The following is a 71,075-nucleotide window of genomic DNA, read 5'->3' on the forward strand; positions in this document are numbered from 1 at the left end:
CCATATTTTTGTATTTATAAGCTCTGAGATCACAGTAGCTGTTCCCATTTCTCTTCTGTATTAACTATCATTGGGAACCAAGAACGTCACTTGCCAGATAAGAAAGCTCCAGCAGCTTTCCTCATCACAACAGGCATAGATCCACATGGTAGAAATAATCTAGGTGTGGTTCTGTATTAATTTTGGGAATACCACACCCCAGAAAGTAGCACACAAAAAAGCATATTTTGTAGCATACTAGGTGAGATTAGATCCATATGTTCATCTCTCAGAGCTCCCTACAAATAGCTCTCCCAGTGGGGAAGGAGGGAGCTAGCTATTAAGCTATATCTACACTACAGCCAGGATCAGCGCTCTGAGATCGATCCACTGGCGGTGGATTTAGCGGGTCTAGTGAAGACCGGCCAAATCGACAGCATATCGCTCTCCAGTCAACCCCTGTACTCCACCCCTGATGAGAAGAGTAAGGTAAGTCGAGGGGAGAGTTTCTCCTGTCGACCCCCTGCAGTGTAAACCCCGTGGTAACTCGACCTTAAGTTTCCTCGACTCCAGCTATGTTATTCACATAGCTGGAGTTTCGTATCAGAGGTCGACTTACCACGGTAATGTAGACATAGCCTAAGAGGAGCCAAGAGGTGAAACTTGCCAAATCCTTAGAATCCATGGGAATGTCCTGCAGAGGGGCTGTTCCTTCATGATGATGCTCTGGTCCCCTCTACTCTTTCCCTGTGGGAACATACCTGCCTGCCTACACAAAACTAAATTTGGACCAGTATCATTCACAGACCCTTCTTCCTTCAACATTGCAACACATTCATATTTAAGTAAGGCCCAATTTTTAATTAAAAAAGCCTAAAGTTATGTATAGATGTAGCTATACTGCAGCCTACCTTCAGACACCTATTCTTGACAACATTGGCACAAACATATAAGCTCTTTTTTTCAGTTTCACACTCTCCAGAAAAATGCTAGGTGGATAATATGCGTTTAAAAATTTTCTATTACATTTCTCTGCTAAGAGAAATCGCTCTATTTCTAGAGGTTCACAAATGCCAAGGTATGAAATGAGGCTCTTGTTGTTATGGCTATGGGATAAATGTTGATTGATAAAAGATACACATATGCTGCTTATTGCTAAGCAATAATCTCTTGTGCTATCACATCAGACATATTGCCCTGAAGTAAACTGCGTACTTTGCTTTAAGAATTCCAAGGCATATGCATTAGTGTGAGACTTTAAGATGCTGATGGTCATTCCTTGTATAAATAATGCACAGAGTTATGAGCTTAATCTCAATACAGAAAGGATTTTCAAAGTGTTCAGGAATTTGAGGTATTTATTGGCAATTCTGTCTCAGTGCACTGATTCCAGTGAAAGAGATTTTAAAATGTGGTGATACAAGAGTAAATGTGGTCTGGCTGCTGGTTAGGATTAATTCTGACAGATGTGAAGGCATGAGGGCAGCACACAAAATTGCTTTTTTCAGTCAGATTTCTTTGGGTAGTAAAATTAAGGAGCACATGTATTCTAGACTGAGCAAGTTGTTAAACAGGTTAAGGTCAGGCACAAAAATGCATTGAAATAGAATTGAATTCACTATTACAAGAGGATAGATTTTACACTGGAGAAAATGAATTCAGCATATCATCTGGTTATCAGGATCTGTATCCTCACACTGCAGCTAGATTTCCTCTTGTAGAGGCAATGTAGCAGCCATGCACATTAGGAAAACAAGAGAACATGGGGCTCTAGGGAAAAAAAGCAATCATGAGGAAAACAGTGATTGATGTCTTGGAGTTTGGATTCTCTATTAACACAACTCACTTCTTTTTCCCCTTTTAAAAAAATGGATTTAGTGCTTGGGAAAGATGCCAGACTGACAGGTGTCGATACCAAAATGCTCTAGTCAGCCACAGAAAAGTGGGCAGCACAGGCATTGCCACCAACACGCCTGAGCCCTGACCTGGAAGGTGAGAGAATGACTTTTCTCAGTGCCCATTCAATCTTTGGCTTTTGAATGAAGACAGCAGACAGAAAGACAGAAACCAGTCAATGCTAACTGACTGAAACAACCAATTTTCCCCCCACAAACGTTTCTGAACAACCAGCACATGGTAAAAAGTGTTCAGTGTAGGGGACTGAGCTGGAAGCTAGGGACTCGAGTTTAGTTTTCAACTACGCCTTGCTCCATAGTCCCCAGGAAGTTCCTTAATATCTCTAGGGAAGATTTTCAAAGGCATAAAAGGGCAACTAGGTATCTAACTCCCTTTGAAAATCCCAACTTCTATACCACCATTTTCCTGATCTACAAAACTGTTAAATACTGGTGTTGCTCTTTAAAAATATTAAGACTATGAGGAAACCACAGAAACACAGTTGGGCTCCAAATAACCATTTTTACTAACTTTATATACACATCCAAAGCCTAGCTACATATATACACTGCTGCTGTCCTGGGATTCTAGTGGCTTCTGAAATAGAAGACCCAGAGACCCATTAGAAGGCTGGCAAACTATTTAAAGGGCTACTATCCTATTCCTATACTCTAGAATTAATATTACAACAGCAGCTAAAGCACCAAACTGAGATCACGCGCCCTGTTAGGGTTGCCAGGCATCCAGTTTTCTACCAGAACGCCTGGTTGAAAAGGGACTCTGGCAGCTCTGGTCGGTACCACCAACTGGGCCATTAAAAGTCCGGTCAGCAGCACAGCAGAGGCCCAGAGCTAAGGCAGGCTCCACACAGCTCCCGGAAGCCTGCCCTAGCTCCACACAGCTCCCGGAAGCAGCCACCATGTCCTTGCAACCCCTAGGTGCACAGGCAGCCAGAGAGGCTCTGCGCACTGCCCCCACCCCTAATACCGGCTCCACAACTCCCATTGGCTGGGAACCATGACCAATGGGAGTTGTGTAAAGCACATGTTTAAGCATTTGCGGGATTGGGAGCCATTAAGATATTTAGCTATGAGTGTAAAATGTCTCCTGTCATGACTATTCAATACATTTTGCATTCATTTCAAAGATCTGGGCTAGGGAAATATTTCATCTTTTAAACTGGGCCTAGTTATCAGTGGTTCACAGTCAAGCTGGAAGGGCATATCAAGTGGGCTTCCCCAGGGATCAGTTCTGCGTCTGATTCTGTTCAATAGCTTCATCAATTATTTAGATATTCGCATAGAGGTACACTTATAAAGTTTGTGGATGATACCAACCAGGGAGAGGTTGCAAGTGTTTTGGAGAATTGAATTAAAATTCAAAATTATCTGGACAAACTGGAGAAATGGTCTGAAGCAAATAGGATGAAATACAACAAAGACAAATGCAAAGTACTCCACTTAGTAAGGAACAATCAGTTGCACACATACAAAATGGGAAGCCTAGGAAGGAGTGTTGCAGAAAGCAATCTGGGGGTCATAGTGGATCACAAGCCAAATATGAGTTTTGAATCAACAGTATAACACTGTTGCAAAAAAAGCAAACAACTTTCTGGTATGTATTAGTAGGAGTGTTGTAAGCAAGACACAAGAAGTAATTCTTCCACTCTACTCTGTGCCTATACAGCCTCAACTGGAGTATTGTGTCCAGTTCTGGACACCACATTTCAGAAAAGATGTGGACAAATTGGAGAAAGTCCAGAGAAGAGCAACAAAAATGATTAAAGGTCTAGAAAACATGATCTCTGAGGGAAGATAGAAAAATAATGGGTTTGCTTAGTCTAGGAAGAGAGAGAAAAATTGTTCTCCCTAGCCTCTGAGGTTAGGAGAAGAAGCAATGGCTTAAACTGCAGCAAGGGCAGTTTAGGTTGGATTAGGAAAAACTTCCTAACTGTTAAGCACTGGAATTAATTCCCTAGGGAGGTTGTGGAATCTCCATCATTGGAGATTTTTAAGAGCAAGTTAGACAAACACCTATCAGGGGATTGGACTAGATGACCTTTCAAGGTCCCCTCCAGTCCTACGATTCTATAATAAATATTGTCTGGAAGTTCCCTTGGGGATCCTGCAAGGTGCTGAGTACCTTACATTCCTCTTGATTTCAGTGGAAGTTAGAGGTGTCCAACCCCTTTCAGGAGGCAAAAAGCACCTCAAAGGATCTTAAAATGCAGGGTCTAGCCCCTTCTCCATTTGCAAATGATTTAATACAGTCAGCCACTCTGATATCTGTGTATCTACCTTCAATTGGTCATTATATGGTCATTATATGCTTTCTGCAAAGCCACTGCATGTGATAATCAGATACTACAGCTGGATTCATACTATATGCTGATTTTCATTTTTAAAAAAATAATCTTTATTAAGGTCAGTATTTCCTGTATGTGTGCTTGTCATTGTAAGAAGACTAGACTGCTTTTTGCTGACACAAACTCTTTAGATAAAATGTAGAGAGAAAAAGTTTAGATCCAAACTTCCAGGAACACTAAAAAAAACCAAAGTTTTCTCTGGAAAAGGTGAAGACACATTAAAAGACTGTATTTGCACACACAATTTATGACTGTCATAAATATAAAGGGAAGGGTAAACACCTTTAAAATCCCTCCTGGCCAGAGGAAAAACCCTTTCACCTGTAAAGGGTTAAGAAACTAGGATAACCTCACTGGCACCTGACCAAAATGACCAATGAGGAGACAAGATATTTTCAAAGCTGGAGGGGCGGGGAAACAAAGGCTCTCTCTGTCTGTGTGATGCTTTTGCCAGGAACAGAAAAGGAATGGAGTCTTAGAGCTTAGTAAGTAATCTAGCTAGATATGCGTTAGATTCAGTTTTGTTTAAATGGCTGATAAAATAGCTGTGCTGAATGGAATGTATATTCCTGTTTTTGTGTCTTTTTGTAACTTAAGGTTTTGCCCAGAGGGATTCTCTATGTTTTGAATCTGATTACCCTGTAAGGTATTTACCATCCTGATTTTACAGAGGTGATTCTTTTACTTTTTATCTTCAATTAAAATTCTTCTTTTAAGAACCTATTTGCTTTTTCATTGTTCTTAAGATCCAAGGGTTTGGGTCTGTGTTCACCTATGCAAATTGGTGAGGATTTTTATCAAGCCTTCCCCAGAAAAGGGGGTGTAGGGTTTGGGGAGGATTTTTGGGGGAAAGACATTTCCAAGCGGGCTCTTTCCCTGTTATATATCTGTTAGGCGCTTGGTGGTGGCAGCAATAAAGTCCAAGGGCAAAAGGTAAAATAGTTTGTACCTTGGGGAAGTTTTAACCTAAGCTGGTAAAAATAAGCTTAGGGGGTTTTCATGCATGTCCCCACATCTGTACCCTAGAGTTCAGAGTGGGGAAGGAAACTTGACAATGACTAACACTTCCTAATGCACATTTTAGTTCCTTTGTAGTTAAGGAAAACAATTTATCAGTTTATGATCCACTATGACTCCCAGATCCTTTTCTGCAGTATTCCTTCTTAAGCAGTCATTTCACATTTTGTATATGTGCAATTGATTATTCCTTCCTAAATTAGTACTTTATATTTGTCCTTATTGAATTTTATCCTGTTTATTTCAGACCATTTCTCCAGTTTGTCAAGATAATTTTGAATTCTAATCCTCTCCTCCAAAGCGCTTTCAACCCCTCCCATCTTGGTATCATCCACAAACTTTATACGTGTATGTTCTATGCCATTATCCAAATAATTTATGAAGCATATTTATTAGCATAACGCATATTGGGCCAAATTCTGCAGCTCTCAATTGTGTAAAATTTCTGTTGAAGTCAATAGGAGTTTTACACAATTAGGAACTTCAAAATTTGGCCCATAGTTTGTAAAATAATTTGGGGGTCCTTCAATATGATAGGCTCATAATGGAACAGTGCCATAAATGTACATGAGTCTAAGAATTATATCTAGGGGAATGGAGGGACTGCAGGAGCCATACCGACAGCTCCCTGGAGAAAAAGAAGGTGGGGATTAGGAGAAGGATGTGATCTAATACAGACTTTTAAATAGAACAACATCACAGATGGGGCATGGATACCTATCAAAAATTATATGATTAGAAGAATTGTTACAACTGCCCTGTATAAATGAAAAATATTGTTATTAGTGAAAGGAAGTCATAAGTAACATAAATTGGAATCAATTTGGTTTCTGTTCCAATTTTGTTACTGTTAGTAATAATAAATAATAATAATTTGCACTTATAGTGTTTGTTACCAAAGATATCAAAATACTTCTCAACAAATTAATCAATCTAAATAACAGATAAATATTATTAAACCACTAAGAAACATTGTACACAAAAGTAATGTTTGCCAAATATAAAAGAACAATCTGTAGGAAGAGACATTTTGTTTTCTAGGGCAGTTTTACAAACAATGGACATTAAAGCAAATACACTACAAAAATATCGCTGCCAGTTTTCTTTTGAAGGAGAAGGTCGGCAGGGGATTGTTTGTCATTTGTTTATATTGCATGTGAGTTGGTTTGTCTGCTGTGTGTCTAACAGCAAGTTGTAGTCACTTTTTAAATATCCTGAAAGGCAGTGTGTAAACACTGGTTAACAAATGAAATACATGGAATAAATCCTGAAGGTTATAACTTCACTATGGAACCTGTTTTCATGGTAGATCAATCTGTTTGCCAAACAGCTTTAACTGTGTCTTAGGGCAGAGTTGGGACATAAAAATTTCTGTCATTATAAAGACTTGCTTTCAAAATGATATTGCACTATATATACTTTGCAGTTTAGAAGTCCATAATTTGCAACTGTAATGACCTAGTGTGGTAAGAACTTTCAGTGACAGCTGCTTGAGTGACAGCTAAATAATTAACTAAAATTAGGTGCTGTAATATATGTAAGCAGAGTCAGGATGAGCTCCACCCTGACATCTGGTGGTGAGGTGTGGCAAGTTGTGGAAAAGAACTTCAGGGGCTGCTCTCATTTGCATAGGCACACCTACCCCGCCTAGAATGAGGCCATAACTGCCCAAATGGTCACTTTGGCTGTTGTGGGATCCCCAGTGTCTCTGTATTGGGGCGGGAAGAATAAATTGTTATTACCCTGATTATGGGAACTGTGCTTGGAACTGTACTTGGCCTTTAGTTATGATGGAGGGACTCACCATCAACTAAGTAGCACTCGCTAGGCAAGGGACATGGGTTCCAAAACTCTGTGAATGGAGAGAGGCTTGAGACAGGTATTAGTACCAGATGGTGTGGGCCCTATTGTGAGGGCCTGAAACACCCATTGCATCTCTGTCTCTCTCCACTGTGGAATGTCAGAGCTAATTTTGGGTCTGTTAAGAGTCTTGCTACAGGTACTGTGCTGAATTCACTTTGGCCTTATGGTGCACCAGCACTAAGGCTCCCACTACTATGAGCTGAAATCACTGAGCACTGTGTCAAGTAGTGGGGAGCCGGAAGATCTAGAGTGCAGTGGTGCTGTTTGTGGATAGGCTGGTGGAGTGTTCGTGAGACGGCGAGGTGAGCTGTGCAGAGCGGAGCCGTTTGTGAGACAGCGGAGCATTCGTGAGATGGCGAGGCGAGCAGAGCAGAGCTGTTTGTGAGACGGCGAGGCAAGCAGAGCAGAGCCGGTCGTGGTGGAGCGGAGCCGTTTGTGAAACGGCGGAGCAGAGCCCTGTGGGGCAGTCAGCTTCAGGACACGTAAGGTGCCCCTTACCTCTTTCCCCCACACACAGGCACATTTTAGCCAGATTGGGGAGTAACACTATGCAGATGAACTTTTGAACTCTGGGGCTGGACTTTTTGGACTTTGGGTGATTTGTGGATTGCTGGACTCAAGAGACGTTTGGGTTCTGGGACTCAAGAACCGGAGGGAAAGGATGTGGCCCAATTTGCTGGGGTGGGTCTTTGCTCATGGTTTGGTTAATGAACACTAGTTGTGGTGTTTCCCCAATTTAATGCTGATGTCGTTTACCTCATGTTATTAAAGATTCTCTGCTACACCGAGACTCTGTGCTTGCGAGAGGGGAAGTGTTGTCTCTTTGAGGCGCCCAGGGGGTGTGTAAGATTTTCCCAGGTCACTGGGTGGGGGCTCGAGCCAGTTTTGCATTTGCTTTGATGAGAGGGAACTCCTGTGTACTGAACCCGGCCCTTGCTGCTATCAACTTGGCCTGGCAGAAGGGTTACATATAAATAACATTTGGCCCTGGGGTGAATAGATTTCCGAATTCACTCTATTTCAGCTGTCACTTATAAACCTGTTCACAGGAGGTTGTACTTGTATACTCTTCAGTATAACCGGTAAGGAAAGATCACTGAATGAATTAACAGATATCTTTGTGACCTTTTTTTCCTCGTGCAGGTAACTTTAAAAGGGTTCAGCAGTGAAACTTCAAATGAGAAACGTGTTTATTTATTCCTGCAAAGTTTTCCAACAAAGGAAATTTCAGTGGTACTACTTGTTCTCCAGCACATGTAAGTAGTCTCATTGAATAGGTGTGAGCCTTAGGGACTATGCAACCCATCTGTGGGATAGACCAGTGTTTCCCAAACTTGGGACACCACTTGTTCAGAAAAAGCCCCTGGCAGGCCAGGACGGTTTGTTTACCTGCCGCGTCCACAGGTTCGGCTGATCGCGGCTCCCACTGGCCGCGGTTCACTGCTCCAGGCCAATGGGGGCTGCGGGAAGCGGTGGCCGGTATATCCCTCGGCCCGCCCCTCTTCCCGCAGCCCCCATTGGCCTGCAGTGGCGAACTGTGGCAAACAAGCGGTGTCCCAAGTTTGGGAAACACTGACCTAGGCTATTGCTAAATTAAACATAAACCTAAAACCTTTGTTAAAATGAAATATAAATCATTTCTTACCTATGTGAAAAAACCTGAATACAGTAAATAATCAAATAGAGCTGGTGGGATCTAATAAATACAGTTGGGAACATATGGTTGCAGCATTCAGTTTTAAGATATTGTTATGGATAAAAGTGTTAATAGTTATATCAATGCTTATAATGTTTTGTAAAATATAGTTTATATTAAAAGTCTGGCAAAAAAGGCAGGAAAGAAACACGCCACCATACTCCACCATGTAAAATAAGTGACACCTTCAAAAATATTGTATTTCCAAGAGTGTCAAAGGAAGGAGTGCTAGGGAATAATGAAACACCAAGGCCCTAAACTGAATAAACACCTCAAAATTCAATAGGCAAAATTGCTGACAGAGCTTTTTATGATTTACAAGCATAGTGTGAAAGCTTGAGCAAAATTAACTTGAAAATCCATGTTTGGAAAAGATAAGAATGCACAGGCATTAGGGCATGTTCTGCATAACTTTGCTACTCAAATAAGAAAAATAAAAGTTATGTTAATGAATAATTTAGGAAGATACACATGCACTGAACTATTATATTAAAATATTACAAAAATTACTGACCAGTTAGTTTAATGTTAAGACTTTATGACAAGGTGTGTTGAATGGTAAAAGGATAGCTGACGTAAAGTTAATGTTAATACAGTAATTAATAATAACAGAACGGAGAATGAAAAACCAGTTATGAAAGTCTGAGTAAATAAATAACTGGGTATGTGTAATGTTACATGGCATAGAGGGACAAAATAATATATAAAAAACCAAGTGAACACAGGCCAAAGTTAGAGAACAGTGGTACAGAGACTGAGACTACCATCATGAAGTGGAGATCTTCCTGGTACCTCAGAATTTGATAACTTGGTCCTGTACCAGTTCTGTCTTATCTGTCTATTATATGTATATGATCAAAAACTATACATCAGGGGTGGCCAACCTGCTCTTCAGAAGTTAATATGTGGATCCTGGTATAGGCACTGACTCCGGGGATAGAGCTACAAGCACCAACTTTCCAATGTGCCGGGGGGTGCTCACAGCTTAACCCCTGGCTCTGCTACAGGCCCTGCCCCCAGTCCACCCCCTCCCACCCTCTCCCCTGAGCCTGTTGTGCCTTCGCTCCTCTCCCCTTCCCCCCCAGAGCCTCCTGCACCCCATGAAACAGCTAATCAGAAGGTACAGGGAGGGAGGGGGAGGTGCTGATCAGTGCGGCTGCCAGTGGGTGGGAGGTACTGGGAGTGGGGGTGGGGAGCTGATGCGGGGTTGCTGACGCATTACTGTTGCTCTTTGACAATGTATGTTGGTAAATTCTGGCTCCTTTGAAGGCTCAGGTGGGCCACCCCGCTATACATGATTGCCAATGACTCTATCTGAAAAATGGATTAATCCTAAATTGGGTGGCTTTGTGCCTAAGTGTCTGACTTTACATATAAGTAAGGCCTCCTAGCATAAATAATGGTTATAGGATTGAACCCTTGGCATGCTGGTTTCTCAGAATGTTAAAAGGCAAAAGCTTGGTTTTATTTCCTCTTAGCCTGGACCTTTCTACCCTGTGCCTAGGCCTCCAGTTTTTCCTCCCCAGCCTTACTTCTTTTTTGATCCACAATTATTGGATCAAAAATGTGATTCAACTTTCAGCTCTTGGGCCTTTTATCCCAGAATGACCTGTGGCTCCCAGAGCTCAGGAAAATGGCCATATATGCCTAGAGCAGTGGTTCTCAACTCTGGTCCACCGCTTGTTCAGGGAAAGCCCCTGGCACGCTGGGTTGGTTTGTTTACCTGCCACGTCTGCAGGTTCGGCCGATCGCGGCTCCCACTGGCCCTGGTTCGCTGCTCCAGGCCAATGGGGGCTGCGGGAAGGGTGACTAACCCATCCCTCGGCCCGCGCCGCTTTCCGCAGCCCCCATTGGCCTGGAGCGGCAAACCACGGCCCGTGGGAGCTGCGATCGGCCGAACCTGCGGACACATCAGGTAAACAAACCAACCCAGGGTACCTGGGGGTTTCTCTGAACAAGCAGTGGACCGGAGTTGAGAACCACTGGCCTAGAGAGTGAATCCCCACTCCCTAAGTCACTTTCAGATCTCCTGGCTGGAGACTGTATCCTCAGGCATTTAAGCCTGCTGTAATTTGATTTGTAAGAATTTTTGAGGTCAATTCCCTTCTCCTTTGTCCTTGATGATACTCCAGGAAGGCCACGAATGGTAAACTGGTGGCAAGCAGGCACCAACTGCATTCTTGTGGCTCAGTTTAGATAAAGGCCTGCTCTCTGCTGTCCCTTTATTGTTTCTCATGCTCCCGCTACACTCACTGTTTGTGTCCCTTGGATGTTGGTGAACCAAACCTGGAGGTGATGATTGGGCTCCTGCCCCAGATTGGGTCTGGGGACAGAGAGACTGGATAGGTCCAGTTAACCCTTTGACCCTTTTTCTAGTTGCATATTCTGTTTGTATGTTCCTGGGGTCTAGCTTGGTGCAAGTGCAAACCCACTGCTTTTCTCATTACATGCAGTAAAGTCCATATGTAAGGGCAGGTGCATATGTGTATGTGCAAAGACAGTCATGCACTTTTTTTTTTAATTAGGTTTTTGCTGTATCATTTTTTACAGTCCCTGAAAGTATACAATGGATTCAAAGTTTTTCACTATTACGAAATACTCTTTTTCTACAAGCAACATCTCCGATACGGAGGCTGTCAACAACCACCTTTCATCTTTTGCAGTCTCGACTGTGTTGTAAAACTTCCATTCGCCTTTGGATACCAGCCCATCTGGTGATATTTCTGACATAGCTGGCTTTCTTTCTTCCCCTTCCTGGTTTGCCTGCAATCTTGGCTGATATAGTCTGAGTACTGGAATTGAGTCACTCTGTGATCAGCAAGCAATGTGTCCGCAGAAAGATGTTGTTCTCTTACCAAGGGTCTCATGTAATTGTGATCTTTTTAAACTTATCCTTCTCATCACCTCATTGTTCATAGTTTTGGTTATCCAGCAAATTTTTAATTTTCTTCCATAACACCAAAACTCCACTTCCCGGAGTCATCTCTCGGTGTCTTTTTTAAGTGCCCAGCTCTCATATCCATTCAAGAGTGTTGATCATTTGTTGCACTTCAGCAATCTAGTGCAGATGTGTAGTTTTCATTTTTGACAACACAGAAGTCCTTGAAAATTGTTGAATGTATCTTTTGCAAGCTGTATCCTTCCGATTTTTTTTTTGTTCTGTCCTCCATTTGATGTTATTAGACACCCTAAAAGGGGAAACTACTCACCACTTGACCATCAAGATAAAGATGTTACCTACCTTGTCCATTGCTAAATTTACTTATTTTTATCCTTTCTGTCCTCCTGACATTAATTGTCATTCCATATTTCTTGCAATCAGCAAACCCCTCTACCTCCCAACCCCCAACCCTCAAGTTACTTTTATATTTCAAAAGAGAGATAAAATGCACCATCGTGTAGGTGTATGCTGATGTGTATCAAGATGTGAAATTGTTAACAGCCTTTGGGGTAGGGTTCAGCATTTCTTCTAAAGCTCTGATCATTTATTTTTAGGCTCTATTAGGCCTTTTATAAACACATGGGTAGATCTAGCAAAGGTCTGCCATCTTTTTCATCTTTGAACTTCTGGAACATCTATCCTGGTTGTGACTCAATTTATCAAAAATGGTATTACATGATGATGCTTTCCTAGCCCTAAAAATATTTAGATACCAAGAAAATTGATAAGGCTGCACCAAAGCACCTTGTGGTCATAGTGGCTCTTAATCACAGTTAGAGCAAGTCACCTAATACCACAGTGATAGGTAAGTGAACATTATAGACTAGTGGTGGTACAACAATTGAACAAAATTGAATTTTGATGTGATGGCACTTTGATACTACCAGCCAAGTCACCTGATGAAGAGGTGGCATTTGGATATGGTTGGACGAGGTTGCCTCTTGGATGGTGGTGCTTTAGAATGACTAAGTGAGGTTGTCTCCTAGCACGATAGCATTTGGACAAAGTCAGCCCAGGTTGCCTCAGTACTCTCAGTCCCAAGTATTCAACAAGCATGAGTTAGGCCCTCAAAAGTCATAAAATGGGTTTAAAATTCATGAGATTTAATAAAGGGTCCTTTTATCAGACTTCTGTATTTTGACCCTTTGGGGTACACACCAACATTGCTTTGCAAACCTGGGGGTTATAAACTTGTTTTTTTGTTTTTGTGACAACTGAGATTTTCAAACATTCACATTATTCTAGGAGCTAGGGCTTTAAGCACAGCCAAATAGCATGAGACTTGCAGTAAAACTGTGAGAGTAAGCAATACTATATCCCTCCAGTCATGAAAGTGGTAGGACATGGCTGGGTGGTGCCACCTTGTAACATAGTGCTATTTGGACATAGCCTGGCCAAGCTGCTTCATAGCTAGGCTTGGAAGAATTAGATCTTTGTTGATAAATGTTGGTAAACATTGATTGTACCATATGCACACAAACCAATGAAAAAAATTTCCATTGATAATAACAGAAATGTACAGATAGATAAAGTAAGAAAAATACAGCTTGAGAATTTATAAGAGTCAAAATCAAGTGATTCAGACTTTCAGATTAGGCTTGTTACCAATGAACTCGCAAATAAATAGTAAAAATAGGTATGATTTGTTGATTTAACGATATTTACTTTGTATATTTTGATATTGACAATTTGTGTTTTAATGGTCTATAAAGCTTTAACTTTTGAATCTCAGTGTCTGTCATTAAATAACTGTCTGATCCCTCCCATAATTTTCCATAACTGTGAAAATTTAAATAGATAAAAATAGAAAACAATGCTTAAAACACCCATGATTTTGCACAAATATGAAAATTTAAATAGATAAAAATCTAAAAAAGTTTAATAAATCAGTATTATCCTTTTAAATTATTTTTAAAATGTATTCTGCCAAGCCTACTCATAATACTATATTGCTTAGACGTAGCCAGGTGAGCTTGCTGTGTTGCCCACATTCGTGATTTCAGCTTGAATCTCTCATTATTTGATGTTTTTTTCCCTAAAGTCCCAGCTCCCAGAGCTATATAATTAGGTGAGAAACTCAGCTTTCATTAAAAGATAAAGTAAGCTTCAACTCAGATGTTATTTCTACCTTGACATACAGATGTGCAAGCTGGAAATCCACCAAAGTTATAGACAGATGTCTAAATGCCTTCAAAAGCAAATACCTGAGGAACATAAATTTAAAACAAAATTCAACAATTTAACTCTGAAGTTTTCTAGAAGAGAAGCAGGAAACATCAGGACCCTACAAGATGATTGAAGCCAGAGCATCAGCTGTTGGGTAGCTGGAGAAATATGTAAAAGGTGCCAGCCGAAAGAATCCCTCTGTCAAATGGTATCCAGATTGGGGAAAGCTTATGGGACTTAAAAACACACAAAGAGGAGCCAGCAGACTTATTTGGTGGTGCTGGAAAGATTCAGATTCTAGCCCTCCAGGGCTCATGATGGCTTGTGGGCCATTTGACTCCTGGCACAGCCCGAGCAGAAAAGCGCCCAGAAGCCAGGGACTCTAGGCAGGAGGGAAGCAAGGTGCCATTGGCTACTTCATCAGCTGCTTCCAGGCATCAGTCTGACATTTCCATGGTGCTAGGAGCTGCCTCTGCCCCCTACCGACCAAGCCAGGCGGCGCTAAGGATCACTGAGTCCTCCCCTTCCCGACCGCCGAGGCTTCTTCAGAGGCCGGTAAACTCCAGCCTCGCCCTCCCTCTCAGTCAGCGTCTTGATTGGCCGACTGGCTGGTGGATCAGCCCCTGAAGCAGCCAACCGGAGGCGAGCAGGGGCGGGACTCGTCCTCCCCTCGCTACATAAGGGCTGGGGTCGGAGGGTGGTGGGGCAGGCGCCGCCGCAGTGGGGTCTCGGGCCGGCTCTGCGTGGCGTCGCGCGGTTATTTATTTTTTAACCACTCTGGGGTTTTAAGTAACGTTTTATAAGTAGTTAGCCGTGAGGTGCCCGCCCCCGTCACACGGTAAGGGGTCGGCGGGGGAATGTCGGGTGCGGGTTTGGCTGCGGGGATCGATCGTTTCTGGGTGTGGGCTGGGGGAGGTGGGAGGATCCAGTCTTGGGCAGGTCGCGTGGGGGTTTGGGGGACCAGGGGCTCCAGGCTGGGCGGTCGGTTCTCTGCCCCATGACCCAGCCGGTCTGTGGTGGTACAGCTTGGGGCTACAGTTGCTGGGAGGGGGAGGACTTGAAGCCCCCGCCCGCACTCAGATCGTGTCTCGGGGTCTATAAGCCCGAGTCCCCTTTCTCCCCAGCGGGGCGGACAAGCCCAGGCATGTCCCTGTGGAGGGGGAGGTGCCGAGTGACTGGAGGGGCTCGGGCAGCTGACGCGTGTGCAATGTGTCTGTGCTCTTCAGTCAGCGCTCCAGCTCAGCTGTCTGCAAAGTGCTGACATCTCTCTCTCTCTCGGCGGAATGCTTCTGAACTTGAGTTTGGGTTCCTTGCATACATAAAATGCCAGCCCAGATTCCTGTATAATGTGGGCGTTTCAGGGTGTAACCTAAAGGGGAAGGCTGCTTGCTGGCCATCACACAAGGCCACCCAAATCCAGAAATAATAATAATCTTCTGTAAAATGTGTACTGTTAAAATCAAAAGTCTACGTTCAGAAATATAACAGCAGAAAATGTCAGTCCAGAACAATGGAGAGAGTCTCTATAAAGCTAAGGAGCTCGAGCTAACGTTATGAACGTTGAAGAGCTTTTGTGTAATTGAAAGAGCATCTTTGCCACTGATTGATGTTGGGGCAAATCTGTAACTCCCCAGCGTACCATAAAGACATTTTGGGACTTTTCTTAGTAGCGTCTTGCATTAAGTATTTTTCTCTCATTACAGATGATTGAAATGCTTGTAACAACTGAAGCTCAGGAATTGCTATACCAGCTCAGTGCTCTGTTGGAACAAGAGTTAAGATATCAGCCAAAGGCTTCTGGCCTGAGACTAATTGAAACTGCTCATGACAATGGCCTCCGAATGACTGCAAGGTTGCGAGACTTTGAAGTAAAAGATCTCCTCAGCTTAACTCAATTCTTTGGCTTCAATACAGAAACATTTTCCTTAGCCGTTAATTTCTTAGACCGGTTTCTGTCAAAAATGAAGGTATGCTTTGGAAACATAAGCTCTAATGCACTAACTTTCTATGGCCTTGCCTTCACTTAAGAAAAAAAAATGTTAGCTAGGCTTCATAGCCTTTAATGTAACCACCTATGTGAAAACTACATAGTCTTGTCTTCAATAAGATTTTAACTCTGGTTAAGAACACCTTTATTCCAAGTGAAGACACAGCCTGTGGGCTTGTCTATACCAGGGTTTGGTCAGTTTAACTATGGTGTTTTTTGGTGTGGGGGGGGGATTTTTCACACCCCTTAGTGATGTAGTTAAGTCTACTTAATTTTCGGATGTAGGTGAGGCCTATGTCTCAATTTGTGCAGACACGTCAGTTTCACATCTCTGGTTAGTCTTAAACAATAAACTACTCTTGCTCTTTTGTACACAGGCTTTCTTACTCCTTTCAATATAAGATGTACATTCCTGTAAGCTATTTTTTATCTTACTACTCTAGATCTGTAAGGTTCTTGTCCAAAATGCCAGGTGCTCAACAGACTTCAGATGTAGGTCGCACTGAGAGTTTCAATAGTTTTGGGGACTGAAGAGTACTCCTATAATTGCAGAGTGACCGAAGGATCTCATTATGCCATTGTATATGCTATCAGCAATAAAAGTAATCAAAGATACTTGTATAATAATCAAAAGTAAGCGATTTAAAATGTTCCAACTCAGTCTTAAGGCAGTTTAAGCATACCACAGTTGGAGACCATGCATATTCCAACCCCATCAGATTAAAAAAGGACTAAGCACACTCGCTTCTGAGCACATGCCAGTTTCTTTCAGTGTTTTGAAAGAAATGTGCACTGAAGTTAGATTATTATTATTTCTCCTCCAAGGCAGAGTGATAAGTAATTTTGGGCATCTGATATCCTAGTGCATGGATGCGGATTGCTACCTTCAGAGCTTGTCTTAAAAAGGAGCCTAACATCTAATTTAGCTGAATACATGTTTGTTTTTTCTGACTTACTATAAAATGCTTTCATTATAATAAGAAACTTGATCTCTCTCTTTTAGGTGCAGCCTAAACACTTAGGCTGTGTTGGACTAAGCTGCTTCTACCTGGCTGTGAAAGCAACAGAAGAAGAAGAAAGAAACATTCCCTTAGCCACTGACTTAATTCGAATAAGCCAGTATAGGTTCACTGTATCTGACATGATGAGAATGGAGAAAATTGTGTTAGAGAAGCTATACTGGAGAATCAAAGCTACAACTGCCTTTCAGTTTCTACAACTCTATCACTTGCTCATCCATGAGAATTTACCTTGTGAAAGGTAAAACAACTATTTCACCATGACTTTGAAGCTTCACTGCCCACTGGAAAGGGCTGGTGGGGAAAATCGTTCAAGTAATCTATTTTCATGTATACAATTTAAATCAAAAGTGAGAATGCAAACAGTTACGAACAAGTAAAAAGTGGCTGATATGAATTCCTGTGGATTGATACTGTGCTCTGATGAACAGAGCTTTTTCCAACTTCAGTGACAACATTGTTTACAGCTAGAATAAAAATGACCCAGAGCATAGTTTTAGATCGGGGAAACAGCCTTGCTGAACAGGTGCAGGTTAATGCATTGCTGATCAAGCAGCAGTAGCGTCTGGCCGATAGTCTTTCAAAACGTCTTCTCTGTAAAGAGAACTGGTTCATGAATGTCCTTGGTTACTTCAAGATCAAAACTTGCTTGGTCAACAAATATTGTAAGCACATCAAACCTGTAATACCCCTTAGCTGGGTCAGAACAACCAGGGATATAAAGGCAAAACTACTTTAACTTTACCATGTTGCCAGTCTTGCAAATGTATATAGAAAAATATCTATGCATAAAACAAAGAAATAGCACATTAAGCTGCAACACTTAATTTTATAGTACAAAAACTGAGTCCTAGGGCAGTCCACACTGGGAACTTACATTGGCATACCTACGTCTCTCAGGTGTGAAAACTCTACACCCTGAATGTAGCTATGCCAACCTAACCCCTGGTGTTGACAGCAGAAGGGGGGAGGTGGATCACCTACGCTGACAGGAGAACCCCTGCAACTGGCATAGGTTACTGTATACACTGAATTGCAGCAGCAGCACTGCTGTAGTGGTTTAAGTGTAGACATACCTAACACCTCTGAATTTAAAAGAAGCCTGTCATTCTTCTTTCACAAACACTTCTGAAACTGATGGAGCCCTTTAAACTGTATCCAAGAGAATGTTTGAGTAATTTTGTATTTAAACACTCAGCAAATTTCTAAGGCTGTTGCAGTCTTGATCTGATTTTTATATACTAAACTCTTAATACCATTCTTTTACAGGAGAAAGCATCTTAATTTTGAGAGACTTGAAGCCCAGCTTAAGGCATGTCACTGCAGAATCATGTTCTCTAAAGCCAAAGTAAGTGGTTTTTAATAACATAAGTGCACTGAGTTTACTGAAGCTTAACAGGCTTGGCTGTCAGTATTGACGTTTACTTTCTGTTTCCCTTAGCCTTCTGTTTTGGCATTATCTATATTGGCACTAGAGATTGAAGAAAAGAAACTGCTAGAATTGAAGGAGGCAATAGAATGCCTTCAAATACATTCCAAGGTAGGTCATGGGGAGGAAATGACCCTAACAACAACTAAGTGTAGAGCCTCTGAACAAGTTTAACATTAGGTTGTTGAACATAATTCTCCTTGTCTTGAAGGCTCCTCCAAAGAAAGGATTCTGGTTTGCTACTGTTAAAAATGGAGTAATTCTTTACTTGAACTGATAAATTGGAGTTGACTTTTTTTTCTCCCTGATGGAGTTTTGAAAAACTTGCTTGTAACTTTTATTCAGCATTCATCCCCCTATGAGCCAGTCACATGAAAGGGCACAACAGTGCCTCACAGTATCCATGATGTAAATAAACAGTGAAGGAAGACTGACAAATCAGGTTTCTGCTCAACTTGACTATTACTGTAATCCACAACTTATATGGTGTCATTCTGTGGAACTATTGTGAAACTTGTCACAAGGGAAAAACTAGTCCTTTCTGTTGGAGGTGCACAGTAAATCACAAAAGTAACGTGGAGTATTTTGTCCAAGCTCGTGTAGTTTTTTTTTTTCTTTTTTTTTCTTTTTTTTTTTTTAAAGAGCAATGTTTCAACTTAAACAGTTGCAGAAGCTGCAATAGCATAAGAAATGGAGGCTAGTTCTGGTTGATCCTTGACTGAGGATAAAAAAAACTCATGTGCTGGGGTACACTGATACTAGTCTCCAGGTCAGGGGTAGTGTGGGGGGAACAGCAAGGCTCCTTCAGTGGAAGCTGGGGGAACCTTTTAAGAACTAAGGGCCTTTGGGAGTCCATTGGTGCCCACGCTTGTCCCCTTCATACCTCCCCCAATTAGCATATGGTACAAGGCCTTTCTTAATTTAGCACACTTGTAGGTGGTGGGGGTGGATTACAACTGGGAAATGGGTGTCTAATTCTAGCTTCAACCTTTCTTCATTCAGACAAATAGCAGAGACCTAACTTTCTGGAAGGAGCTGGTATTAAAGTGCCTTGCAGAATACTCATCAAGCAAGTGTTCAAAACCAAACGTTCAGAAGCTGAAGTGGATTGTGTCAGGACGTACAGCACGGCAGCTGAAGCATAGCTACTACAGAATCTCACACCTCCCCACAATCCCAGAGACTGGCTCGTAACAGGTAAGTTTCTTTCACTGCTTTCAACTTAGATTTGTGCACAAACAGGAATCCTTAAACCACTAAAACTTTCTTCATGCTTACTAGACTGGAGGCTTCTTCAGCCCCCTAGGCACAGCCTAGATATTCAACTTAGTTCTCAAACAAAGCAACTCTTCAAGAATTGACAGGCCACTTGAAATGTTTTGATTAAATTGGACACAGTCTGCTGACCTTTAGGTGCATCAACACTAATGCCTGAGTCTGAAAATACAAACTGGCAACCCTCCTAATGTCTCCTGTAAGCAGAGTACCAGTTCTTTCCCATACTCTGGTGTCCGCCACTTGAATCTCTCTCACTGAAGTCTGGAGCACAGCTAGGTGAGTAGAGCAAGTGGTGGGATGCGACACAGATGCCAGGTTGTTACCCTGCTTCACATTCTGATGCTTAAAAGGAAAGGAGGAAGAGTGTCTATACTTGAGCAGCAGGTCCAATGTGTCAATCAGTGCACCAAAAATTAAAGTGAAGGTTCGTTAGCTCGTCCTCCAGACACCAAGTTACTGAAATTGGCTTGCCTGTAACAAGTTTCTGGTTGTCCTGAAGTCCTAGGACAATGTTCCTAACATGCATACAGGCCATGCAATACAGATTCTGAGATACTCGTCATAGAAGTCTACAAAGCTGATATCAAACAATGATTTTCCAACAAAAATACATACTACTTCAGTTGATCGGGTATTTAATGTGTAAAGACATTGGTTCCCCTCACACTTCCAAAGGCTCTACATTAGAAATTCAGTTACAAACACCAGAGTTACAAACTGACCGGTCAACCCACACTTCATTTGGACCTGAAAATATGCAGTCAGGCAGCAGAGATTGGGGAAAAAATCAAATATTGTACAGTACAGAATTGTGTTAAATGTAAACTGCTAAAAAGTCAAGGCAGTGTATTAAAAAAAAAAAAAAAACAGATTTGACTAGGTAAGGAAACTGTTTCTGTGCTTGTTTCACTTAATTTAAGATAGTTAAAAGCAGCATTTTTCTTCTGCATAAAGTTTCAAAGCTGTAAGTTAATGTTCAGTTGTGAACTTTTGAAAGGACAACCATAACGTTTTGTTCAGAGTTAAACGCTTCAGAGTTACGAACAACCTCCATTCCTGAGGTCATAACTCTGAGGTTCTATTGTATCTACATTAAGCTTAACCATGTTTAAACTGTCTGGCAAAACTAGCCTCTAACTTTGTCCTGTGCATTGATTAAACAAGTTGTTTTAAAACATTTTATTGGAACACTGCCAGTATCTAACCAATGTATGGTAAACTCGTCTTGCTGAAACAAACTTTAAAGGCCTGAAATTTCTGGGGTGGGGAGTCTAAGCGGGACAAAAGTTAGTTATTGTTTTAGCCTATTACCCAACTAACATTCATTGCTGAGTTGCTGTGGTGTGTTGTGTGTTTTTTTGTTTGGGGGGGGGGACAGGGACAGCCATTAACTGTCTCTTCCCCAAAATATCCTTTTTTTTCCCCCCTACCCCATCCTCTTTCTACTTTCAGGGGCAGAAATTGTCTTACTGTACTATATTTGTACAGCACATAGCCATTTGTAGAAACAGCTGTTTAGTTAACTTAATGTCTCTTATACTGTCTGCACAGGAATCTTAAAATGGAAAAATGACTGTCCTGAAGGCTGGTTTACAGTATTTGGCTGTGGAATTGAAAACTGAAGCCTAAAACATAGCAGCTGTTCTAGCATCTGAAGTTCAACTCTTGGAAAACTGAAACATCCAGAAGGTTTCTTTAATAGACCTTTCCAGCAAATGCAGTTGAATTGGTGCTGACTACAGGAGTAATAAGTAGTAAATAATTCCTGAAGGATGAATGAAATATACATATGTATAACAGTAAAGTATCATGCTGTTTATAGTAGTGAATAGCCTCAGACAACTTGGTAGTTAACTGATAGAACAGCTAGTGTAGTTTAACTTTGGCTTACTGCAACTGTGGCTGTTTAGTTGGATTACTTCATGCAATTTGATTCTCCACCTCCTAAAACTTGTACGTGGAACATAGGAGGCATAATGTGCTTCAGGACTGCTGAGGCTACCAAATTGTCTCAGACAAATCTCCCTGATACTGCACTGAATAGTCTCTGGGATGCAGTTACCTAAGTCAAATGTTTTGTATTGTCATGTTTTGAGTAGCCATGTTCTCCTGCACAAGGCATTGGTCCTTTGATGCAGTGCAGAGTTAAGAACTCTGGCTAAGATGATAAAATACAAATCAGAGAAATGCTGGGAAAGCCTGCAGTTGTTACTCTGCATCATTATTGAACTTGGCCATCCTTCTACCCTCATTTTGTGAAAAGTATAATTTTGTGAACTTTGAATGGTGGAGATTGAAAGCATGGCTTAACAAGCAAACTGCACCCTATATCAGTTTGCAATGTCCGTAAAACTGCTACTTTGCTATTTCTGTCTAAAGTCAGAGCCTGACAATAGCTTTTTCCCTAGGGTCACTTACAGACAAGGGGACAAATTCTGATTATTACACAGGTGCAGTTTGCATGCCCTCAATAGAAATTGTGCAAGTACCACCATAATGTAAGATGATCATCAGCTTTTGTTGCCCAATAGGAAACTGTATCTATACCTCTAATTTTGAGTTCTGAATTGGCTCTGCTACTTCATTCTTGGTTTGTCCCTGAAAGACCTAAACCTTATGTGTCAATGCTAGCTCTTCATCAGTAGAGGAAGGTCAAACATGAGGTAGTACCCTCTAAAGATGTTCAGAAAGGGGATGCCTAAGAGCAAGTAAAGCTGCAGTGTTGTAGTTCATGAAATGAATGGCTCAAGTTGGGATGTAGGTAGTGAGCTCTGAATGCTTTACATCACATTGCAATGGAACCTCTTATTGGTCAATCATTAAGAACTCCTGCATGCACTCTTAACTAATTTGGGCAGTGGGAGAAAAGAACTGTGAATAATTAAATAAAATGTGGGGCTGGTACACAAACATCTATTTTCCAAAGGCCAACATTGATTTTGGGGGGGATATTCCACACCCTCCTTCTAATGTAGTAAAGCATAGTCAAACTTCCTACAGAGCACTTTAAACTACTGCTAAGTAGTGAACAACTTAAGGGGGAAAAAATTCTACTATGAACTTATAGATGAATGTTACTAGCCTTGACCGTGCAGATAGGTATGCTGTATGTAATTACCACTGCTAACTGGTGAAAAGTAAGCAAAGGATCGGACATGCTATGCACGTTGAATGCAACTGCTGAAGATGCACTGTGCCATTCTTAGAAGTAACAATGTCTCAGTATTCATTAAAGAATGTACCTTTCAATAAAATGTATTGAAATGCAGGTATGCGTAATTGTCCTTTTGACCCTCTTCCCAATACCTGTTACAAAACTCTATCAGAGTTTCTTCACTACTGTTCACAGAACAGTAATTAAACTTCCAAATGTTCTTAAAGTAAACTTGCACCAACAGTTTAAGAGTTATTGTAGAGATCACATTGTCATTTATCTTAAAGCAGCTGTCAACTTACTAAGGAAAATTTTTTACATGTGACACTTAAGACTCACAAACCTAGCAAGATTTACTGTATGTACAGATGATAGGGTTGGTTTTCATTTCCCCTTTCTAGTTAGACTTTAAATGTCAAAGCAGGAGACCTAGCTGAAATAGGATTACCATACACTTTAGAAAAAGTCAGGCTAAGTCCATAGTGGCTGCAGCACTGACACTGCACTATTTACTAGTAGGCTACATGTTCCTATGTGCTTTATTGTTTTCATTACAAAAACAAACCTTAGGTACCATCTACTGAGAGACTCCAATTTTGAATATGACAACAACCACCTAAAAGAAGCAGTGAGAAATAAAAAGGCATTTTTTAAAAAGTGGAAGTCAGATCATAGAAAATCAGGATTGGAAGGGACCACGGGAGGACCTCAAAGCAGGACCAATTCCCAACTAAATCATCCCAGCCAGGGCTTTGTCAAGCCTCACCTTAAAAACTTCTAAGGAAGGAGATTCTGCCACCTCCCTAGGTAACCCATTCCAGTGTTTCACCACCCTCTGAGTGAAAAAGTTTTCCCTAATATCGAACCTAAACCTCCCCCACTGCAACTTGAGACCATTACTCTTCATTCTGTCATCTGCTACCACTGAGAACAGTCTATATCCATCCTCTTTGGGACCCCCTTTCAGGTAGTTGAAAGCAGCTATCAAATCCCCCCTCATTCTTCTCTTCCGTAGACTAAACATTCCCAGTTCCCTCAGCCTCTCCTCATAACTCATGTGTTCCAGTCCCCTAATCATTTTTGTTGCCCTCTGCTGGACATTTTCCAATTTTTCCACATCCTTCTTGTAGGGCAGGGCCCAAAACTGGACACAGTACTCCAGATGAGGCCACACCAATGTCAAGTAGAGGGGAACGATCACATCCCTTGATCTGCTGGCAATGCCCCTACTTATACAACCCAAAATACCATTGACTTTCTTGGCAACAGCAGCTTCTTGTCCACTGTGACCCCCTAGGTCCTTTTCTGCAGAACTGCTGCCAACTCATTCGGTCCCTGGTCTGTAGCAGTGCAGGGGGTTCTTCTGTCTTAAGTGGACTCTGCACTTGTCCTTGTTGAACCTCATCAGATTTCTTTTGGCCCAATCCTCTAATTTGTCTAGGTCCCTCTATATCCTATCCCTACCCTCCAGCATATCTACCTCTCCTCCCAGTTTAGTGTCATCTGCAAACTTGCTGAGGGGGCAGTTCACATCATCCTCCAGACCATTAATGAAGATATTGAACAAAACCGGACCGAGGACTGACCCTTGGGGCACTCCACTTGATACCGGATGCCAACTGGACTAGATCCTAGTGAGGTAAATAGAAAGGAGCATAAACACTACCAAATTAAATACAGTAAAAAAAGCCAAAAAAGTTTGAAGAACAGCTAGCCAAAAAACTCAAAAGGTAATAAAATGTTTAAGTACATCAGAAGCAGAAAGTCTGCTAAACAACCAATGGGGCCCCTGGATGATCAAGATACAAAAGGAGCACTTAAAGACAAAGTCATTGCAGAGAAACTAAATGAATTCTTTGCTTCGGTCTTTATGGCTGAGGATATTAGGGAGATTCCCAAACCTGAGCCATCTTTTGTAGGTGACAAATCTGAGGAATTGTCACAGACTGAAGTGTCACTAGAGGTTTTGGAACTAATTGATAAACTTAACAGTAACAAGTCACTGGGACCAGCTGGCATTCACCCAAGAGTTCTGAAAGAACTCAAATGTGAAATTGCAAAACTGTAAACTATGGTTTGTAACCTGTCCTTTTAAATCAGCTTCTGTATCCAATGGCTGGAAGACAGCTAATGTAACACCAATATTTAAAAAGGGTTCTAGTGGTGATCCTGGTAATTAGACTGGTAAGTCTAAAGTCAGTACCGGGCAAATTAATTGAAACAACAGTAAAGAATAAAATTGTCAGACACATAGCAGAACATAAATTGTTACACAAAAGTCAACATGGTTTCTGTAAAGGGAGATCATGTCTTACTAATCTATTAGAGTTCTTTGAAGGGGCCAACAAACGTAGGCATAGTGTACTCAGATTTCCAGAAGACCTTTGACAAGGTCATTCACCAAAGGCTCTTAAGTAAATTAAGGAGTCATGGAATAAGAGGGAAGATCCTTTCCTGGATTGAGAACTATTTAAAGGACAGGGACAAAGGGTGAGTCCTAGGACCAATCCTATTCAGTTTACTCATAAATGATCTGGAGAAAGGGTTAAACAATGAAGTGGCAAAGTTTGCAGGTGATACTAAGCTGCTCAACATAGTTAAGACCAAAGCAGACTGTGAAGAACTTCAAAAAGATTTCACAAAAGTAAGTGATTGGGCAACAAAATGGCAAATTAAATTTAATGTGGATAAATGTAAAGTAATGCACATTGGAAAAAATAACCTCAACTATACATACAATATAATGGGGGCTAATTTAGCTACAGCTAATCAGGAAAGAGATCTTGGAGTCATTGTGGATAGGTCTCTGAAGACATCCACACAGCGTGCAGTAGCAGTCAAAAAAGCAAACAGGATGTTAGGAATCATTGAAAAAGGGATAGAGAATAAAACAAAAGTTAAAAACAAAGAGTTAAACAAAAAATTGTGCTGATTCAGCACTTGCTAGCTAATAAACTCTATTCCCACAGCTCTGCTGAATTACTAATGCTAGTACACAAAGATGGTACTGGGAAACAAGTTTAGCATGAAATCTATTCAAAATAAAGGAGGAATTATTTGCCCAGTGAATTTACTCTTCTTTGTCCTCCAAACAAAGTTTTGATTGTATGTTCTGAATAAACATACTGAGGAGACTTGATTTTGGAAAATAAACTTTAAATACAGATATGTAATCATTCAGAGAGAGACTGCCATATTCAGGTCCTCTTTCAAGGCTCAATTCTCCTGCTGTTGGGTACTTACAACTTTTACTGAAATCAAATTGTAGCTCTCACGTTGAAACAGTTCTTTAAATTCTAAAACAGAGGTGGGCAAACTACACCCTGTTTGGGGAGGCCCTTGAGCTCCTGGCTGGGAAGGCTAGCCCCCGGGCCCTCCCCTGCTGTCCATCCCCGCCCCCACAGCCTCAGCTCACCGTCCTGCCAGTGCTCTGGGAGGCAAGGCTGCAAGCTCCTGCCAGGTAGTGTGGCTGCGAAAGCCGCCGGCCTGCCCAGGGGCACTAGACTGCGCAGTGGCATGGCTGGCTCCAGCCGGGCAGCACAGCTGCCAGTCCTGGTGCTCTGAACAGCATGGTAAGGGAGTAGGGAGGTTAGATAAGGGGCAGTCAGAGGACAGGAGGTGGTTGGATAGGCATGGGAGTCCTGGGGGGCCTGTCAGGTGGCAAGGGGTCCCAGGAGGGGGCAGTCAGGGGACAAGGAGTGGTGGCAGGAGGTTGGAAGGGTCAGGGGTTCTGAGGGGGGCAGGAAGTGGGAGGGGGTGATAAGGGATGGGGGCCAGGCTGTTTGGGGAGGCACAGCCTTCCCTACCCTACCCTCCATATAATTTTGGAACCCTGATGTGGCCCTCAGGCCAAAAAGTTTGCCCACCCCTGTGCTAAAAGAAGAGTTTTGGGTTCTAAGTACACAAAATTGCATCCCACAGGCAAAGTATTCCACCCTTTCAGAAATGAAAACCTCTTCTCCTTCCACTAAGAATATTAAGTTACTATACTGTAAGTAGACCTACAAGTACTGGAGCCCAGGCTTCAACCTAAACCTTTTGACTTTCTGCTGCCACAGTTTGTCCTTCAGCAACATTTGGCACAACACTAAAATGTCAAACCTTATTTTCTGCACTTAAGAGTAATATTCTTGTTTCTGCCACTGCGGTTTTAAAACTGAATTTACTAACACACATCAGAGGGCTGCTAACCAAGTGAGAGCTACAAAAGTACATTTTTAAAATTTAGAAAATACAGTTCTTTCAAAGTTAAGGATAATGGTAGGTGGCTTGCCTGTAGGATTAATTCTCCACAAGAGGATGAGTGCTGACATTTATGTAGCATTCTATAACTGTGCCTCTATGTCACTTCACTGTGGAATATTTCCACAAAGAAAATACTGCTTAAAAACAAACAGTCATGACACCTTTAAAGTACATTTATCATGTATGCATATTTTCCATTAATATCAAAGTTAGCGCACATTTAAAAATGACCCTCTATAACTTTGCTGTTTGTCTTGATCCTACTGAAAGGAATTCCCCTGTAATTATCCACAGAGACAGTATTTGATGACATTCATTCTGTAGACAGGTGAAGTCTTTAGCAAAGACATATTTCACTCCTTCAGTTTAACATATTATTTCTCTCTGGTTCTTTGGAACACCACTGAAAGAAGTTTATTTCTCAAGTTTGGAAAAGTCTGGTCCCCCTTTGCTGTAGTTCCCAGAAATTTCTGCCCCACTGAAATCAAAGCCAGGATTCTGTACAGAGATAAAAAAAAATTCATATAAAGGTTAATACTCAAAATATCACTGTATAAATCAAAGTTTGTTAACACTCTCCCAAACTGATAAAAGCACACAGCCTTCTGCTTCTTGTGTTCCTGGGAATTGGCACAGTTGAAATTCTCTAGGGAGAGTGAAAAATTTTTGCACACACACATCAGCAATTACACACAAAGGGAAACTGGTGGCTTGCCCAGCTGCAGAAGTGAGTTTGCAGGCTGTTGCCATCCCAAGTTTGGGAGGCAGCAAGCTTTCCATATCAAGAAAATCTTTAAAATGGTTTCAGGGAGTGGGGTTAAATAGTACAGCTGTTGACTTTTACAGTGTCCCTTTAAATGGTTATCTGAAAGGGGAAGTTCCTGCAGTACTGGACAGCTAGTTTTTATAAAAATGCTGCTGGTTTTTGTTAAACAAAAAATTGTGCTGATTCAGCACTTGCTAGCTAATAAGCATTATTCCCAGAGCTCTGCTGAATTACTAATGCTAGTACACAAAGATGGTGAAGTGCTAGAAGTAGTAGTCACAGCACTGGGAAACAAGTTTAGCATGAAATCTATTCAAAATAAAGGAGGAATTATTTGCCCAGTGAGTTTACTCTCCTTTGTCTTCCAAACAAACAAAGTTTTGACTGTACGTTCTGTATAAACGTACTGAAGGAGACTTGATTTTGAAAAATAAACTTTAAATACAGATATGTAATCATTCAGAGAGAGACTGCCATATTCAGGTCCTCTTTCAAGGCTCAATTCTCCTGCTGTTGGGTACCTGCAACTTTTACTGAAGTCAAATGTCAAGATTCTGAATGAACTATGCATTACTTTCCAAAACTAATGCCTTTTTTAAATTCTAAAAGAAGAGTTTTAGGTTCTCTCAAAGTACCGAATGGCATCCTGTAGGCAAAGTTCAGTATCCTAATGAAGATTCAACCCACTGAGTGACAAATCAACCAGAATGCGTTAAAATAAAATAGTAAAAATGGGTTAACTTTGTGTATTTCTGATGAATGTAAAAGAATTTTTCCGTTTCATGGCCATAACCTGAGCAGAATATGTATAAATAAGACACAAACAGTAATTAGTGTCCTCTGACTTGCCTCTCTTTGGAATCTCTCCAGTGTAAGTTTCCTCTGCATCTGGTCCTGTACCCAAGGATCAGCAGCATAGTCATTTTCTAACAGAGAGGTCCAACAATTTCCAGCATCTCGATTGGTTTTCATTAGAACAATACGTATCAATTTTCTGTCCTCTTCATAAGAAAAACAGAAATAACCATTGGACTTCTTAAGTGCTATACTCTTTTTCAGCCAAATTCAACATTAATAACTCAGTGAATTTTCTGGTGAAACTTCTTCTTAAAGCCTATGCAAAAAGATATTTCATTCACTGAAAATGAAGACAAACTCAGAAGTCCAGACCAATGTGTAACAAGAAAACTTTAAGGGAAAAAAGATCCCTTTATTCATATATTTAAAACATGGTACATACATATTTCCTCCCTCCAAACTAAGTGGAACCTTTCTAGAGGGATTGACTGATGAGGAAAGATTAATAATATTAATACAGTAACTCCTCACTTAAGGTCCTATCGGTTTTGTTGTTACAGCGCTGTTCTATTAGAGAACATGCTCATTTAATGTTGTGCAATTTGGCCGCCTGCTTTGTCCACACCTTGCAGGATTCTCTGGAAGAGCAGCCCGTCCTCGTGGGGGCTTGGAACCAGGGTGGGTCAGCAACCCCCCTATCAGCTCCCCTGCACCCCCCCACCTCACCCTCCTTCCTCCCTCCCTGTGCCTCTTGCCCACTGCAATCAGCTGTTTTGCAGTGTTCAGGAGGCTGGAGGGCGGGGAGGAGTGAGGATGCAGCATGCTCAGGGGAGGGCATGGAGCAGGAAGAGGTGGGGTGGGGCCTTGGGGGAAGGGGTGGAGTGGGGGCAGGCCTCGGGCGGAGCACCCCCCAGCAAAGTTGGCAGCTGTGCTTGTACCTGAGTCTCAATGGGGGAATCTGCCGCTGCTGCTACTCAGCCTCCTTCAGCCTACTCAGGAGTCTACTCAGCCACCTTCAGCCTCCTTGCCCGCCTTATTGTCTGCAGCAGGCTGTGCCTGTGTGGGGTAAGGCAGGGGCACCTCCCAACTACTGTATATTTGTAAACACACTCCAGGTGCAGGCTACCCCGATTCATCATCGCTTTGCCATTCATTTCAATGCCAGCTTTATCTCTCTGCCCCTGCATGCACACAGCAGGGAGGAGTGCAGCCCTGCAGCAAATCTTATTTTCCTCCTCTGACAACAGTCACAGCTACATTGGCTGCAGTGCTGCCTCAGCGCTGAGTGTGTGGTTACTATGGGAGGTACAGCAGGGCCAGTTTTTCCAGGGCACCCTGGAAGACAGGCCTTTGGTCCTCCAGCAGGGCTCCTGTGAAAGTAAGAACTTGCAAGCGAAATTGACTCCATAACTAGTCCTAGCCTAAACCCACAGGGCTTCCAATAGGGGAACAGATTACCATAGAGAATGGCATGGGTTTTCCAAGTTCTTTCCCTTTCAATAGTTGATTGATGCTGCATGACCCCAACCACTCAAGGCTGAAGGGAGTGAAGAGTAGTACATGCATGTGCCGTCCAGAGGAGTATCACCCAGCATCATGAGTCAAAAATGTCCAGCAAGCGATAGTCAAGCGCCTAGCAGTACCACGAGCAGTAAGAAAACCAGGAAACCATTAGTTTGGGTACTAAATTAGACATTTTAAGGTATTTTGATGCAGGTGAACGTGTGGTAGACGCTGGCATCACTCTAGGTCTTACCCCGACGACTGTGAGAACAATTCAGAGTAAAGCCAACAAGAGCAGGGCTAGTGCTCGGTGTGTAACACTGCTTAGTGCTCCTACAATAAGTCAATCAAGAAGTAGTTTGCTGGAAAACATGGCGCATCTTCTTTCAGTGGAGATAGAGGACCAAAACTAAATTTGCGAGTGATACAAACTTTTTGCCTTAGCTTATATGACAATCTGAAGAGAGACCAAGGTGAAGGATCACAGACAGAGATGTTCACCGCAAGGTGGGGATGGTTTGATCAGTTCAAGAGGCACTTCCACCTGCATAACATCAAGATGTCCGGTGAGGTGGCTAGTGCCAATACGGCAGCAGCTAAAAAATTCCCTCACTATCTCAAGAAAATAATTGAGTAAGGTGACTATTCCCCTAAGCATGTCTTCAGTGTCAATGAAACGGGCCTCTACTGGAAGATGATGTCTAAGCGGACTTACATTTCCCGAGAGAAAAAGAGAGCGCCCAGATTTGAAGTAGCTAAAGACCGCCTAACCTTGCTTCTAGGTGGTAATGCTGCCAGAGACATGAAGATGAAACCTCTGACACTATACCAATTGGAAACACCACAAGCTCTCAAGGGATTTTCAAAAAAACACCTTCCAGTCATTTGAAGATCTGGAGCTATTTTTTCCAGAATGACTGACTCTCTATGCTGTCCCTGCATGGAAGAAATACTGTGCCAAGGAAAATCTTGATTTCAAGATTTTATTGCTTATTGATAATGCACCGGCTCATCCAATCAACCTGGACGACCTGTGCGAAAACGTCAAAGTTGACTTTCTGCCACCTCACACATCCAACTCATGGACCAAGGAGCCATCGGTGCATTTAAAGCGTTTTACTTACGCTGTACTTTCGACCAGCTCATCAGAGGCAAACCTACGATTCAGCAATTTTGGCATGACTACAACATCCTGAAGTGCATCAATAACATTGGTGAGTCCTGGGCTGAAGTTACTCAGGCATGCATGAATGGTATGTGGGGAAAGTTGTGGCCTGAAAGTGTCAATGACTTAAAATAATTTAAAGATGTTGTCCTCGCTGTGAAGAAAGATATCCTCGGCTTGGCAAAGAAAAGCAGGTTTTGATGAGGTGGAAGAAGCCAATGTTACACAACTTCTGCAATCACACGGAGAAGAGCTAACCAATGAAGATCTGATGCAACTAGAAGTGATGAGAGCAATGGAAGAGGGCCAAGTAAAAGAAACACCAATCAGTCAAAATTTGACTGCCAAACATCCTTCTGAAGCTTTCCAAATTATTGAAGCTGGCTTGCAAATCCTTAGTGATGACGATCCTAACAGGAACGCAGCTCCAAAGTGCTTAGGGGAGTTGGTCTTGTAATGACTTGCTATAAAGAAATTTACCAAAAGCAGTGGGGGGGAAAGGAAAGCAAAACAATCTCTAAACATGTTTTTTTTTTTAGTTGTTCAGCAAGAACAGCAAGAGGAGCAGCCGGACGATCCACCCTCTTACTCGACCACCTCAACCGAGCTTCACAGTCATCAATTCTGAGTATAGTATTAAATTGCTTGTTTAAAATGGTTTAAAATGTATACTGTATGTATATAGAATGTCTTGTATCTGATAAAAAGAATGTCCCTGGAACCTACCCCTCTCCCCCCCACTATTTACGTTAATTCTTACAGGGAAATTGGATTTCCTTAAATATCGCATTTTTCAGGAACATAACTACAATGTTAAGTGAGGAGTTACTGTATGTGTATCTTGGCTAAGGGAAAACAATGAAGCTGAGATCATGGTAACAACTTTCAAAATGGTCAACACTAAAGAGGGCAAGGAATTACTTTGGACAGCATACTGAGATATAACAAAGTAATGGGATGAAATTAAGAAAAGGAAAATTTAGGCTGAACGTCAAGGGGGAAAAAAACCTGGACAGCAGTCTCTCAATGAGGTTTGATTGCTCATGACATTTATAACTAGATGAATGGAACCAGCACTCCAAAGTATACTAATGGGAACAATCCTGCATTGGTAGGAAATGGACTAGATGACTTAATATTTTCCTTTCATCTCTAATTTCTATGATTCTCACTAAAAAAACAAAGACGTCATTAGGCTGTTTTTGTATTGTGATCCAAGAACTGTATGTTTGTGTCATGATCTGCTTTCTTCAATTATAGTACACTCTGGTTCTTAAAAAGAAATAAACTCTAATTTCGAGAAAGATTTGAACACACAGAAATTTAACTAAGATAAAATTTCATTTAAAAGAAGCAGATAGTTACCTAACGTCCATGTCCCTTCATCAGCTATTGTGCAGTCAAAGAGTCTACCCTGAAAAAGACATTTACAAGGTTAAGTAGTTTATCAGTATCTGATTGATATTAGCAAAAAGAAAAGGAGTACTTGTGGCACCTTAGAGACTAACCAATTTATTTGAGCATAAGCTTTCGTGAGCTACAGCTCACCTCATCGGATTACTCCCAGTTTATACAGAAGTTTGAAAACTTCCTACAGTTTAAAAAGGAACAACCTGGCACTGAAAAGTTATTAAAATTAATTATGAAAAATAATTGCTTAATACAATAAAAATACCTGTCACTGTTTCAGTATCTCAATGAAAGGGACTGTCTTGGGGGGGTGGGGGGGGATTTCCCATTTTAATGTGACTTCCCATCAAGGTTCCAGTATGTCTGTAAAGTGCCATGCACACCTATGGCACAATATAAATAAATTATAATGATGCAAAGAATTGCTAATTACCAGCGCCAATGAGAAAGCAAATGGGCTTTCCAATGAGAAAGGAAAGAAAGTCAGAATGTTTTGAAGTACTAAGATAAATCCTACAGTGTACAGTCTCTCTTAACAACTACTGAAACAAAAACTTTTAGACATATACCACAGAATTTACACTGCAACAACTTTGAAAAATTTCTCATTTCTAATTTTTTTTAAATTAGAAAGTTGATTCTTTCATTCCCATGGATATTCTACAATGCATCATCATTAAATGTGTTTTACTGTTTGCTAATGAAATACCTTGAAGACAAACTTTGTAATGTACTGTTTGTAAGTAGATACAGTAACTTAAAAATATTTAAGGGACAGTGCCAAGACAAATACAAATTTTATAAAGTATCAGGGGGTAGCCATGTTAGTCTGTATCCACAAAAACAACAAGGAGTCCGGTGGCACCTTAAAGACTAACAGATTTATTTGGGCATAAACTTTAAGAAGTGTTTTTTTATCCACAAAACCTTATGCCCAAATAAATCTGTTAGTCTTTAAGGTGCCACCGGACTCCTTATAAATTTTGTAGAAGTCATTACCTATGTTACCAATACACTATTTTTATTATTTATTCGTACAGCACTTTGTACTGAAGGGGAAATGCAAGATCTCCATCTTCAAATGCTTAAATCAAATGAAATCAATTATGCTAATTTGAGGAGTGAATGAGTGGACCCCTATGCTTGTATTTCTACTCAGTTTCACTTAGGTTCTCATGTACTAGTAGAATACTACAGTTTGCATTTCAAGCATTGCAAGGAAGCATTTTAATTCCCTCAAAACTGTTTTAACTGTTTTGGGTTTTTTTTAGAAACTGCAAAACCAAACAAGAAAGGTGTACTAGCAGGTTTCATAAAAAAGAAAAAAATTAAGACCCTGGGCATAAAGTTACTTAACTGTCTCTCTCCTAAATGGAAAATAATCAACCTCAAGGATTGAGAAATGAGACAATATTCTGAATTGTTTACAGTGTTGCTGTGGCCCTGTCAGTCCCACAATATTAGAGAAACAAGGAGGGTGAGGTAATATATTTTAAGGGACCAACTTCTGCTGATGAAAAGACAAACTTGGGAGTTTAGACCAGCCTAGACCAGAAGAGCTGTGTAAACTCGAAAGCTTTCTATATATTGCCTGACCCACCTTATCAGTCTAGTATTCTCAGTGTTAAACAGCCTACTCCCATTTACCTTGTGTATGGCCTTTCGCACGTTTCCATTGGATTTTACAACAAACATAATTTTTTAAATCTGAATTCCAAACTCTTTGCTGACACGGGTCGAAAATGTTCAGAGCTCCCTGCGCGAGCTGCATCCCAGCCACTAGACTCCCTATAGCCAAAAGAGATACTACTCAGAGGGCCATGTCAACGACACATAGCCCCCCAGTCTCATACCACGGTGCTGGAAGCAGCGTCTCCCGCAAGGCTCCCCAGTGCAGCAAGGACCGGGCGTCAGCGAACCAGCGCCGGAGCAAGCGCACCCCGCCGCGCTTGACTGCCTGCAACAACTGCTGGGGCCGCCCCGCAGCTCTGCGGCCCAGGCCAGGCCCTGCCCCACTGGCAGCCTAGTCGGCCAGCCTCCCCCTTCGCAGCGCTACCTTGAGCACCTCCTGCCCGCGCACGGCCAGCGCCAGGTGCCGGCTCTGCAGGCTGCACTGGATGTCCTTAGCCCGGGTGCCCGGCGGGACCTGCACCTCGATGAACACCTCCTCCAGGGTCTGGTACCAGCAGCCCCATGGAGTCGCGCAGGACACCACCCCGCTCCGCTCCTCAAAGGGGCCCGACATTGGACTCACGAGCCCCACCGCGCTCAACTAACTGCGCGCTTTTCCCCTCCTCTCCGAAAACAGCGCGACACGCATGCGCCGTCGCGGACTAAGCAGGTTTTGCGCACTTTTCCGCTCGCGAGCCGACATCACTGGTTTCCCGTGGGATCTGGTGCGCATGCTCCAGGCAGAGGCTGTGACTGGCTGGCTGTCTCTACAGGCTTGCAGGCGGTGTTCTGTGATTGGCTGTTGGGGGCGAGTTAAGAAGGCGGTTGGCAGTTTGAATCTGAAGCGGAGAGTGGTCTCTGGGAGTGTGAGTGGCTGTAGCGGCGTGTGCAGCCATGGCCTTCCTTAAGGCTCCTCTCAAGCGCTTTAACGAGGCCGCTGGTGAGCGTGCGTGGGGCCCGCGCTCCGGGCCTGGTGGCGCCCTGGGCAGCTTGAGGGCGGACCTGGCAGTGCGGTGTGCAGTCGCTAGCCCGGGTAGCCGGGGCGTCCAGTGGCCCTTCTGGGGAGGGTGCACCAGCCCGAGTAGGAGGGTTAAGGGTGCTCTGTGGCCTCGCAGGGGAGGCGATTGGGGGGTGGGGCGGCTGGGCTTGATGGTGTCCCTGAGGCCTCCCCCTGCTCCGGCGGGCTGAGTGATGCTGAGTTAAGGTTTCTCTCATCCCTGAGGCGCTGGTAGGCTCCCAGGCTTGCGGGCCTTTGTGCCTTGATTAACTACCCGATCAACCCCTGAAGGCCGGCGTTGGTGTAGCGCCGGAGGAAATGGGGTGCTAAGCCCCCTGAGTGCTAGCATCCAGGGGGGCAGCTGTCCCGGGCCTACAGCCCTTGTTCTGGCTGCCTGCGACGCTAAAACGTCTGCTTGAAGGGGTCTCAGGTCAACAATGCTATTCTTGGATTTTTGTGACCACTAATACAGCAGATTTATTTCAGTAAGGTTGTGCTTATGAATTAAGGTGCACCTTCTTATCCACATCTTCTGGACTGTGAGCCATGAAATTGCATGCATTAGGACTTGGCCTAACTGCGCAACTTCTTCCTAGGGCTGCTCTGTTCTCTTCGCTGGAATGTAAATGGCCCTATTTATGCCTTGTATAGGGAACTCAGTGTAGCATGTGGGTATGTCACAAGCGTACTTGACAAGGACTCCTGTAGTTACACTGTAAATATCCGCAAAAAGAAAAGGAGTACTTGTGGCACCTTAGAGACTAACAAATGTATTTGAGCATAAGCTTTTGTGAGCTACATTTCACTTCATCGGACAAAGTGAGCTGTTGCTCACGAAAGCTTTATGCTCAAATAAATTTGTTAGTCTCTAAGGTGCCACAAGTACTCCTGTTCTTTTTGCAGATACAGACTAACACAGCTGCTACTCTGAAACCTGAGAAGATTATGCTTCTTCTATTGAGCTTTGTTTGAGATCTTTCTAAAAATATATGCTTTAATCCAGTTGCTTGGATAAATTCTATTGTCTGTATGCTGGGGAGGTCTTAGTGGTCCCTTCTTGGCCTTGAAATCTGAATCTACAAATCCCACTTTTCATCCACTTCAAGGAGAGAACAGGATTTCCTCCCTTGCGGCTCTACTAATCAACTCTCATACTTCGGCTAGTTGCCTGCGGGGATCTGGAGAGAATTTTTCCCTACTGTATAACTGGCACAGCTGCTCTTCTTCCCATTCTCTTCTCCCTCCCCCTCCCCCCCCCCCCGAAGCCATAAATTTGTCTGGTGTCCTGTCACTATCTGTGGCCAGAGTGAACTGGTACTCCGAGACAGTGCAAAGAATTATTTCTTAGATGCCTGGCTGGTATGTTTTGGTCATATGCTCAGGGTCTAACTGATCAGGAGATCTTTTAAAAAAGACAGGAATATTTTGGTCTGGAGGTTTTCCTCTGCACTTTGGGGCATGGTTTGGTAGCTAGGATCATCTGGGCATGTCTCACCTAATCAATTTCCAGGCATTGGTGGTATCTCTCTCTCGTTCTCTTCCTCTGGCACACAACTGTTTCATCTCCTGAGGACTAAATTGCTTTGGTCTAAAGTCATTAGTCTCAATACAGGGGTATATGAAATGTTATGTCTTGAGATAAACAAGAGGTTAGGCAGATGATCTGTGGTCCTTTCTGGCCTTAATCTCTATGAAACAGACTAATAAATCCTAAACTTTAGGACATAAATAACCTGAGTATTCCTCTAATGGGCTGGTACAACTAGCCTTGTGGGTAGGATTCCTAGAGTTCTACAGTGGCACGAGTGTCTTGTGAAAACCATTCTGATTTTTCCACCAATTCCATTGCATTCTTTTTTCAATATCAAGATACTCCATGTGTACTTAATGTATATGTGTGGTTCCCAGACTATGTTCCTTGAATCAGCTGGCAAGTCACATGGTGGTGGCTTTTTAAAAAAAAAAAAAAAAAAAAATTGCTAAAATGCCCTTCCATCTCCTGTAGGCAGCTGTTACATTTGCCACAAATGTTATAACATGTGGGAGAGGAGGTGGTCTAAACTATGGAAATAATTTAAGAACTTGTTTTGTAGATCATGGCCGTCCAAGGACAGCAGTTCTTCCATCTCTACTTTTTGGCTTCTTAGTGCTTGTCATGAAGCAGAGGCACTTGCAGTAATGTGTCATTAGCACTGAATATTACTGACTAACTTTTTCCAGTCAACCAAAGGTCACTGTAACTGTCCAATCCTCCTTTTAGAGTGGAATCTAATTTCTTCTTGAAATGGGACTACAGATACAGGCCACTCACTAATAAAAGGGCACCAAGTTAGATGTGGTTTTGTTTTTTTGTTGTTGTTGTTTTGGGGGTTTTTTTTAAAGCCTTAATACAAGATATAAAAAAGCAAAGATTATCCCCACAAAATCCTAACCTGTGAGTTTAATACAGAGCTTTAAGACATTCACTAAGAACTTCCTTTCACAATAGATATTTATCAGTGACTGCAGCTGTATGCAGTCCCACCAACATATATTTGGAGAGATCAGAGGGTGGTAATTCATATCCATTCAATCCCTGACCTCTGTGCCAGTAAATCAGTCTTGGAAACTGAAACAAGTTGACAGAGATGCTTAAATTAGCTTGTCATACCCGAAGATCACTGAGGTCAGGTAAGTGTAAGAGCAATGATGAATCCATGCCAGTGTGTTCTCCTATCTTTCCTGTTTCTCTTCAAAGACACTTTTTTTGGAAGCAGTTTTTTTTTAAAATTACACACTTGGCAGCATCGTCTAGTGTTAGGAAGTGAAAAATGGTGGAGTTCAAAACGAGCCTCCCTTTTAAAGTGGAAGACTACCTTTTAAAAGTTTGTGCCAATAAAAGTGCTGAAATGTTGATCCAGTCTTAAAGGAACAAGATTGCCTTCTAATTGCTCATGTGTTTCCAATAACTACTTGAATGGACTTTAATGAACTAATTTTTAAATCTTTCTGCGGTATTTAGAACACACCACAAATCTAGTTTATGGTGGTGGTCCATGCACAAACAGGTAAGAATGCTTTGCTATGGACATAACTCTACTGCAGATCATATCAGCAGTAGAGTTTACTTGGACAAATGACGTCCATCTTCTGCTCTCTTATTTGGATATCTCTTGTGCAGATTAAAAACTGGGAGATGAAATATAGGTCTGAACTGCTTGATGGCAATCAATCCATAAATATAACTGTCTTCTTCCAGATTTTCATAACTAGTGTAATCTCCTGTGCTGAACATCTCATTCCCTCATTTCTAGCTTATGCCCCATCACCAGGGTTCTATGAGCTCAAATCTTCAGAGGCATTGAAGGGACCTGTGTCCTTTGACAAATCCCAACGCTTTAGAAAGCAGAAATCTCAACAGTTGAGAAAGCAGAAAGGTAAGTAGTCCTACAAATTTAAAAAGTTTAAAAGAACTTGCAGTGCTGAAACTATCACCTAGTCTATACTTAAAAAATAGATCAACCTAGTTACATTGTTCAGGGCTGCTGGAAAAATGTTGCATCCTAAGCATCATAGTAAGGTCAGCCTAACCCTGTGTAGACCCAAAAGAAGTCTTCTGTTGACCTAGCTTCTACCTCTTCAAGAGGTAGATTAACTACATACATGGGAAAAACTTCTTCCATCAGCACAGCTGTAGCCCTTTTGCCACTGTAGTGTAAACATGGCTTTGGTGCTGATATGCTGCTGCTTCAGTTTGCTTTCTCAGTGCTTGAGATTATGGTCTGTGCTTTGCTTTTGCTTCTGCTTCACATTGGTTCATTGACTACCTGCTTCTATTTTAAAAGGCTGCCAGCAATTTGAAAAGTATGCTTATCTGAATTTCCCTCCTCCCAGTAATACTGCATTATTTTCATTGAAACATTAGGGACTTTTTTTTTCTTCCCCATTTACTTCATGCATTCCATCCACCTCCCTACGTAGTCGGTTTCTCCTTCACACTGCAATTTAGGAGATACCATAACCTATAAAGTGGCAATATTTCACTTCCTGAGTGTATGTCTCAGGACCGGTGGTAAGTTCATCAATTCATAGTCTATTCAGTTTCCATTGGTGTCCATCTAACTCTTGTACAGTGCCAGGCATAGAAGATAGTGTTTGTTGGGTTTTTTATCAAACCTTGGGATTTGAGGTTGGCATTCTAACAAAGATCAAAGACTCTATTAAATGTAGTCTTTCCACAAAAACAGTTAGTCAATCTTTACCCATTAGTATGGTGAAATTTTGTCTCCACAGGGGAAATGGAAAGTCAACCAAATTTGAATAGTGAAACGAATGACTGCTTGCCCCGAACTGCAAGAAGACTTAAATCTCTGGGATCAACAGTAAGACTCTTCTGTCTCTGGTATAGCTATATCCATGCTGTTAATTTTGAGCAAACCTATAATTTAGTCTACTCTGAACTCAGGTATTTAAAACAATGCATTCTCTAAATTTTGAACCATTCAGTAGGACAATTGGGTTTATTTCAAGGCCCATTCTTGTGCTCAGGTCCTATAGGGACTAAGAAGGAAGTCCCATTTTTCCCTTTTAAATGGAATGTAACTTAGGCAGACCTGGAATAATCCACTTGCTCAGGATCAATAGAAACTCTGTCTGTGACTGGAGAGGTGACAGCTTTTTCCTGAGAAGAGAGAGGTAGGGAATAGACCGTTCAAGTGCTACTCTTTCTGTTTAGAGTGTGGAGAGAGAGGAGTGAGGAACTCAGTAGCTATTGAGCCTCTTCTGCCTTCCCCATAGAATAAAGTGAAAAGCAGAAAGCTCAGATATGGGGACGTAAGAGGTTGAGGGTCCCAAATGCCAAGGATGTTTGGGTAGGGAGAGACTCCCTCAGTGATGTCCTGTGAACAGTAGGGGTAGAACCACTTAGTGTGTGTGAAAGTCAATTTAAATATATTGTAATTTTGAGGGAGGAGGGGATTCAATGCAGGATTGCAAGGGGGGTTTGTTTAAAACAAAACCATGGGCTAGTAAATGAAGTGCTTGTGAAGTATTAGGAAGTCTTGCTAACACAACTTCAATGTCATGTTTTCAGTATTGTATGATAATCATAAGGAATTTTATATTGATTTACATAAGTTCAAATAGCCCAATATCATGCATCTCATAGTGGCAGTTTTTTAATCTGTAATTTTCAAGAAACCCTGCAATGGAATAACCAGCTTTAACTGAATACCTGTTAGTACTTAGTTTTTGTGCTCTTAGGTATGAAAATGTGTAACCCTTACATGATTTTTTTTTCCTATCTAAAGGATACAACCATCATGAAAGAACTGAAAAAACAAAAGATGCTTGAGAAAGAGGTATGAACAGATGTCTTTTTGGATTTTTTTAAATAATGTGACCACTATTGGCTTCACATGTTAGCTAGTAATTTTAATTCCTTACAAAATATGTAACCTGACAGTCAAAGAATCTTATGAATAGCTCTGTATAATGACCAAAGCAAAATTTTATCAAAATAACCATGTCCTAACTACTGGGTTTGTCAGTATATAAAACTAGGACATCTTGATTTAAGTGTTGCCTATTCTGTATAGGTTCTTATAACATGCTTATTCCATTAATGCAGTCACCTGAATCTTCTAGGCTGGCAATAAACTCTGGGGAAAATATCTCAGAATGAATATGAGAAAACTGAATCCTGCTTTTAGATACTGATTTTTTTTTTTTTCCTAGTCAAATGGTGGGGTATTGTTCTACGTAATAATCACCTGCTGAAGTTTTAGCTTTGGAATTAAGATACAAACTTCAAGTTTGGGGATGTTAAACTTCTCCCTTTCACCACCAAAACTATATTTTGGCTTCATGTAAAACTTCGCTCGGATGTTAAGGGTGTGATGTTGTCATAAGTGTCTTTCCACCCCTCAGTCCAGAGGGCCAGCTTTGCCCACACGGCAAATTAGAGAAGACATGACATTACTGACTTGCACCCCAGTTGAAATAAACTGAGTAGGGTAAAGTAGCCAGATGATATGCTAAGGATACAAAATCCACTAAACTTAATGGCAGGTAAAGATTTTCTGTAGTAACTCACATGTCCTTTCCAACAGTTGAAAGTTATTTATAACTAAGGATAATCTGTCTTCACAGGAGAACAATGAGCATCACTCAAACCGAACTTGGCAGGGGATGGCTGTATGTTTTTGGGTGGGTTTTTTTTAGAAATTGGAGAAGTGTAATAAATATTCAAACAACATGTTTCCTCTAGATTCGTGCATTAGTGAGAGAACGTGGAGAGCAAGATAAAAGACTCCAGGCTCTAGAGGAGGATTTCATGAAGTCTGAAGCAAAACTAACTGCAGCAGTCAGGGAGAAAACCTCTCTCTCAGCAAATGTTGCTTCCTTGGAAAAACAGCTTCTTGAATTAACAAGAACTAATGAATTTCTAAAATCAAAGGTATTTGTCTGGAATTGGATCCCCTTAATCAAGTTAGCAGAGACTTGCTATGGTTTTTGTCATTTTCTGTGCAGGTAACATCTGCAAGCTTGTTCACAAGCAATAAAGTTAATGTTTTGGGGGCTTTTTTGGATACAATTAAGAAAAAAGACTGGACCTAATCCGTTAGATTGGGGTTGGTAGGTTGACCAGTAGGGCTAATGCTCAGGCTTGTGTGAATGGAGTACTAGGCTGTATTTGTAAATTTATATGGCAATTTAAACTTTAGTTGCACTGTTGTCTTTCACACTTTCTCACTGTAATGTGGAACAAATTATGTTATAACAAAGTTGAAGTAATACTGCTGGGTAGACAGGGACGCTTGGTGTTACTGTCTGCAAAATGTCCTCTCCTCTTGTGCCTGTGTGAGTTGTACCAATGTAGTGCATAAGAGAGGAAAGGTAAATTTCCTGCTAAACTAGCAACCAAGATGCTGTGCAAGGAAAGTGTTTTTTTGTGATTGTTTGTTGCTTTGGAGGACACTGACAAAGAGTTCATAGGTGGAAGAAGGTTAAAGATAAATGGGTGAAATTCTGTCCCCATTGAAGTCTATGGAAACTTTGCCACTGACTTCAGTAGGGCCAGGATTTTACCTACTAGCTTTAATTACCTTGACATAAGCAACTGAGGCATATCCTACCCTCCGACTAAAGTCCCATATTAAGTGTGTACTTGTGTGGCTGAGTTCTTTTGATCAAACTGGTTAGACTTGACAGGTAACAAGTTCAATTCTGCTGTTGATTCTAAGGTGCAACTAGAATTTATGCATAAGCAAATGGTAAACTTTCAGTGGAAATTATTAGTGGCTTGTGTAGAAACATTTTGGGTATAGTAAGTTTCTAGGGCTCTAACTTCAACCCTTCAGGTTCCTGCCCTCACCAGCAATGGGACCTATTATACTGTGTTAAATTCATAACTCTGATTCAGTTAAATAGAGTGAAACTTTTACAACACTTCTCTTATGCTACATTGCAACACTTCAGTAGTGGATACTGTAGAACAGAGTCAGCAACCTGCAGCATGTGCGCCAAAGGCAGCACGCAAGCTGATTTTTAGTGGCACTCTGCTGCCAGCCTGGGTCCTGGCCGCTGCCGGCCTGGATGGACGGAACCCTGGGCCGGCAACGGGCTGAGTGGGGCCAGCGGCCAGACCCCAGCTGGCAGATGGAACCCCAGACTGGCAGCGGGCTGAGCGGCTCAATGCATTGCTAATCTGGGGTCCTGGCCATCCAGGCCTGCAGCAGGCTGAGCGGGGCCAGCAGCCAGGACCCCAGACCGACAGCACAGGTGCCAGATGGAACACCAGACTGGCAGCAGTCTGAGCTGCTCAGCCTGCTGCCGGTCTGGGGTTCTGTCTGGCACCCACGCTGCCAGTCTGGGACCCCACTCAGCCCGCTGCCAGTCTGGGGTTCTGTCAGGAGGCCCCTGTAAAAACTTAAATTAATGAATGCTACTTCTCAAAGATTACCAACCCCTGCTGTAAAACTTTATAATTTAAGAGTCTAAAGCCACAAATATGCTTTTTCAATGTACATTTGCCTTGGCTTGTGCACTTTGCAATTTAAGCAAAGTCAATTTACAAGTGCTTCCCTTAAGTCTGGTAAGAAATGCAGATATCTTCTTTTGGAGGCAGGATTAAGTGGGGGGGAGATTAAGTGTCAGGGAAGGCCCTTATTAAATGAATATGTGAATTGCTCTTCTGTGTAGGGCTAATTCTGTGTTAAACTTTCTGGTTCTTTAAGTTTTCTGAAGATGGCACACAGAAAAAAATGAGCAGTCTATGCATGGAGTTAATGAAGCTCAGGAACAAGATGGAGGCAAAGAATAAGGTAAATTACTATAATGAAATTGCTCATAAGACAGGAACTTGAATCTCTTCCAGAATTAGAAGCAGGGTACTAGCATTTCTACATTGTAGCTTGCAATTTAAATGCCTTTAATTACAAATCAACTTGCAAATAATGGGTTCTTCCAACTCCACTGTCAGAAGTAGCTATTCTTCCCATTTAACAGAATGGTGGAGTGAGCCAAAGGACTCAAATGACTTCAAGTTTGCACTGCAAATCTACAGCAAAGACAAGAGCAGAAACCAGATAATGAAGCTCCTAGAAATCCTTTGATGTCACAACATCAATGTGCCTGGGATGGACCACACTGAGAATGCCACACTTGGGGCAGACTGCAAGAGACAGGGTAGACATTAACCAAAAGTGTAGTGGTTTATCCTTTTTAATTAGATTCACCAAATCCCTATCAAAAGAGCTTCTGTAGCACCACACTGACTACCAAAAAGCCAAACACAGTCCCTCTTAATTATTCCAGCCATTGGTTTCCCATCCAGACAAACCAGTCTAGTACAGTGAGAGGTTACTGGAAAAACCCAATTCATTATATGTGAGGTTCTACTAATCCTGAAAGATCAGACACCCCTGGTCAATATGTAAGTATCTCAGATCTTACCCAGCTATCACACTGTCAGCTTACTAAGGATTGGCTAACTAAAAAAAAATTTATTAAAAAAAGAAGTTATTGAATGGCTAAAAGAAAAGGAGTACTTGTGGCACCTTAGAGACTAACCAATTTATTAGAGCATAAGCTTTCGTGAGCTACAGCTCACTTCATCAGATGCATATCGTGGAAACTGCAGCAGACTTTATATATACAGAGAGAATATGAACCAATACCTCCTCCCACCCCACTGTCCTGCTGGTAATAGCTTATCTAAAGTGATCATCAGGTGGGCCATTTCCAGCACAAATCCAGGTTTTCTCACCCTCCACCCCCCCACACACAAATTCACTCTCCTGCTGGTGATAGTTGTCACTTTGGATGGTTCCCGGCCAATGGGAGCTGCAGGGGCGGTGCCCGCAAAAGCGGCAGGGTGCAGAGCTGCCTGGCCGTGCATCTGTATAGTAGCCGGAGAAGGGACATGTCACTGCTTCCGGGAGCCGCTGGACGTAACCACTGCCTGGAGCCTGCACCCCTGAGCCTCCCCACATGCCCCAATCCCCTACCCCAGCCCTGATCTTCTATCTTCCCCACCCCCTCCAAACCCCTCAAACTCCATCCAGAGCACTCTCCAAACCTCTCATTCCTGGCCCTGCCCCAGCCCTGATTTCCCCTCCCACCCTCTGAATCCCTCTGTCGCAAAGCACCCTCCTGCAGACCAAACCCCGATTTTGTGAGTATTCATGGTCTCCCATACAATTTCTATTCACAAAGTTTGCCCACCCCTGCAACCACAGGAAAGGCCCATTCAATGGCCCATTGTGAGCCACTGAAGAGGCAGGCCTTAATGGGCCACCAACACATAGTTGGCTAGCCCTGATATAAATCTAGCTTGGAGGTGTCACCAAGGCATACAATACATGTTTGAGATACAAATATAGATCTGTAACTTCAGATACAGTGATGCATGGATTTAACCAGAATAATCGTTCTTGACAAATTGTAACTTTTCCATTGACCGCTTACATGATACACTTTGTATAAGATTTGTTGCAACTGTATAACAGCAATACAAATGGTTATCTTCAATCATACAGGATCACAATCCAATTATGTGTTTAGACTCCACTGCCTCCAGAAAGAAAACAAAATAGTGTCATTTAATTCTGTAAAAATCGCTGCCTTTAATATACCTTCCTGATATATGTTCTCACTTCATATTCATCTTGAATTCCAAAGTCATAATCTGACTCCAACTGCACTGGGCTGTACCAATAGTAAATGCTGATTTATGGTAGCAAACTACCCTGGATAAATAAGCCTGCCACGATGCATTGTAGGAATATAACTTGCTGGCTGTATTTTTATGCTTGTGAAACTGCTATAGCTATTAACTAATGACTTTGTTTTTTCTCTTCAAAGAATGTCCTTGCTAAACAGGAAGACATGGAAATGAAGCTGCAGGCAGTCCAGAGGAATCTAGTGCATTCCAAAGGAAAAGTAGCACAGCTGGAAGAAAAACTGTAAGTAACAGAGGAATTACCTCTGGTGTAAATTACCAACTCTTTCATTGTTGCTTATACTTAACTGTAAGTGTGTAACATATGGCAAATTTAAATGAGTGCCCTCAGATGCTAAGGAGAAGAGAAGTACTGAAAACAGGGAGTTGACAGGAGCTTGCCAGTGGATTGGAATCTGGTGTAGGAGGAAACTAATAAAGTCACCCTGCAAATCCAGTATAGGGGTTGTAAGAGGTGCCTAGTATATGACACTACCCCTTAGCATCTATTTGTAGCAGACAAAATAGCTCCTCTAGTACTCCAGTTGTGACTGCAATTAAAATCAGTCAACCTTGGGTGACTTCCATTCCATAGCAAAAAGAAGGGATTGCATCCTGCAAGACTTTAATTTCTTTTGTATCAGCTTGAGCTATTGGTGTACTGTAGGTAACCAGTTGCCCAACACTCAGGTGAACTAGCATGTATAATATGGTAAGAAGGATAGTTTAGAGGATAAGGCACTGGACTAGGACTCAAGCGATCTGGATTCAGTTCCTGACCCAGCTGTAGACTCTTCAGTGAAACTTATGCCTCCATTCTCCAACTACAAAATGGGGAACAACACTTCTCTCCCTCACGAGGGTGTTGTGAGAATTTCTGACCTGAAGGTCCAGCTATTCCCCCTCCAACTTGCTGTAATACCCATTGTGGAGAATGCCTTTCTATGTAAGAAAAAGTTGGCTTCTAAAGACTGCAAATCAAGTGCCTCAAGTTGAGGTGGTGTATCACAAGGGCAGAGAGGCAGGCCCCAGCCATCACCTCAAATTCTACCCTGAAGCCAGTCAGCAACCAGTGTTCTTCACCTCACTGTGCAGGCTACTGCTTCTCTATATCAGTGCACACTTCAAAATGAATCTCAAGTGTGACCCATACCACCCTGAGCTCAAGCATTATACTAAATATGGTTTGTACACTTTTCAATGTCTCAGCTCAGTCATTTGACTACTAACATTGCACTTTGAGTTTGATAATAAAAGTAAAATTCATGAAACTGGTGGTGATGATTCTACTGGTAAACTTAGAGCTAACAGTTCCTGAGGAATGCAACTAGTCATGAGAGACCTCAGTATGTTGACTTGTTAATGTGGCCAGGACATGAGAGAGGCTTCAGCCTTTTGAAGAAGGCTACCTGGTTGTCGTACAACTGGTGTCCCTAATCATGAACATCACAGATGGGCAGAAAAATCTTCTTGATTTTTCAGATCCCTAATACCATTTTCTCACTTCTACCAGAAGCAGCAGTCACTGACTAGGCAGGACCTCGGCATCTCCTGCCACCTCCTTCCCAGACTGTAGGACAGAGAGCCCCTAGGCTGGGTATGGAAGAGATTGAATTAACTTATTCTGTGAGTTAGCATTAGCTCTCCTTAAAGTTTGTTTGTTCCTTCCCACATATATGTGAATGGCTGAACATTCGTATTTGAAATTGACAATGCAAAATCTACTGAAATGCAACTCTCATTTCCTATTGTGTAGTACTGAATTACTTGTCGTCTAGGTGTCTTCTGGTGCATGATTAGATGCCTTAATACTAGCAATCCACAGATGAATGCAGAATGTCTGTTAGTTGTCTGCAGGCAGCTACTTATTAACCTCTAGCTCTGTGCTGCTCTTCTTGAGTATCTGGTTTTAGAACTGTCATGTTAAGTGCAGCATCTAAATGTCTTATTTTTAGAACTGCTACTGAGAGAGACAAGGTTGAAGAAAAGTCTGACACTGAGAAACTCTTGGAATATATTACAGAACTCAGGTAACAAGTCTCTATTTTAGATTTGACAAATCAAGTGTCACTTAGTCTTTTAGTTGTAGGGGCTTGATCAAGCCTTTAGTGGTATTTCTAATTTGAATTGTACCAACATCAGTATTATGACTCTTCCCTTTCTATAGGTGGGGAGAAATCTCTAGTCCATTTCTTAAATTTAAAACCTTCACATTAGCTTGACTCTTGAAAGTTTTGAGCAAGGTTTCACCTCTCTATGGAAGTAGCTTTCTACACTACTATGTACAAACTGTCTGGTCAACACTGTCTATGCAGAGTGTGGTGGGTTTTTTTGTTTTTGTTTTCATTTTTTTAATATGCTGGATTTTCCATCTTAGGCCTGGTCTACACTGCCACTTACAGTGCCAAAACTTTCTTCGCTCAGGGGTGTGAAAAAACAACCCCCGGAGCGATGCAAATGTCAGTGCTGTAAAGTGGCAGTGTAGACAGTGCTACAGCGTGGGAGCTATTCCTCTCGTGGAAGGTATGTTTTGGTTTTTTGCAGCCCTGGTAGTCAGTGCTGTAATAAAACTACTTCCGCGAGGGAAAGTTTCAGCACTACACAGCCACAGCAGCTCTTTAACATCAGTTGTGTAGACATACCTTCAATACATATGTCTTCCAAGATCAATGGGACAGCTAAGTGTATTGCAGATTGCAATATAGAGAAGGCATATGTACAATTAGTGTGGAATTGGGCTGCAGTAAATTTCTGTAGCACTTTCTTTGTTGGAAATCCACCCTGCCCCTTAAAGGGGTGCAGAGAGATACAAAGATGCACGGTGCGGGTGGGGGGGTGCTTAAGCAGAGCCTTGTATCTTCATGCAGTAAGTCGGACATTGTGACTTGCTTGGATCTGTGCAGTTCCTGCATAAATCTGAGACTGGTTTCCACTTCTCTCTGGAGAAGGGCAAACCCCCAACCAGTCCAAGTGGCTGGGGTTGGGGGGCACTCAGAGAATTTCATAGGAGTCTTCATGAATATTTTTCCATAGGAGGAATGATCTGAGTCTTTTAGTTAACACAACCAATCTTCAGTACAAGTTAACTCTCTAATGCAGCTTCCACTTTGAAAGGTGAACTATAAAGATCTGATCTCCATCATTGCCCATTAATATAGATCCTGTCCTGAGCTCTTCCACCTAGAAAGGAATCTTTCCCAAGTCCTGTTTAGATACTTGGGACCTCAATGTTACATGGGGATTATGTTGGTGAAAATTGTGACAAAACAAATATAAAATTAAGCAAAATGTAATTCTGGATTTTTTTTCTTAGTGGAGTTGCAGAACAGATAGAGAAGTACAAACTAGATCTTCTCCATATGGAGCAGATACTGGCACAAAAGGACCAGGACATTGTGGCCTTGAAAGATTGTTTTACAACAAAAGAAGAAGAGCTATCTAAACTAATCAAAGAGCTTAATGAAAGGTGTCAGTTGCTTGAACAAGAAAAAGGTAATTGTTATAGCCTATGGGCTGAGTCTCTGGGCCCATGTCCAAACTGATTTCATTTAGACCTTATGTAACATGATTCTGTTGAAATGTCAGCTAGTGTGTCCCAAGTCAAAACTGTGGTATGTAGTTACACTGATCTGCTTCTTTACCTATTATCCCAGATTCTAGTCAGAAGTATTGTTACTAACAAATACTAAAAACTTCACCCAGCAGCAGATGGGGGTGGGGTGGGAATGGGGAGTTGTCTGAACCAGTTAGTTTACACTCTGGAAATTCCAGGGTAAGTATGATTCCACTTGAAAAATCACTTTGGTTCTAGTTCCATATTCTAATATGGTGGCTAATGGGGTGTAAGCCATTCTCCAGGCAGCAGTGCAGCATTGCATTGTCACAATTCACTGCTGCATACCGTGGTATCTTCTGGCTCTTGACTCCACTAAGTGACTCTCATCTCTGCACACCCCTCTCTAATCCCCAGTAGCTGTTCTGGGAGAGGGTTATGCTTCGTCCTGCCCCACTTCCTTTGATGCTAAGGGAGGTAAAGTCTTAATGTTTGCTCTTGTCACCTAGGATGGAAGAATGTTCATATGATAAACTCAGCAGCTCACCAAGTTGTGGGAAAGGGGTGTGTGTGTGTCTCTCTTTTTTTTTTTTTTTTTTTTTTTTTTTAAAGTGAAGATGGAGCACCACAGTGTACTGTAGAAAGAAAAGGAGTACTTGTGGCACCTTAAACTAACCATTTTATTTGAGCATAAGCTTTCATGAGCTACAGCTCACTTCATCGGATGCATTCAGTGGAAAATACAGTGGGGAGATTTATATACATAGAGGACATGAAACAATGGGTGTTACCATACACACTGTAACTAAAGTGATCACTTAAGATGAGCTATTACTAGCAGGAGAGCCTGGGGGGGGTGGGGACACCTTTGTAGTGATAATCAAGGTGGGCCATTTCCAGCAGTTGACAAGAGTGTCTGAGGCACAGTGTGGGGAGGAATAAACAAGGGGAAATAGTTTTACTTTGTGTAATGACCCATCCGCTCCTAGTCTCTATTCAAGCCTAAGATAATTGTATCCAGTTTGCAAATTAATTCCAATTCAGCAGTCTCTTGTTGGAGTCTGTTTTTGAAGTTTTGTTTTTTTTTTTTTTTGTTTGAAGAATTGAAACTTTTAGGTCTGTAATCAAGTGACCAAAGAGACTGAAGTGTTCTCTGACTGGTTTTTGAATGTTATAATTCTTGACTTCTGATTTGTGTCCATTTATTTTTTTATGTAGAGACTGTCCAGTGTGACCAATGTACATGGCAGAGGGGCATTGCTGGCACATGATGGCATATATCACATTGTAGATGTGCAGGTGAATGAGCCTCTGATAGTGTGGCTGATGTGATTAGGCCCTATGATGGTGTCCCCTGAATAGATATGTGGACACAGTTGGCAACGGGCTTTGTTGCAAGGATAGGTTTCTGGGTTAGTGGTTCTGTTGTATGGTTGCTGGTGAGTATTTGCTTCAGGTTGGGGGGCCGTCTGTAAGCAAGGACTGGCCTGTCTCCCAAGATCTGTGAGTGATGGATCATCCTTCAGGATAGATTGTAGATCCTTGATGATGCGTTGGAGAGGTTTTAGTTGGGGGCTGAAGGTGATGGCTACTGGCGTTCTGTTATTTTCTTTGCTGGGCCTATTCTGTAGTAGGTGACTTCTGGGTACTCTTCTGGCTCTGTCAATCTGTTTCTTCACTTCAGCAGGTGGGTATTGTAGTTGTAAGAACACTTGATAGAGATCTTGTAGGTGTTTTGTCTCTGTCTGAGGAGTTGGAGCAAATGCGGTTGTATCGTAGAGCTTGGCTGTAGACAATGGAGTGTGTGGTGTGGCCTGGGTGAAAGCTGGAGGCATGTAGGTAGGAATAGCGGTCAGTAGGTTTCCAGTATAGGGTGGTGTTTACGTGACCATCGCTTATTAGCACCATAATGTACTGTAGGGCACAGATCTTAATTATTCTGTCCTCAAAGCTTTTTTTATATTGGCAACTTTCTCTTCCATAGAGAAACTCTTAATGGAGAACAGAGAAAAAGAGCAAAGTATGAATGCTGAAATAGAAAGCTTGAAAAAGAGACTCCTCCTAGAGGAGCAAGAACACCAAAAACTTCAGCAGAAACAGGAGGAGATCTGTTCTCAGCTGCAACAAGAGAAGGTAAACGAAATACAGACTTGATCTACTCCCATAGCAAATGCTATTGAATTCTTGCTCTGGTTTAGATTAAACCCATTGTGAATGTATTGATGAGTAAGGGCTTGTTTACACAGAGGAAACGGACTGGCGTAGCTATAGTAGAATAGCTGTTAGCTAGTCAACCTCATGTACACAAGCCCTTAATCTTGTTCATGAAAACTAAGATCACTGTGTAAACTTAAACAAAACTCCTTTGTACTAATAGCTATGTGTTTGTGCCTGCAGGAACTTTCCACTTCCATGTATCAAAAGCTGCTAGAGTTTCAAGAAGAGATGAAAAATGAGAGGCTCCTTTTGGAGGAAGAACTGGAAGAAGCTATGGATGAGTTGGATAAACTGCATATTAAGGAAGAAAAGGCTGATAAGCTGGTAAAGCGCTTGGAACAAGAGAACAAGTCCCGAGCTGAAGAGCTAGCACAGATGGAAGCAAAGCTGAAAGGGTTTGTGAAAAGAGTAACTCTAACTGTTGCTTGTAATGAATTTGGAAATACAAATGCCAAACCCAGGTTTAGTTTAAAAAAAAAAAAAAAAAAATTCTCACTAGAATACACAGGACTAAATTGACCAGTGGCCACCAGCTCATTTTTCTATAGCAATTGGATCTAATGCAGTATTTTCAAAAAGCAGCTCTTAAATTTTAACAACTCAATTGTATCTGTTATAAGGCCCTACCAAATCTACAGCCATGAAAAATGTGGGACTGTGAAATCTGGTCCTTTTTTTGTGTGCTTTTACCCTATACTGTACAGATTCAGGGGATACCAATGTTTCTCAAATGGGGGGGGGGGTACTGTCCCAAAAAGGGAGTTGCAGGAGGGCAGGCGCAAGGTCATTTTAGGGGGGAATTGTGGTATTGCCACCCTTACTTCTGTGCTGCCTTCAGAGCTGGACAGCCAGAGAGTGGCAGTTCATAGACTATCAGGGTTGGAAGGGACCTCAGGAGGTCATCTAGTCCAACCCCCTGCTCAAAGCAGGACCAATCCCCAATTTTTGCCCCAGATCCCTAAGTGGCCCCCTCAAGGATTGAACTCACAACCCTGGGTTTAGCAGGCCAATGCTCAAAACACTGCACTATCCCTCCTCCCCATGGCAGTTGTGCTGCTGGCAGCGACTGAGCCTTGAGATCTGGGCTCCCAACCAGCAGCCACTACTTTCCATTTGCCCATCTCTGAAGGTGGCAGCACAACTGCCTATAGCAGTATCGCATCCCACCTGCAATAACATTGTGACCCCCATCCCCTCCCCCATAACTCCCTTTTTGGGTCAGGACCCCTACAATTACAACACTGAAATTTTCAGTAAAATGTCATGATTCAGCTATTTAAATCTATTTGTAAAATCCTATGATTGTGAAATTGACCAAAATGGCCATGAATTTGATAGGGCCTTAGTTATAAGGACACCAAGTTGCTCAGCAACTTAAGGACTGAAGTGTTAGGTTAAAAACACTGGTTGAACAGCAGCTAACCCTGTAGCAAAGGTGTTAAATCAATTACTATTTTTATTTTTCTATCCAACATTAGGGTGTCTAATCTCAGAATTAGATGTAATTTATGAACTGCTAGACAGTTTACTGATTCAGAATCATGAAAAAGTACATAAAGCAAGGTGTTGTGCACAAATGTACTCTATTTAAGCTCTTATTAAACCTGCTAGCTCTAAAGAGCTATTTCTGTTCCATATGAAGATTTAAAATCTAGAATACTCTAGCCCAACTGGATAACATTGACTTTAGGGTTCTGGAGAAATTAAACTATCCCAAGAAGACATGCTGGGAGGACCAGGGAAGAAACAGTTTGTTTTAATCTCAGAGTTGAGATTAATTGGTCTAAGCGCCTTACATGCAGCTCTTCTTCCTCCCACCTGAACTCAAATTCCTTCTACTTCCATGGTAAAAATCCCAACCTACAGAGACAACTGAAATTAAAGCTCTGGGGAAAGGAAATTTTGTAAAATCAAACCCGCTAGGCAGTGTAATGTTTAACTCTTGAAAGTGGTCTTGAGGAAAGAAATATACTGGTTTGGATCAGAGGTAACAGGAAGCACAACCACGGCTGTTTGTCCTAGACCAATACCAAGATTTGGACTCAAGAATAGAATATTAAAATCTATTTTCAGGAAGAATGCTGAGTTGGAGAGAACCAATGAAACACACAGTAAAGCTATTCTTCAGATGCAAGAAGAGCACAGCAACACGCTGCGTAAACTTGGAGAAAATGTCGCTGAATTTGAAAGGTATGCAAATTTACTCTAGATGCTGGAGGGAGATATCGGTAAGTGTGCTTTCACAGGCTCAGACTTTCACTTTTTCCAGGTAGGTGCCCCACCCGCTCTGCCTGGTGCCAAACAGGTGACCAGAGAGTGCTGAGCATCTGCCCCCCCATGGATGTTCTAGCCCTGGAGCACCCATGGAGTCAGCACCTATGTGGGCTTTAAATCTTTCACTCAACTTCTTGTGTACATGACACGTGCCATACACTTGTAACCCAACACTATTAATGTTAGTGGGACACTTTCCAAATGATATTCCCATTCCTGAAACCAAAACTACAGTAGGACTATTTGGATTGACAAGTGCAGCTTAACTTTCTGTTAAGATCCAGCTGAATATTATGATAGCTAAATTTCTGATCACAAGCTGTTCTCCAATAAGGGATACTGTTGTTTTAATCCCTGGAAACTACACATGATGTTGCAAAGTATTTTAAAATTGAACTGGTAATCTTGTACTTTTAAACTCTTTGCTATTTCTGTATCCACTACCAGTTTTAAAAACACTTTGCTTGTCTGCCAGTACTTTCCTAACTTTTAAAACAATGAGTAACTGTTTGCCATACAAAAGGGCATTCAGAGAGTTATGTCTGACCCATTGGTGACTTCTGACAGAAATGGAGAGGGTTTTTTGTATTTGGTCATCTGTACTAATTGAATTGAATCTTGAAGTTTTGGTACAATCTCAACAGGATTGCAGACTCTGCTTATAATTTGGGCACTCCAGTAGGTATCTGTAAACCTATATTTGATGTGCCATTAATGACTTGGAGTATGGTTCTAAAACTTGCGGATTGCACCACACTGGGAGGGTTGCAAACACTTTGGAGGGCAGGATTAGAATTCAAAACAACCTTGACAAATTGAGAATTGGTCAGAATTCAACAAGATGCAATTCAATAAAGATTGGTGCAAAGTACTACACTTGGAAAGGAAAAATCAATGCACAACGAAGAGATGGGGGGGGGGGGAACTAGCTAGGCAGTAATACTGTAGAAAAAGGTTTGGGGCTATAATGGATCACAAATGAAATAAGAGTCAACAATGTGATGCTGTTGCAAAAATGGGTCATGTCCTTCTGGGATGTATTCACAGTCTTATATGTAAGACATGGGAGATAACTGTTCCACTCTACTCGGAACTGATGAGACCTTAGCTGGAGTCTTTCCAATTCTGTGCACCCCACATTAGGAAATATGTGGACAAATGATAAAATTTAAAACACCTGACCTATTAGGAAAGGTATAGCGTGTTGTGTGTTTGTTTGTTTTTTTGTGTGTGTTTTTTTTTTTCCTTTAAATACTCTTTAGTCTAGAAGAGAAGGTTGAGGGAGAACCTGATAAATCATCTCATATGTTAAGGGCTGTCATAAAGAAGTAAGTGATTTGTTCTCCAATCAACTGACATTAAGCCGATTGCTTCTTGTCCTAATCTGTAGGAAGGGAGACTTAGGTTAGATAATAGGAAAGTTCTAACTGTATAAGGATAGTTAAGCACTGAAACAGGAGGTTGTCAAGTCCCTGTCATTGGAGGTCTCTAACAGATTAGACACACCTTTTCACAGATGGTCTTGAAATACTTCATCTGCATGCTGAGGCAGAATTGATTAGATGACCACTTGAAGCACCTGGCTCTACACTTCTACGCTTCTGTAATGGGGATCTCAAATACAACTTGCATCAAACTTATGGTGGATTGTTACTGTCTTCAAAAGGACTGAACACTGCAAAATGAAGATTATCATTTAAGTAACAGATTCTAAACCTTTTTCCTTCTAGTTACAAGGGATCTATGACTGAAGAAATGGCATGTCTCCAACTGGACAATTCTTCTCTACAGGAGAAACTAGTTGAGCTGAGAAAAGCAGGTCAGGATACACAACAGCAACTCCAGGAGCTGGAACATGCTAAAGACAAGGCAAAAGAGGAATATGCAAGGTAATGGACCATCTGATTATTCCTTAAAGTGGTTGGGGGGCATCTCTGACATGCCTATGGCCAGACCATATGGAATATTTTTCCAGTACAACTAGTGTTATGAACTGTTACTCGTTGTTGGATGAATAGACCTTCAGCTGCAGGGCATTGAGAGGTTGCTGTGCAAAATCCACCAGTATATGCACTGCAGGGTGGGAGGTGACTCAATTTAGTTGGATAGCTAAGGACAATCCCTGGTCCCCCAGTGACACACTTAAAATCCCTCATCATAACTTGGTTAATTGGACTATCAATCTATTCCATTGTATGTAAATGCTTGTCACCCAAAATCTTCTTGCTGTTGGCTACACTGAAAAGGGAACTTCCAGACTTCTCTCTTTCTACCCCTACTTACTACTTCTCCAAATGCCTTCTACGACCTAAATCTCACAGCTCTAATTCTGCAATTCTGGGGTTCGTCCCTCAAGATGCCTGCCTTAAAGTCCATCCAGGTAAAACATTTTGTGACTAATCTGTGCTACCCAACTTTCTCTTGCTCTTTAATCTAGGACGTCAAGATACACTACACTGGTATTTAACTGTCTTGAAAGCTGTCACAAGTTCACTTTTATTTAACCTTTTATCTCCAGTATTTAAGACTACAACAAGATATGTCTAGTAAACCACAAGATTACCAGTGAATGAAGTAGCATTTTAAAAGTCTTTGGTAAGATTATAAAAGAGCAGTTGGCCTCTTGACATCCAACGGATTTTTTTTTTTTTTTTTTTTTTCCTTCTGTGTACAGTGAAGTTTGTAGCTTGGATAAATAGCGACTTACAGAAGTCACTAACTGTTCAGTTTAGAATCTCACAAATAGCTTCATTAAAACACTTTGAAGTTCACACCACCTTGAAATGCTGAAGGAGACAAAAGTGAACAATTCCTGCTGGATTTACTTAAGGGCTCTTCTTCGGAGTCTAAGCTTCTGCTTATATTAACTGTTCAATCGCACCTGTTTAGTTTAGCTTTGCAGATCTGTTGGTATGAGACGTAGCTTGAGTGGGTAATCCATTACTAGAGACACCCAAAATTGTGTCCAACTGTTTTTGTGTCGGACAACTACTGGAATAAGACATAAATACCTTGAGTTAATTTAATGTGCCAAAACAGTCCTCATTGGATAGATCAACAATAGGTTTTACAGAAGCTTTCCTTGCACAGAAAGGGATACTGTCTGAACTACTGAAACATTACAAATATTGTAGGCTTAATCTGATGATAGCCCCTTACAATCGCTCTGTTGGCTGCCTTATGCAACATTGCCAGTGAAAACCTTGCTGTTTCAGTCTAACCATTCTTTCTGTAAGTATAGTAGCTGGAATGCTGCAAGCTTTGCTTACTACTGATTAAATTTGAAATTCTCCAAATATTTCATGAAGAAATAACGTTTTGTTTTGTTGTTTTTTTTCCCTTCCCTAGGATGCTTCTAGATGCCCAAACAAAGCTAGCACTAAAAGAAGCAGAAATAAGGAGAACCAAGGAATCCTGCATAGCACAGATAACTAAACTTCAGGCAAAACTGGAAGAGCAAACTGAAGACTTCAAGAAACAGCTTGAAGTTGAAAGATCAAGGTGACTTCAGATCTCTGACTAGCATAATAATGGGAATACATCTAAGACTAGACTGAGTGGTTTTTAAAAGCTTCCTTTGCAAACGCATGATGTTTAAAAATCTTTATATTTTAAGAAACTGTGCTTGTATTTCTGTTCAGGAAAACTGTAGATGAAAAGGTGGCTGCTGGCTTCAAAGAAGAGATACAAACCTGGCGCACTCTCTATGAAGACTTGCACAACAAAACTAAGCCTTTTCAGGTTAGTCTCTGTGCTAAACACTTCTTTTTTCTTTTTTTTTTAAAGCAGCACCTCGAAATTTAAGATTCATCACTGTGGGTCAACACTCAATTATTAAGAGTTGGCGTTAACTTGGAAGATATTACAATGCCACTGAAAGATCTACTCAAACTCTCTTTCAGCAACAACTGGATGCATTTGAGGCAGAGAAGAATGCTCTCATGAATGAACATGGTGTAGCCCAAGAAGAGCTGAACAAATTAAGTGATGCATATGCTAAGCTACTGGGTCATCAGAATCAGAGGCAGAAAATCAAACATGTTATGAAGCTGAAAGATGAGAATGCCCAGCTCAAACAGGTTTGTCAACTGACGTGTCTAATGCATGTATTATGTCCAACCAGTAAGCAACATCACCTTAGTTTAAGAAACTATCTATATGCTGACACTAAACATCTGAAATGTATTTGAAGTTTAACACTGAAATCATCTGGGACAGCTTTCTCTCTAGCCTGGAGTTGGACTGAGCTGCTTCAGCTCTAGGCATCAACATCTGGGCTAGTGTTTAATGTTTACAAACCAGGTAATTGTGAGAGGACAAATCTCTCAGCTTTTCCTCTTGCTAGACCTAATAGAAATGGATCCCAAGATCCATATTGCCACATTGGCTAGAGCCTTGCAAAGAAAGCAGGGGAGGTTGATTGGTGCTATGAGACGCTAATAGACTTGAGGGCTTCAAGAATGCCATGCTCTTGAGTCAGATGTAAGTAATAGATTTTGGATGTCTGGGAACTTTAACTTTCAGTTTTTACAGACTTCTCTTGGCTAGTGTTCTTTAACATATTTTAACATAACTGTCTCATACCTGCTTCCTTCACAATGTGGTGACCTCAGACTTATACTAAAGTGATGGTTTCCTACTTCAGGAGGTTTCAAAACTCCGTGCTCAGGTAGCTAAGGAAAAACAAGCACAGAGAGAGCTTCAGGAGCAACTGCATGAAATTCAGGGCATCAGGCGCTTTGATTCTTCTAAAGCTTTCCAACATGATAGCAAGGAAAATGTTGCTCCCAAGACTCCTTTAAAAGAAGGTAAGTTGGGGTGTGTGTTCAGGTCAGTGATCCTCAAATTGAGGCTCGCATGGGTCTCCTGTGGCTTTCCAGCACATATTAAAACACTGATTTAATTGTTAACCAATTGTGGTTGGAAAAAATAATACCGAGTCACTCATTTTGCTGTGAGGGGAAAAATGTATATATAAAAAGTAGTAACTGAAACCATGAATTCACACTATTGTGGCTTCTTTGGGTAACATTGATCGCTAATTTGGCTCCTGAATCACTGAGCTCTGAGTATCAATGGTTCAGATCATGGGTAAGTGTCCACACTTGCCTGCAATTATCCCTCCAATATAGTCAAAACAAGACTTCACATTATATAAACTACCCATTCCATATTGGGGAAATGCAGAACCGGAACTTGGTTGCAGGAATTAATAATGTCTTAGGTAATGTGACCTTTTTGAGTTACTTTTTGTTTATCTACAGTCGTAGAAGCATTTACAAGAAGTTTACAGCAGCTTTTCTATTGCAGGCAACAGGGACAAGTGCTGACCTGCTCTTGGTTTCAAGAGGAGCCTGTTAACTTGCTGGGAAAAGCGAAGTGCTGCTTAGAAGATTCAAGGGACCATATGTACATTATAAGATCAAGGTTGCACAATGATGGGTCTAGTAAGAGCCCTTAAGGGAAAGGCTTTCTTTCATATTTTTAAAGAACAATGCTAGGTTTATAACCTATTACCCAGCAGGCAATGGATGACTCTGCACTGTAAAGGTTCCCTGGTCAAAGCCTGCTTCACACTGGGACCCAGGGAAATATTTGGCATGTCACTTCCTAGTATATTTAAACTGTGTCTCAACTGAAGAGAACAAAATACCAAAAGCAGACTTAAAAATCTGTCCATGTCTATGGCCATTTAGTACAACCGGTAACAAGTTAAACAAAGTAACAAGTATTTAATTTTAATTCAAGAAATAAAGCTTTTTATTTAGGTTAACTGCACATGATTCTTGTACATTAAGCTAAACTTTTTCACTGTTTGTTCACGTGTGCTTACTGATGGAAGGAATGTTTTGTGAGATCAGTCATTTGTCTGGTTTCACATGTGACTCCCTACACCACAGAATAGATGTGAAATTCAGGTTGCAAAGTTGATTTCCTAGCCGGGTCCATGCCCCCTTAAACCACAGTTGACATTCTAACTGACAGTCTTAGAGGTTAGTGACTAAAACATATTGCTGTAGAAGTCTCTGGTCAAGATTGGCACAGACAGACTGAGAATTTTGTTTGCCTGCCTGTGCCCCTACATCCTGATGGGCTTTCATATCCAGGTATGTCAGTGACCTTTAACGAATGCTAAACTCACTGGGCTCTTATGCAGTTAACACTTCACTTTTATCTAGCTGTTTGCACAAACTCAACACATGGGGAAAACAAGGCAGCTGGTCTTCATTGGATGGAAGATGTTCACTGCATAAGTAGGGGTTTCATTATATAAGGTTTAGACACTGGCAGTATAGAAAGACAATACACGTGCTTTGTTAAAATGTTATACTGGTAAATATGTATAAGGTTTTTTTGGTTTGAATAAAAATGGTTTTAATGAATTGGTCTGAAGTCCTAAATCTTAGCCCTGGTCAACACTTGCGGGGTGGGGGAACAAACTAAGTTAAGCAACTTCAGCTATGTGAATAACATGGCTGAAGTCGATGTACTTAGACCTACTCACCACAGTGTCTTTATTATGGTGAGTTGACTGCTGCCACTCCCCAGTCAACTCCGCCTGTGCCTCTTGCAATAGTGGAGTACAGGAGTCGATGGGGGAGTGCTCGGGGGTGGGGGACTAGACTAGATGCGATAAATTGACCCCGTTGGATCAATCACTGCCCACCATTCCAGCCAGTAGTGTAGACATACCCTTAGTCTTGTTAAGTTGTCCACTTGTTCTCTAAGACTGGTGCCATTAACATTTATTTTGTCACACAAAGAAATCTAACTTGTTGTTTGTTTTTGTTTTTCTGACAAGACTTCTGGGCTGGGTGGGGCAGTCTCTCTCTTCCCTTTGCCGACGCCCCCCACCCCTTCTTAAGCTAGCTATGCCCTCTATTACTGCCTGTACCTGTATGACTGTAAGGGTTATTAGAGAGTATAATGCTAAGTTACATACTCAATTCAATATGAGGTGAAATTTTCCACAAGGGACTTGTGGGGGCCAGTAGGGGTAAACTTATCTTTTTCTAGACAAATTTCACCTCGTCAAAAACTTGCCTGACAGCACAATCTCATATCAAAATTCTATGATCTGGGAGAAGCTCAGGGAAAGATTATAACTTTTTGTACAGTCCACCCTAAAGCAAAGAAGCACTGTTTGGTGTGAGGAATGTCTGTTTGGGGTTTGTTTTTTTTTGGGGCGGGGGGGTCTAATGCAGAGTCTTCCCCCCCCAAATGCACAAATGTAGTGTGGGAGCAAATGCACCCTTCCTGAACCAAACTCTTGCCTTCTTACAAGTCATTGCAGTCTCAGACATCAGCAGGTACAATTTCAGCTGGAAATGGCTAGGATATCTTAGCTTTCAGGCTGCAAATTACAGAGGTGCCCATGAGCTGTAGAACACGTGACATGTTATCACATGTATTATCTTCTATGTACACTGTCCTTGAGGTTATTACTACGAAGTTTATGGATAGTCATGTACATGATTTGAGGGGTGGAGGGGGAAGTCTGAAACCACCTACCTTGTTATCAAATGTGTATATGGTTCATTCTATCTAGCGATACTATTTGTCCAGGTAGCACCATAAAGACACCTAATACTTGCTGTCCCAGTTGAGAAAGTAAAACTGAAACTTGGCTCTTACGTACCCCGAGACAGAACCTGTCAGTTATAACAGCGGATAGGATTTCAAATAACTGAATGTACTGCACAAATAGATGAAACCAAGGATTTATTTGTTTTTTTTGTGTACCCATTTATGTTGACTCTGAGCTTAATGGTAGATGAAGGGGTGGGAATTCCCTTCACAATGAGATTATATGTTGAAAAGGGTGACTTGTGAAGAAGTGAGATCTTTTGAAGCATGTCATGTTGTGGATATGTGGGAGTATTCATAGACCCTTGAATTAAGAGATGAATATATCTTTTGTGTTTCTGGCTTGCTGTAGATACTCAGCCCCCTGAAGCTTTGTAGCTATCCTTCCTCTCCTTCCCCCCCGCCCCCAAAAAAGGGGGTCAGTGATTTGTTTACTATTTTCAGGAGGCCTGAGGAAGAAAGGCTGACTAATACAGATTCAGAGCCTAAGCTCTTTCAGAACAAAGATCTGACAAACTTTGAACAGACCTACCAGAGTCTTCATGTAGAAGATGACAGGTTTCAGAGTAACAGCTGTGTTAGTCTATATTTGCAAAAAGAAAAGGAGTACTTGTGGCACCTCAGAGACTAACCAATTTATTTGAGCATAAGCTTTCATGGGCTACAGCTCACTTCATTTGATGCATGCAGTGGAAAATACAGTAGGAAGATTTTATATACACAGAACATGAAACAATGGGTGTTCTCATTCTCACTATAATGAGAGAACTCACCCTACCTGATCAATTACCAGCAGGGGGAACCTTTTTGTAGTGATAATCAAGATGGGCCATTTCCAGCAGTTGACAAGAACATGTTGGGGGCACGGAAATGAACATGGGGAAATAGTTTTACTTTGTGTAGTGACACATCCACTCCTAGTCTTTATTCAAGCCTAAGTTAATGGTGTCTAGTTTGCAAATTATGAATGATTTAACAGTATTCCTTATTCCCTGTAACTAGAGGTTTTTAGAAGAGCTGTTTGACATTAACTCTACTTTCTGAGAAGACGGGGTGTGTATATTCACACTCTAAAGGGAGCAAAGGAACAGTAAAGATGGAAAATACAGCTTGTCTGGTACTGACTTTTTTTGTTTGTTTTTCTTTCTCCCACAAGTATCCTCAAGGCTGGAGAAATAGGTACAGTATCTTCTCTGCTACTTCAAGGCCTGGGAAACCTTTTTCACCAGACAAGACCTATATGTCTACACAGTATAAGTTTTAAACAATTTAATACTGTACACAATGATTGTGAAGCTTGGTTGAGGTGAAGGAAGAGGGTGGACTATTTCCCACTCAATACCTTACAGCTAAATGATGAACTAGCACTCAGCTGAGCCCTCAGTGGTTAACACATGGCTAATGTAGCCTCACTCTACAAGGCAGCAGGAATGGAGGGAGGCGAGATAAATATACACTTTGTGTGAGAGAGACAAACTGTATGTGTGTGACAGACACATTGCCCCTTTAAGTACACTGACCCCACTCAAAGCACACTGCCTTTTAAAGTAGGGGACGGAGGACAGACATCCTGACATTAGCACCTCTCTTTCTCTCCTTCCGTTCCCCCCCCCCCCAAAAGCAAGCAGGAGCCTCCTGGGGGCAGCTCTAAAGCAGAGGGCAGGAGCAGCACATGGCACTAGGGGAGGGACAGCTGGACTACCCAGCAATTGATAGCCTGCTGGGCAGCTGCTGCACAAGGAACTTAGGGGAGCTGATGGCGGGGGGGGGTTTGCTGGTCCACCCTGGTTCCAAGCTCCCAGCAGCAAGCTCCTGCGGGCTGCTCTTTCTGCAAGCGGTGGACAAAGCAAGCAGCTGCCAAACAATATAAGGGAACACTGCGCAACTTTAAAAGAGCATGTTCTCTAATTGATCAATGTAACAAGGGTAAGTGAAGACTTACTGTATTGGGCTGTGCAGGGCACGGCTTTTTTGGGTTGGGAGCAGGAACCCGGGTCTCAGATTCTCAGTAGGGGTTCAGGATTTAGCTGAAAGTGGTGCCAGTGCTGCTGTTGTCCATGCTCTAGCCTGAGGGCTTTAGGATGCTTTTCAGGATCAGGATGATGCCCCGCAGGTATCCTGGGGGATAGCAGGGTCCCAGGAGCCAATGGGTGTGGCAGCCATGATAAAGCTCACTCTTTTCCTATTACCCATCACCTTGCACCCACTAAGTGTCTAGGAAGGGGCAGCAGCCTCATCCCACTAACCAATCAACGCACTGGTGCCCTCAACTAAAAATGTTTCCTCCCACTTTTAGAATTTCAGCTTGCTAGATCAACTAGTGGCTCTACCAAGCCTGGAAGACCCCTTATCCCTGTTCTCGTAAGCAATCCGATATGTACCAGTCTACTTGTTCTTGATTCTTACAAACAATTTTAGGTAAAAGGTTAATTTGGACAGTTCATAAGCGAGGCCCCTGCATGACATTCCGTCTAGTTATGAACTAAATTTGTGTAATAGCTCTGTTGGTTCATAAATTACAAATATAAAATATTTCCTTTTAACATAAAACAACAAAGTACTTTGTATTTTAAGGTCTGCAGATTGTGTCCCAAAATTGGAATTTACCTTATTTGATTAGATGTCATAAAACTTGTTAGCTCTTTTCAATATTAAAGCTTAAAAATGTATTGTATTTGCAGTAAACACAAACACTAACCTAGTGGTGGCAGTCTGTTCATAGATGCATTAAAAACATGGCAGGGCTAATCACTTTTTTTTTGGTCTGTGTGTCCAGAATGGGTAGAGATGGGGGAAGAGAGTGGGAAATAACACCCCTTCCCTTTTTTTAAGCTTGTACAGTTAAAGCTGCACACTTACAGAAACTGAAAATTCTATGCAGAAATGGTTAAACTTTGTTAAACGCTAAACATTTCTCCATTTTCTTTTACCCAAGTATAGTGTTTCAAAAGAAGCAACAAATTCATGATCTTTGAAGCCATTTTTTGCATTCATCAGCCACTTGCAAAACCAGGGGCAGTAAAAATAGGCAGGCATTTTTATTTCATGGTGGGATGTTCACCTTTTTACCCCCAGCATCTGTGTGAGGACATCATGGCAATTTAGCCCATCTAAGGAATCTTAACCTGCAATACTAGGCTGACTTACATGCATAAAATAAATGCTTAATCAACCACAACAAAAAGTTTGGTGCTGCACTAGCCTTTAGTTCAGGTGCCTTGACTGCAAACAGAATCTCTGTGGTACCAGCAGATCTGAATCAAGATGGCATTCTGTTAACAGGAGTTACTTCTGGTGTTAATTTCGTATGGGTGGTTTTTTTAGCAATGTAGGTTTTACTGCTTTAAAAAAAAGGGGGGGGGAGGCAGAAAGAAAAGTCTATCCTTTACATGAATGTTGCAATCAGAAAACTTACAAACCTGAAAATATATGAAAGAAAAATACAAAACATTTACTAAGAGTAAAATTATAAACCCTTATTTCATGATTTAAAAAAAAAAAACCCTTTTGTTTTGCATGCTTAGTCCAAACATGCTCAATGTGTTCAAGAATTTTAAAACCAGCTTTTGTGTGAAGTGGATAAAGGTTTACAATAAAGGTTTCCAGTTTTTATACTGCTGATCCTTTTAATGCTGCATGTGAATTATGCTGTGTACACCTAGAAAGATTTTTGGATCTACAATTTTTGGTTGACAAGGGTGGATGTAAAGCCCACAATTTTTGGCTTAGGGAGCAAATACTGAGCCCTCCCCATGGATGCCATGTGGGAAGGGCTCAGTATTTGAAAAAGGGGTGTCTTGGACCCAATAGGAGGCTAATAAAACCCAAGACCACACTTAACATTTCAGTTTTGCATGTCAATTTGACTGTCAACTCCCATTATAACAAACACTATTATAATTTTGTTAACTTTTTATTAAAGTTTATTTATTTAAAGACAGGAAAAATAGCTAAAGCAGCTGAAATGTAAAATATTTGTGACAAATGCACCCCTGTATTCACAGCCAACATGCCACTGTAATAATCTTTGTACAAAATATGCTTGTAAGGTCTCACTTGAAAACTAACTCACTAGCCTATGATACCATGGTGAAATGTTTGTGTCAACATTATATGTAAAGTTACAAATTCACCCTATATGATGTTGGGAGCACATGTTCAAACCCATGTCGCCCTGATTAGGCAGGAGTGGTTAAGCAGGTCTATCTTAAACAAAGGAATGTGTTTACCTCAGTTTACGTACAAGTAGTAAATGAGGTCCTTGAGACAGCAAAATGGAGACAGGGCAAATCTGCATTTCACCAGACACAGGGAAGAAGAGAGCCTGGGGCCACTTTCATCCCCAGACTCCACATTGAATAAATACTGTTTGAATGAACTTTGCCTTGAGGGGTAATCCTCTGAGGAATCCACTTTAAATGGGGACTGGACTAAAAAGTGAGAGCCAAAAACAGCTCGGGTATCTCCCTTCTAGCTCTCAAACTTTCACCTAAGAAGGCAAAGGAAGCAGCCCTTTGGGGACAGATGCTGATTTGAGCATTTGGCCAGCTATATTGTTAGGAGCATGTTGTAAGGATTTTTACCTTGAACCAAGTCTAGTATATGTCTTGGTTACAAGATAAACGTTTTCTAGTAACTATTTCTGACTTCAATGGCTTATACTTGTACTCAAAATCTCTTATTTAAATAACTTTTGTTTTATTCTTTAATCAAAACTCATCCAGCATTCTGTTTAAACTGATTTGTTTAACTCCAGTTAAAGTAGCAAACTGTTGTACACTGACCCCTTACAGGAGCAACAGACCTCTAATATCGACTGTCCAGGAGCGGGCTAGACAGTGCAGAACACATTTTGGGGGAAATTCTAGACTGGGATTGTGCTGGGGGTTACTCTGCAAGTAATAACCAAGGCTGCTGGAAGCCAGTGTGTGACTGTTTTGTGAGTGGCCCAGGTTGGGAGCTAGAGCAGCAAAGCATTGTGAGGTATCTAAGGTTACAGGGCAGATGGTGACACAACTCCTCACTAGTTTGATTGCACCCTGGAATGCAATAACATTTAATTAAGACAAGGACAGTGAGGTAATATATTTTATTGGACCAACTTCTGTTGGTCACTGTAGCAGAGACAATATGCTGCAGGTTTTGCATCTGTTGTTCTGGTAGTACTACTATGAGTCAATGTATCCCAATCTGTGGGGTGCTTGCTTCTGATGATGAACTTAGTGAGTCTGGGAAATTGTTTGAAGGCCAGAAGACAGGATTCAGGAAAGATTTATTTCCAGATGGGATCCCCATCAAGCATGGGTTGTAACTGTTGATACTCTGTGTGGGTTCCAGTGTGGCACTGTATCCAAGGACTGAGGTCAGCTATGAAGTGTTTGTTTTGCAAAGTGAAGAGTTCATGCAGAAGTGAAAGGGTGTTTGTTTTTTCTCATCATTTTTTGCATGTGAGTTCATTCAAAACCATAGGGATTGTATGGCTTCACCCACATAGTAGTTGTTGGGGCATTTTTATACCCGTATGGTATACCGCATTCTGTGCTATCTCTGGGTATGTGGTCAGTGGATATTTTCTGTACTGAACAGGTCCTCTCAGGATATGAAGATGTTAAGCAGCACCAGACTTTGCCATAACAAAGATGCAAAAATCTGTGGCCAATGATCAATAACCCTCACAACACAGCCATGTGTAGGAACCATGAATCCTGAAAGCTTCCCAAGGAAACCTGCATGACACCTTCAAAGGATAGGCTTCAAAGTTTAAATTTATAATTCTGCTAGACACCAAAAATCATGGACTCAGTAGAAATACTAGTTTTATATCTCATTACAGAAATCTGCAACCCACTAACTGTCCTGACTGCTAAGGTGTTAATTGCCCACTTAATTTTGAATAGTTTCAGAGTAGCAGCCCTGTTAGTCTCTATCCATAAATAGAAAAGGAGTACTTGTGGCACCTTAGAGACGAACAAATTTATTAGAGGACAAGCTTTCGTGAGCTACAGCTCACTTCATTGGATGCATACCGATGACGTGAGCTGTAGCTCACGAAAGCTTATGTTCTAATAAATTTGTTAGTTTCTAAGGTGCCACAAGTACTCCTTTTCATTTTGAATGGTTTCTTGTGACATGCAGTTAATGCCTTTATGATTAACAATCTGATCCACCTTGTATTTAGCTGTGATGTTCTGATTACTTTCCCCACTAATCTCCAGCCCTGAAGAACAGCTTTATTGAGCTCAAAAGCTGGTCTCTGACCAGTTTTTGTTGGTGAAATAAAAGCTATTACCTCAACCTTCATACTTCGACATTGGTGAGGCCTCATCTGGAGTACTGTGTCCAGTTTTGGGCCCCACACTTCAAGAAGGATGTGGATAAATTGGAGAGAGTCCAGCGAAGGGCAACAAAAATGATTAGGGGACTGGAACACATGAGTTATGATGAGAGGCTGAGGGAGCTGGGATTGTTTAGCCTGCAGAAGAGAAGAGTGAGGGGGGATTTGATAGCTGCTTTCAACTACCTGAAAGGGGGTTCCAAAGAGGATGGCTCTAGACTGTTCTCAATGGTAGCAGATGACAGAACGAGGAGTAATGGTCTCAAGTTGCAGTGGGGAAGGTTTAGATTGGATATTAGGAAAAACTTTTTCACTAAGAGGGTGGTGAAACACTGGAATGCGTTACCTAGGGAGGTGGTAGAATCTCCTTCCTTAGAGGTTTTTAAGGTCAGGCTTGACAAAGCCCTGGCTGGGATGATTTAACTGGGAATTGGTCCTGCTTTGAGCAGGGGGTTGGACTAGATGACCTTCTGGGGTCCCTTCCAACCCTGATATTCTATGATTCTATGTCTCATATCCTTGGACCAACACAGCTACAACAACATTGCAAACAAGTATTAAGTAAGGCTTTTATTTTAACAATAGTCCTTATTCCATTTAGCTATATGGAGTTTTGTTTTTTTTTTAATGGGGAAAATACTTTTTAGCCATTCTGAGACCTGACAAACTTGTACCAGAGGTGGGCTGGGTGAGGCATTGCCTTTAGCTGTCTCACTGGTTACAGACTCACTTTTCTGTTACAAAAGTCTCAGTTGACACAGCTGGCTAAGCCAGGCTCTGAGACAGAGGCAATTGGGACATAGGGGAAAGGAAAAAGAGAAACCCTCCTTTGTGTAAGAGAAGGAACCCAAACCTCACATTCCAAGTATTGTTCAAGATTTAGCAGAAGTACCTGGAGTGCCAATGTCATCTGTTCCTTCAGCCCTAGTTGGATAAGGACACCTTTCAGGATCAGACCAGCGAAGGCCCAGTGGTGTCACTGGGGATCCTGGGGTTCCAGGACACCAGGGGAGTGACAGCCATGATGCTAAATCTCACTCCTTCTGGTCCACCCATCCTCCTGTTTCCATGGAGCGATGCTCAGACAAACCATGCCCAGGAAGGGGCTGCCTCATTCTGTTAAAATTAATCAACACACATTGCAGTGATGTCAAGACTAAGCCTTTGCTCCCATTTTTAGGATCTTTCAGCTCATCATATTAAGCTGTGACTCTGTTAGGAGGAGCCTGGAAGAATCCTTATCCCAGTTCTTTTAACCTAGACAATCCAGTAACAGTCTTTTTGTTTTTTTGAATGCTCCTGACTTTTATCAACAATTGTAGGTAACAGGCTGAGTTGGGCATTGGATAGTTTGGACAGCTTAGACTACAGACCTCTGCATCACACTACCCTCTCCAGGGATTCATACACCAGGTTCTTTGCTCCTTTCCACAAGATTCACAGAACTCCCAAAGGGGCGTGTTTTACCCTGGAAGACAACAGTAGTTGGGCAGAGTAGAGAGCCTGCTCATACTGCCTACCACATGCCTCCTCCTACCACATATAAATACTGCCCTTGCCCTCAGCCCCTTAATGTGAGGTGAATAAACAGACTATATAAAAAAACCCTCTTATTAGTACTCTAGGCAGTGACCTTATACAAAAACTGCAACGAGCAGCAAATGTTATCTTGAGAAATCTATTTAGGAGTCTGACTTCTGGAGAGAAAGAAACTATGCAAATAGTATCTTTAGATAATGGCTCTCTCTTACTCAACCATTTGCCTTTTTCGGCTGAGCTGAAGAGATCCTCTTGTGAAATTCTTTATCCAGCCTACCACCCCTCAAATAGATTTTGATGTATCTTTTTCTCTTGTGCTTGGCTTAGAAGTTTAGAGGCAGCACATGTCTATCTAATGCGCAGCATCCAGAACTGGCTTTTTCCTAGAGTTTTGTTCCCCCCATTTGTTCAGAGGAATAATCATTGAAATATGAGGAGGGAGAAAATACTATATGGACCATGAGTGGTATGCACTATGCAATAGAAGACCTAGACCACTCATGGGTCAAAACCTTAAGCTGGGGGGAGTTTTGCCTGTTTGGTGCCAAGCAGCAAAGACCCAGCCATGAGCATCATTCAAGGTGAGTAACTTTCTCTTTTTCCCCCACACTACCTCCAAATACAGACAGAAACCTCCTGAAAGATTAAACTACCACAGACTACCAAGCAGTTGTGCACAACTTATTTCATGAGGAATTTATAATCAAGGGTTTTGTTATACTGACACACATAACATGGAGAAGTGTGTAACGCATTTATATAAACCACATGATCTTCCAAATCCTACCCCACTGCAATATATTGGCATCCAAGAACAGCCTTAGAGGCCTAGAACAATTTAAAGGTATATCTTGTTTCCTAGAGTCAGAATCCATTTAAAACTGTAATGCTCTTTTAAAAATCTTTTTATAAAAAGCACCTTTTTTCCTCTCTCTCCTCCCTCCATCAGAGCCTGAAAGTGAAACTATGAGCAAGTGGAAAAAGGATTAGTTTTAATTTTCTTTGAAATGCTGCACAAAAACTGTTAGAAAAGTAAACGACAGGTTTCAGGGTAACAGCCGTGTTAGTCTGTATTCGCAAAAAGAAAAGGAGTACATGTGGCACCTTAGAGACTAACCAATTTATTTGAGCATAAGCTTTCGTGAGCGTAGCTCACGGGTCAGTGGCCGCACCACGTGGCTCGGTCCCACTCTGGCTGGGTCGAGGGCCCCTCCAGTGCTCCAGACGGGGTTCTGGGTCACAGGCCGCACCACACAGCTCAGCCCCGCTCCAGTCGGGGTGCTGGGTTGGGGGCCACTCCAGCGGTCCAGTTGGAATATTGGGTTGCGGGCTGCACCATGCAGCTCAGCCCCACTCCTGTGCTCCAGCTGGGGCACTGGGTCGGGGGCTGCACCACGTGGTTCGACCCAGCTCCGGCACTCTAGCTGGGGCGCAGGGACAGGGCCGCACTACACAGCTCCCGGAAACCATGGTGTGGCCCCGCTCTGGCTCCTAAGCGCTCCAATGGGAGCTGCAGGGGTGGTGCCTGCTGATGGGCCAGCGTGCAGAGCTGCCTGGTTGCACCTCTGGGTAGGAGTCGGAGAAGGGACATGCCACTGCTTCTGGGAGCCACTTGAGATAAGCACCACTCTGAACCTTCATCCCGAGCCTCTCCCCATGCCCCAACTACCTGCTCCAGCCCGGAGCACCCTCCTGCACCCCAAACCTCTCATCCCCAGCCCCACCCCAGAGCCTGCACCCCCAGCTGGAACTGCACCCCTTCCCGCACCCCTGCCCCAGCCCTGATCCCCCTCCCACCCTCCAAACCCCTTGGTCCCAGCCCAGAGCACCCTCCTACACTCCAAACTCCTCACCCTAGAGCCCGCACCCTAATTTTGTGAGCATTCATAGCCCACCAAACAATTTCTATTCCCTGATATGGCCCTCAGGCCAAAAAGTTTGCCCACCCCTGGTCTAGTGCAGTGGTTCTCAAACTTTTGTACTTGTGACCCCTTTCACATAGCAAGCCTCTGAGTGCGACCCCCC

General features: G+C 41.9%; 3 protein-coding genes across 5 annotated transcripts; 2 read left to right on the top strand and 1 right to left on the bottom strand.

The window, feature by feature from the left end:
- The first annotated feature begins 14,610 nt into the window (after positions 1–14,610).
- CCNG1 (cyclin G1) lies at positions 14,611–22,904 on the top strand. The gene is made up of 7 exons (XM_084637687.1): positions 14,611–14,761; positions 15,627–15,890; positions 16,914–17,170; positions 18,199–18,277; positions 18,371–18,469; positions 19,361–19,555; positions 21,188–22,904. The coding sequence occupies exons 2-6, from the start codon at positions 15,627–15,629 to the stop codon at positions 19,550–19,552; spliced, it is 891 nt and encodes a 296-aa protein (XP_084493813.1). The 5' UTR covers positions 14,611–14,761; the 3' UTR covers positions 19,553–19,555; positions 21,188–22,904.
- Positions 22,905–25,929: 3,025 nt separating this feature from the next.
- NUDCD2 (NudC domain containing 2) lies at positions 25,930–35,049 on the bottom strand. Its single transcript, XM_084637688.1, has 4 exons — positions 34,734–35,049; positions 32,633–32,681; positions 28,651–28,802; positions 25,930–27,533 (listed from the first exon to the last, which is right to left on the bottom strand). The coding sequence occupies exons 1-4, from the start codon at positions 34,920–34,922 to the stop codon at positions 27,450–27,452; spliced, it is 474 nt and encodes a 157-aa protein (XP_084493814.1). The 5' UTR covers positions 34,923–35,049; the 3' UTR covers positions 25,930–27,449.
- A 58-nt stretch (positions 35,050–35,107) lies between these two features.
- On the top strand, positions 35,108–59,973 carry HMMR (hyaluronan mediated motility receptor). Of its 3 annotated transcripts, none has more exons than XM_084637686.1 (18): positions 35,108–35,214; positions 38,639–38,761; positions 39,618–39,706; positions 40,634–40,684; positions 41,593–41,781; positions 43,562–43,648; positions 45,690–45,790; positions 47,502–47,576; positions 48,860–49,038; positions 51,084–51,232; positions 51,497–51,711; positions 53,390–53,506; positions 55,321–55,479; positions 56,939–57,091; positions 57,232–57,331; positions 57,493–57,669; positions 58,236–58,398; positions 58,901–59,973. In XM_084637686.1, exons 3-18 carry the CDS (start codon positions 39,623–39,625, stop codon positions 58,918–58,920), a joined length of 2,019 nt encoding a protein of 672 aa, XP_084493812.1. In that variant the 5' UTR covers positions 35,108–35,214; positions 38,639–38,761; positions 39,618–39,622; the 3' UTR covers positions 58,921–59,973. The 3 variants fall into 3 exon arrangements, with proteins under 3 accessions (XP_084493812.1, XP_084493811.1, XP_084493810.1); XM_084637684.1 differs by having other exon boundaries at positions 35,144–35,288; XM_084637685.1 differs by lacking the exon at positions 38,639–38,761 and having other exon boundaries at positions 35,109–35,288.
- Positions 59,974–71,075: the final 11,102 nt, after the last annotated feature.

Source organism: Lepidochelys olivacea, assembly GCF_965140295.1.
Source record: "Lepidochelys olivacea isolate rLepOli2 genome assembly, chromosome: 8".
In the NCBI taxonomy this organism is placed as follows: Eukaryota; Metazoa; Chordata; order Testudines; family Cheloniidae; genus Lepidochelys; species Lepidochelys olivacea.

Bases quoted from the DNA above. Each gene is read 5' to 3' on its own strand.
- CCNG1 (XM_084637687.1), top strand. From the start codon at position 15,627: ATGATTGAAATGCTTGTAACAACTGAAGCTCAGGAATTGCTATACCAG. The intron at 18,278-18,370 runs GTAAGTGGTTTT...TGTTTCCCTTAG, and splicing joins TCATGTTCTCTAAAGCCAAA to CCTTCTGTTTTGGCATTATC. The intron at 18,470-19,360 runs GTAGGTCATGGG...TTCTTCATTCAG, and splicing joins GCCTTCAAATACATTCCAAG to ACAAATAGCAGAGACCTAAC.
- HMMR (XM_084637684.1), top strand. From the start codon at position 35,243: ATGGCCTTCCTTAAGGCTCCTCTCAAGCGCTTTAACGAGGCCGCTG. The intron at 40,685-41,592 runs GTATGAACAGAT...TGTTTCCTCTAG, and splicing joins AAAAGATGCTTGAGAAAGAG to ATTCGTGCATTAGTGAGAGA. The intron at 45,791-47,501 runs GTAAGTAACAGA...TCTTATTTTTAG, and splicing joins GCACAGCTGGAAGAAAAACT to AACTGCTACTGAGAGAGACA.
- NUDCD2 (XM_084637688.1), bottom strand. From the start codon at position 34,922: ATGTCGGGCCCCTTTGAGGAGCGGAGCGGGGTGGTGTCCTGCGCGACT. The intron at 32,682-34,733 runs GTAGCGCTGCGA...TGTCTTTTTCAG, and splicing joins GCGGGCAGGAGGTGCTCAAG to GGTAGACTCTTTGACTGCAC. The intron at 27,534-28,650 runs GCAAGTCAGAGG...ATCTCTGTACAG, and splicing joins TGGAGAGATTCCAAAGAGAG to AATCCTGGCTTTGATTTCAG.